This window comes from Uranotaenia lowii, chromosome 2, assembly GCF_029784155.1.
Source record: "Uranotaenia lowii strain MFRU-FL chromosome 2, ASM2978415v1, whole genome shotgun sequence".
NCBI lineage: Eukaryota > Metazoa > Arthropoda > Insecta > Diptera > Culicidae > Uranotaenia > Uranotaenia lowii.
In genome coordinates, this window is record NC_073692.1 from 211003983 (window position 1) to 211076071 (window position 72089).

Below are 72089 nucleotides of genomic sequence, written 5' to 3' on the forward strand. Positions count from 1 at the left end.
AACTCTCGTAAGGTCGAGATAGGTATCTCAGGTGCTTCGAACAATCGCATCCATCAGCTGGCGAACGTAAGAACCGTTGAGAGCTTGGAATTACCGAAGCAGAGCTTGGATTATGAGAGTCTCTCGAAGCAATTCCCCCATCTGAGTGGACTTCCCATCAGCAGCTACCGGACGGCCGTGCCACGAATTCTTATCGGTGTCGATAATGCCCAGCTCAACTTAGCTTTGAAGAAGAGGGAAAGATCCGGAGGAGAACCTGTTGCTGCTAAATTTCGCCTCGGATGGGCAATATTCGGTGGAAGACGAGCACCTGAGACGATAGGTAGTGCTTTCGTTCACGTCTGCAAGTGCTCCAATAGCCGCGAGCTCCATGAACTGGTCCAGCAGTATTTTGAATTCGAAAACCTGGCGATATCCGGATTGAATCCGCCCGAATCCGATGAAGATCGACGGGCCAGAAGATTGCTCGAAGAGACGACAGTTCGTACACCATCCGGAAAGTTCCAAACTGGATTGCTTTGGAAAAGTGATGAACCGGTTTTTCCGAACAACTTTAGCATGGCAGTACGTCGACACGGTTGTTTTGAAAGGCGCTTGCTGAAAGATCCCGAACTGAAAACTAATATTGACAAACAAATCAACGATTATCTACAGAAGGGGTACGTTCACAAAGCAACGTCAGACGAGCTCCGCAACAGTGACGACAGAAAGATTTGGTACCTGCCAATCAGCGCAGTGCGACATCCGCGCAAGCCAACGAAGGTGCGTGTAGTCTGGGATGCTGCGGCAACGTATGGAGGAACCTCTCTGAACTCCCAGCTTTTGAAAGGGCCGGATTTGGTGAAGCCGCTTCTATCTGTCCTCTGCCGATTCCGACAGAAACAGTATGCCATCGCTGGGGACATAAGGCAAATGTTCCACCAGTTGATTATTCGTCCGGAAGATAGGAACGCACAACGATTTTTGTATCGGGAAAATCCAGAAGCTGCGCTCGACGTGTACATAATGGACGTCGCAACGTTCGGGGCAACATGCTCCCCGTGTTCAGCACAGTTTGCTAAGAATAAAAACGCCCAGGAACATAAAGATCGTTATCCGGAAGCTGCTGAAGCAATCGTTGACAACACATACGTTGACGATTTCCTTGCGAGCTGTGATACAATTGAAGAGGCAACGAAACTGGCTTTGGAAGTGAGTTTGGTCAACCGATCGGCTGGTTTTGAGATACCTAGTTGGCAGTCGAATTCCGAACACCTCCTGAAACGGGTTGGGGTGACTACTGTAGATGAGATGAAGAGCTTTGCCATCGAGAAGACGACAAAAACCGAAAGAGTCCTCGGTATGATGTGGGTACCGAGTGAAGATGTGTTTGTATTTTCGGCGGATTTCCGAACAGATCTACTCCCGTTGCTGTCTGGGGAAACGCGACCAACAAAGCGGCAAGTGTTGCAGGTAGTCATGAGCCTTTTTGACCCGCTCGGAATCGTGGCCTGCTACACCATACACGGGAAAATTCTTATCCAGTCCATCTGGCGTTCGGGAATTCTGTGGGATGATCCTATCTGCGACGACGACTTTGATAAGTGGCAGCGCTGGATCAAACTGGCACCGAAGTTGGAAAATGTAAGAGTGCCACGTTGTTATTTCCCCAACTACACTACCGGCAGCTACAATTCACTTCAGCTGCATGGGTTCGTGGACGCCAGTGAGCTGGCCTACTGTGCTGCGGCCTATTTTAGAATCGTTGACGGAGATACTCCCCGCTGCGCTCTGGTGGCAGCTAAGGCCAAAGTTACACCTTTAAGACCACAATCCATACACCTCGAAACGAGCTGGGCGCTGCAGTGATTGGTTCTCGGTTGCTGAAGTCTGTAGAAGAAAGTCACTCACTGCAAATTACCGAAAAGTTCCTGTGGACAGATTCTTCGACTGTTATGGCCTGGCTCCGTGCAGCCGGAAGCAGCCATTTGGCGGGCTGTGCAGCGACAGGTGTTTGCGGAAGAAATTCAAGCGCTTAGAAGCAGTTCTGAGCTTTCATCGAAGCAGTGGAAGCGTATCGGCAAGGGAAGTGTCCTAGCGAAGCTATCACCGGTGATCGATGAGTCCGGTGTTCTCCGGATGGCGAGCAGAATCGACCCTCAAGCGGCTTATTATTCGTTCGACTTTCGAAATCCTGTGATAATACCAAGAGATCATCATGTCACCACTCTCTTGATCCTGCGATTTCACCAAAAGTACGGCCATGCCAATACCGAGACTGTACTGAACGAGCTCAAGCAACGTTACTACATCCCCCGGATGAGAGCCAGCGTGAAGAAGGCGATTAAAAGCTGCATGTGGTGTCGTGTTTATCTGGCTAGACCACAGGCTCCAAAAGTGGCCCCACTCCCCCAGCCCAGGGTTAAACCCTATGTACGACCGTTCACCTTCACAGGGCTGGACTACTTCGGACCACTGCTGGTCAAACGAGGACGTAGCGACGAAAAAAGGTGGGTCGCGCTTTTCACCTGCCTCTCGGTGAGGGCGTTGCACCTAGAAGTGGTGCATTCTTTATCGGCAGAATCCTGCAGGATGGCAATTCGGCGGTTTATCACTAAGCATGGTCCTCCTCAAGAGATATTCAGCGACAATGGGACGAACTTTCGCGGGGCAGCACGAGAGTTGGAAGAAGAAACTAATGCAATCAATAAGGAGTTAGCGAGCTATTTTACCAACAGCCATACACAATGGCACTTCAACCCCCCTTCTGCCCCCCATATGGGCGGGGTTTGGGAGAGGAAAGTCCGGTCCGTGAAGGAGGCGTTCAAGACTCTCTCGCACCATCAAAGACTAGACGATGAAGGACTGCGAACATTGCTCTCGGAAGCAGAATTGATAGTCAACTCCCATCCGCTGACGTTCGTGCCGCTGGAGGATCCCAAGGAAGAAGTGCTGACTCCAAATCATTTCCTTTGGCTATGTTCCGGCGAGGACAGCAAACACCCAAGGGTACCAATCGACGATGTTACACCTCTTCGACCAAACTGGAAGGTTATTCAACACCTAACCAACCAGTTTTGGAAGCGCTGGGTGAAAGCTTATCTACCAACTATAGCCTGCAGGACGAAATGGTTCGCGGAAACGCGGCCGCTGAAGGTCGGCGATCTAGTGGTCATCGTAGACGAGTCCGTGCGCAATGGATGGCTTCGAGGTAAAGTGGTGAAGACTTATCCAGGACGAGACGGACAAGTTCACAAGGTCGACGTGGAGACTTGCGACGGATCTACTCTTCAAAGACCAGCGGTAAAGGTTGCTCTTTTGGACGTGCAGGAGGAGAGTAAAGTCGATTGACTACGACGTTACGGGTTGGGGTGTTAGCACAACTGGCAACCTTGGTACGGAGATCGGACAAACGTCAACGCGTTGGCGCCGAAAAAGAATTGTCATTGTTAGAAAATTGATCGAAACTGCGACACGTTTTTTCTTGACCTGGCAGTTAGTTAGTTTTAAGTGAATAGTTTTAGAGAAAACAGTATGTATTCATTATTAGTTGATCCGATAATCTTTTAATGTATTTTGTTATAGTAGGTGAAATCTATTTGGCCAGTTGCGCGTAATTTGAGTGCTCGCGGGTTTGTGAGTCGGAAGAGGTTAGGTGATAGAAATTCCTTACTGCGCAATTTGCCACTTAAATATTGTATTTCCTTTGATAGTTTGAGTGACCGTTCGGTTGTTCCGGTTAGGTGTACCGGGTTGAGCTCAATTAGAGCGGTAGGAAACAAAAAGCGTAAGTACGCAAGAATACTTGTTTTGTACCCGATGATAAATATGATTTTCGTCCATTAGCTTCAAATAGCGGGTGATATCCGACGGTTTAGGGTTGCCAGAGCTAGAGCTTAGGGTAAACGGCGAAACTTATTTGTAAGTTCATAAAAGATTGTTTACATTCATCATTTAATAATAAAATGTATTTACAGTCGAGTTCGTTCGCATACAACGTACTACGGAACAGTTTTTATTTCCCACAATTAGACAACAGTTAAACAAAGAATACCCAAAAAACTGTAAGCAGCGAGAAGCAGTTCAAAGCAAACAAGCGTTCTGCAGCGAAGAAAGTGGATAAGATGGCTGTACACAATCTAGAGCAGACGTCAAATGGAAGGTTCGTCAATTTGGACTAAGTCGACCGGAATCTTAACTGAGTATTTTTCCCCCTTTTATAGATACTTTGATTTTGTGATAAACAAATAATCGATTAACACACAATTTAGTTTAACCACTTTTTGATTCGAACACCCTTCATACTGTCGAGTGCTTAATTCATTTTTCCTCGAGAGTTATAGCATCAGTTGTGGAATAAGGTTTTAAGCTCTTCTTGAATCAAGTAGGTAATCAATTATAGGCATTTAAAAATTTAGACTTTTTTTTTAATTTTAAATTCAAATAATTTAATTTAAAGGACATTCAGGTTATGCAGGTTTTATTAACTTTTTCAAGTACCAATTGTTTTTTTGCCAGGAATTTACCACTAGGTAGCATTCTTCCTTACACCCATTAGTACCTTTTGTAAAAAAATTTCAACACAGCAAAAAATTCAGCTTTGGATTCATAATCAGACTAAATTCCCTCAATAGGACTGGTCTTAATAAGATATTGATTTTCTAGTAGATGTGTTTATACCACAATTATTTTAACAGCTCCTGTTGAAATTTATTTTGATTTACTATTGTGATATCCAAATTGATTTTTGTCTCCTGATCGGAAAGTTAACACAACATTTTTTCAATATCATCGAAGTAATATATTAATCTTTGTGAGTTATCTTCTATTTTATTTTCCAAAAATCATGAACTCTATTTTGAATATAAAGTGCTTTTTTTTCTCTAGTGAATGAAATAAGAAATCAATTGTCCAAAAAAAATGAGCTAAATAAAAATGGATCTCTTGTACCTACGCATCAACGTAAAATGCGTCTTTTGACCTCGGGAACGATCGACAAATTCTGGTCTTAACTGATTCGAACGGAATGAATTTCCGTCGCCTCGGGGAATTTATTTATTTCATGAATCTCCCCCCGCTCTTCAACCATTCGCCAACTCTCGGAATGGATTATCCGATGGCCGGCTGCTGGCCGCAGAGTTGATGGAAAATCATCCTCCCACACAAACATTCCGATTCCGAAGCTTCTTCTTCCTTCTCCCGGGACCAACAACGGAGCCATCACTCATCCGGGAAACAACTGAACTGAACCTGCATGGCCGCTTTGACCCCCAAAGGCTGGAGCAAAACGAGCAAATGGTCCAGGACAGGACTTCTCTGTTGATTCGATGATTCAGTGCCCCTTTGGGGATGAAATGGCAGTTTTTTTTTGGCCGGAAACAAAATCGTCGAGAGGAACGGAGGGCAGATTTCTTCGGGAGATTGACGACGGTGTGTGGGAACAGAATTATCCAGATTGATGTTGGGTGGAATGCGGAAAAAAATCCCGTCGTTCGACTGATGGAATTGATTTGGTTTTTGAAAGGTATAAATATATTTCCGTTCTTGACAGGGAAAGATGATGTAAACTGTATATCTTCTGCTACTTTACGAAACGATCGAAAGTATCATGTTTTGATTCGGGAGAGGAAAAATAAATAAAACAGATTAGACAATCTTTTTCCATTTATCTTTAAAAAAAAACTCCAGAATTAGAATCTGAGAATAGTCACCGGGAGCATTACAAACCAAATTTTTGTTCGGCACGGGCCAACTACTATGAAGTGTAGATACAGATAACGTAGGCTCGTGCGGAACAAAAATTTGATAAGTGTTGATAATGCTTCAAATAAATTTTATCCGCTCATTTTTAAAATCTTCAATTTCTTCTAACTTTCTATCCGTCAATAAAAATTTCATTATCTTAAGATTTAGATTTTTAATAAAATGAACATCACTTTTCATCGATAAGTCCGATAAAATGAAGTAACGAAATGTATAAGCTATAATTAAACATATGCCTTTAAAAATGGCTATGCAATCTTTGTGACATTACAAAAAAATATATCAGAGTTTTCTGTTTATTGACAATCAAGGCCGGTGTAAGGTGGGCAGGGGCGGGCAAGGGAGGCAATTTTCCAGGGCTCTTCGGCTCCCTAAATAAACTTTTCAGATAAAGCTATTTGGATAAAAAAAATTGAACCCAATTTGAGCTTTCTGGACCGTTCACTAAACTTTGAAAACCCGGGAATGTCCGAATAAATCCGGGGAATCTTGATTTACCCTAAAATGAATAAAAGGTTTATCACTTTCTCCACTGCTTTCTCCTAATTATTGAATAAAGAATATATTTAAGGAGTTTCCAGCCAATCAAACATTATGTTTAGACTTAGAAATATTTTTTCCACATTTTCAATAATGTTACGCCTTTTACGCACGGCTGCAATTATATTTTCATGGCTTTGTCAAAATTAGAACGAATTAAAGTAATTAAATTTTTGAAAAAAAAATCGTTGTATAGAACAGCTAGATTGAAAAAAAAAAACATCTCCCATTTTAATATATGGGGATTTTTTTTATCATCTGACAATTTGCGCCGGGGGTCTTTAGATTTTCCCCAAAATTGTATTTTTTCAGATTTCTAACATTTTTATTTTTTGAGTTAGCTTCGGTTAGATTTTTTCGTCAATAAAAAATAACGATTTTTCAAAGCTACATAACTTTGTTATTTTTCAATGGAAATTATAAAATAGCACATCAAAATGCATTGAAATTTTATCAGCTTTCCAAATAAAATAGTTTTAAAAAAATAAATAAAGACCTTCAATATGAAAAGATGTAAATAAACTTTAAATGGCGTCTAAAAGTACCGTCTGCACCACCGAATATTTTGCAAATAATTCCATTGAATAGTTCAATTTATGATGCAACTTTCATTTGAAGACACCAAAGTGGGCCTTCCATTCCTTGAAGAGTTATGAAAGCAATAATAGCGATAAATCTCTTTTTTTGCGACGAAAACAAACAATGGTCGAACAACTGCACTCACATATGGAGGTAGCGCGCACTTCTAACAACATGGAAACAAAAGAACTTACCAAAGCAGGTAAAAAACACTACTTTTTCGTGCTTTGTAGAGTGTTTACAGCATTACTGACTTTAAATTTCAACCAAAATTCTTAGTATCGCATTGTTAATGTGATATAACAAATAATGGAAATGTTGCTTTTACAACCTGGTCATATGCTTTATAACTTATTAACTTTTCGATCAAAGATCATTGTGAAGCATAATCAATGCCAATAGTAGAAGGTTCAGTCCCTGTGTTTGGGATCACAAAAATGGGATTAAAAATATGAAATATAGACGTGCTTTACATAGTTTTTATATCGGGAGCTAAGTACTGGACACCAAAATCCTTTCCCATTGATCAAAAACAAAGAGTGTGGCACAAATGTAGGAATAATCGAAGAGCTCAGTATGGCCAGCCCAGGCTGTTAAAAGCATCATTCCCATTGTAGGTAATATGACATTGAAAATATGATACTTTTACCGTATTCGTTTTCTCCATTCGCCCAGTTTTGAGGTTTACCATACTAGAACGAACATAATTCGTCGTCAGTGTTTTGCTACCTCGATCGCTCACAAACGAATCTTCAGTGTTCCACCGTCCATTTTATCTCCATCAAATCTGGAGAGTTACGGATGCAAAACTGAGCGCATAAACTTCTAAAATTGACAGCAAAATTTGCAAAATTTGTTTTGACCTGGTGCAAAACTGGGTATAAACAAATACGTTATTAGATTTTTGGATATAACATGAAGTCAGTTTAGCTGCAACACTCTACCGCCCCTACTTTCATAACAGTCCCATATGCAAAAACAAGCAAGCGAGAAAATCAGCTTTTCCTGTTTTGGAATACATTCTTAAATTGTGATCACAACTTTCGGCATAAACGAAAATCGTGTCTAGGTTGTCATAATAAATCGTAAGACCTGAAATTTTCGAAATTGGGTTATTGGCAGGCTTCAGATTCATTTGAGAGCAAACACCCACGGAGCTAAAATCTGCTCTCACTCTTTAAGCGGCGAGAAGGAATGAGAAGGAGTGATCATTTGCCTCGAAGATGTCATGCTCCTAGGGAGTTCTTTTTACCTCTCGCTCCGCTCTTAAAAGATAAATGAGCGCTCTTCGGGAGCGCTCCCTAGGAGAACGCTTTAAGACAAACGTTATGAGCTGGGAATCTGACTGGTTCGTGTTCGTTTGCTTTGGTTTGCGCCGGCGGTGTCATTTGGAAATGATTTGATATAAATAACGAAAGGTAGGACGTGTCCCCGCTGATTATTTTGTTGAGTAGAGTGGCTCAAATAAACAGATTGTTGTGTGAAGTTATTTCATCAATAACCGTCAAACGGGGCATTATGCAACAGCCGGGTTAGATGCTACATTTGTATACCACATCAAGAGGTGTTATTTTTTATTTGAATATAATGTAGTGAAGTTATCATTTAATGATGACAAAATAATGATGACTAATTTCCTAACATCCTGAGATAGATTTTTAAATATTTCGATTCTCATAGAAAATTAAAAGACTTGTGCCAAAGATGAGTTCGAGCCCAAGAGTAAACACCGAACACAGTTGTACCAGATAGTTTTTCAATAACGATCCGCCTACTGCAACATTGATAAAATCGCGAATGCCATAAAGATGGTAAAACGACTATAATCGAAACAAAAAAAAAGTGTTAAAGATGTACCTACGTTTTTTTATATTTTTCCAATGCCCTTAAAAACATACCTTGCCTACACTGGTGGTGTGATTTTTTTTTTTTGGAAAATCAGCAATATAAATATTTGAATAATTCAGTTACCAATCTGGGCTAAAAATTCATCAAAATGCAAATGCAAAAGATTCACCTTTTCAATCTTGATTCCATATGCTATTATGATTGGTTCACTTCACGCGTTTGTTTAATTCAAAATATCATCTATCATAACATGAACTTTTATGATTTTAGCTAGATGATTTTTCACCCCTAAATGTATGCAGCACCTTTATGGTTTTAAAATCATTTTTGACAGAAAAACATAACATAAACTTTTATGATTTAAGCTACATGATTTTTTACCCCTAAATGTATGCAGAACCTTTATAGTTTTAAAATCATTTTTGACAGAAAATTGTAAAATTTTATTCGAACAAAACAAAAACTTACTGCATTTGGTGCTGTATGCGTTATGACATCAGAAATATATCTTAAACTATAAAATTTCAAACGTTTTCATTTTATTTTTTCATTCATTGTTGCCACTTATCTAGACCTTTTTTAGAAAGGTGAAAATCGTATGTTTTTGCAGATTTGAAAATAGCTGGGGAAGCAAAGATTTTTCTGACTACGTAATTTTGATGTCCCATCAACCTTAAGCCTTTTGATTTAAAAGCAGAATGATTATCTGTGGACGTTAAGTTTTTAAAAGCCATTTAGGTTGATAAGTGTGCAGGATGTTCTTGTTTACAATACTTATTTCAACACCGCGGTGCACCGGCCGATTTCTTTGTAAAACATATTATCTGAAAGCCTTAACTTCGACAATCGTTTTACATGAACATTGAATGTAAATTAGAGTAATAATGTTTACGTTGTTTAGGTACAAAAATAGTCTAAAATTCGTTTTGCTTACATCGTCGCACAGCCACCCCCAGCAGCCAGCCAGCAGCTGTGAGCTACTTGAAGCAATCAAATATGTACCTAACTCGAAGCAATTCTGAATCGTCAAACGCAAAGTTATTTCTCCCAGGGAGGCCTCTTTGGGAGGAGCGCAGAGCCTCCGAGGAAGCAAAGAGTGACTGGCGCTCTTATCGATTCTGGCGGTAAGAGAAGCGAGAAAGAGTGGTTTTCGTCTGCCAGGAGTTTGGGAGTTCCTCCTCAATGAGTGGTACTGCTCTGCCTCTTATGCCTGCCTCGCGCCTCAGGATGCGTCCGAAGCCTGGTTATTGGTAAGGTCGAGAGCACCATTTTTATTCATTAAGGGACTGTTAATCGACCATATTTGAAACCTTTTTCAAATCTACTCGCATAACAGTCCCATACAGAATATTTTTTTCTCACCAAGCAACTTTATAAGATTTAAATTTGACCATTTTTGAACTTCTAACTGCAATTTTCAGAAAAAGAAACATACAAAATATCGTAAATTCCACATTGTAAGTTGAATCTTTTTACGATTTTTGATTCCATTCGATAGTTTTTCGTTCAGGAAGTCATTCCTAAGGAAGTCAGACCTGCCTTCGAAAACTCGTGTGCATCATTCGACATCAAGTGAGTTAATTTTTTTTAAATGAATCAAAGCAATAAATCAAATACTATTTCGCCGAAAGAAGCATTGAAAAGTAACCAAATCCGCGGTATTTCACATATGGGACTGTTATTCGGGTATATTTCATATAGGACAGCCACAAATAGATATTTTTTTCGAAATTTGTAGAACAAAACCTCTTTTTAAGTGTTTTATTTTGAATCCCTATGTTGACCTAAAATGACGAAAATTCATATGGGACTGTTATGCGAGTAGGGGCAGTCTACAAAGCACAAAAAAATAGTGTTTTTTACCTGCTTTGATAAGTTCTTTTGTTTCCATGTTGTTAGAAGTGCGCGCTATCTCCATGTGTGAGTGCAATTGTTCGATCATTGTTTGTTTCCCATGCAAAAAAAGAGATTTGTTGTCATTATTTCTTTCATAACTCTTCAAGGAATTGATGGCCCACTTTGGCTTCAGATGAAAGTTGCATCATAAATTGAGCTATTCAATGGTATTTTTTGCAAAACATTCGACGGTGCAGACGCCATTTAAAGTTTATTTACAACTTTTCATATTGAAGGTCTTTATTTATTTTTATAAAACTATTTTATTTGGAAAGCTGATAAAATTTCAATGCATTTTGATGTGCTATTTTATAATTTCCATTGAAAAATAACAGGGTTATGTTGCTTTGAAAAAAAATGGTTATTTTTTATTGACAAAAAAATCTAACCGAAGCTAACTCAAAAAATAAAAATGTTAGAAATCTGAAAAAATACATGTGTTTTTAAGTCGCAAAAATGAACCAAATTTGTCAATTTTGTTGAAAATCTGAAGACCCCCGGCGCAAACCCGTCGGATAACAAAAAAAATCCCCATATGTAATACAAATGTCTGTCACAATCACAAGATGTATTGCATTAACTTTAATCATACACATTATTTGTGATAAATTTTTTTAATAAAATATGTTTAGATTGATTCTGACTATCTAATAAAAATTCTTGAATTTTATCGGGGAAATATAACGGCAAACGCTGAATTATATTTACATTTAGAAAATCGAAGAACATGTAACATTGAGCCTACCTTCAGGAGTTAAAAATGGGGCACGAGTGTATTAGCGAGAATACGCTGTGTGTAAAGTATGGAATTCATCATTGATCATTTTTTATGAAATGACTTCCATAGTTGAACCACTATTTGAAATGACGATATGAAACTAAAAAATCGATTTTATAAAATAACATATTTTTGGAAGCTTTCGAATTCAGAGCTCTTTTCATACTTAACATTCAGAATTAAAATACTAAGAAAATAATTCCAATTCAGAATTTAGATTACGAGTTAAGATTCTGATTTCAGTTCCAAGATTCTGATTTAGATGAATGTAAGTAAATTCTTAATGTAAATTCTGACTCTTTCGAAAAAAGAACAAAATAATAGTTCCAGAGTTCAGATTTGGGATCCACATTCAGAATTCTAATCGGATTCCAATTTAAACTCTGCGAATTTCATTAATGAAATTCAAATTCGGAATCTGATCAGAATAAGATTCGTCATTCAGATTAAAATACAAAATTTTGATTCAAATTCAGAATTCACAATCAACATCAAAATGTAGGCTCACAATTAGCATTTGATTTCAATTTCATATTCAGAATTTGAGATGTTTTTTTTCATGAGTTTAACAGCAACTTGTAGCTCATTCCCAATAATTCCAAATTTCAGGGGTAAATTCAGAATTCACCACTCTTTTAAGAATTTCGATTGATAAATGAGTTCGCCATGATCGCCATTCAGATTTGAAATTACCTTTTAGTTTTGAGATTCATGTATGAAGTTCAGATTCAGATTTTTTATCCAGATCTTTTTCTTTGATTTGAGCTTTAGCTGAGCTTCTCTTTGAACCAAGAATTTTAAACAAATAAATCGATTATATCAAATTACAATGTTGTTAGATAATTCATCTGAAAATCAGAAATTCAACAAATTGAAGCTTTTAGCAAAGTTATAAATGATAAGATATTGGAAAGAGAGACAGGTTTTGAATGCCCATATCTGGCAGGTTGAATGCCACTATCAAGAAAACATAGATAAGCCATGTAAATTTTTAACTTTTCATCATTGAAACATTAAATCTTCGCTCTAAATACAATATTTCAGAGAAAATAGAAGAGCTTAATATTGATCTGATAAAAATATGATATGAACAAAACATCACTATGAAATAACAATAAAAACTAGTGAAATCTAATGTTTTCAATTAATTTATATGAAAAAACTAGCTGACCCGGCAAACTTTGTTGAGCCAGTATTTTTGAGATTTTTTTTTATATTTGAGCACTGTTCCTTAGTCAGCCTTCCTTTTGAGTGGATAAAAGCAAGTGGATACCCCTGGGGCCGGAAAAAAAATCCAGTATTATAGTTCAATATACAAATAAGTTACGCTAAATTTTGGCTTATTTTCTTCCGGTAAATTAAGAAAGCTTAATCTATCAAGTTTCAATTGAGTTTAGCCATCATTCATATTCAAAAATTCTTATCTGATCAAGTTTTATAAAATTGCTGAAGATTGATTTGAACAGAAAATGGATCTTTTTTGCTGGAGTCGTCATAAACTGAGTTTTTTTCGATTTGTGTTCACCTCTATATTTAAATATATTGAAGTTTTCGTTAAACATGATCGTCAGAATAGAAAAATTAAAAAAATGAATTGGACAACACCAGAACATTTAAAAGAATATAGAAAACTTGAACTTAATTTTTAATTTTCTTTTTCATTATTTCAAATGTCGTTTTTTCGGACTTTGTACTAAATACACTATTTGAATCTTATTGTGAATTGACAGAGCTGAGTTCGACAAATATTTAACAATTCAGGAAATATCATAATTCATCTCATTTGCAGCAACACTTTTTTTTATCAATATAATGTTTGAAAATGTCTTTAAAATTTGTGTCATCAATATCTTTTTCCAATTTTCAGTTAGGGATTGGCAAATTGCACTATTAATTAGGAAATTAAAAAAAAAAGAATTTGAATTGTCATGTATTTGGATTACTTTCTCTTAGCATTTGAAACCTTGAATGAAGGCAAAGCTATTTTGAGTATTTGGAATAAAAATTCAAAACAATCACAAATTATTCAAAATTTTAGTTTATGATCGTAAGATAAGAAACTGTATTCCAAACAATTAAATTTCATTCTGAATTTTATTGTTAATTTATATCAATATTCTGAATTTGGCTTTATGAATCTGGATTTTCAGTTATATTTGAACGTAAATTTAAAAGCTGATTTTCTCATTCCATCCCAGTAGCTTGGCAAGTGCGGATGTGTTTTTGTTTCGCTATTTATCGGGTGCTTTACATAAAAGTGAACCAAAAGTTGGAAGTTTCCACAAGCAGTTATCCTGCATCATTCGGTCGTCAATTGCCGAATCAATTAAGCAACAGAAGTGACAAGCTGTGTTTCCCCCGGCAGCGCTGGTGCGCAATCCCCACATCTGGCTGGAACATCAGGCTGTCTTGTCGTCACCATCAGCACCAGGACCATCAGCAGAGGAGTGCAAATTGTTTCCTTCCAATTATTCCGGGTTTGATTACTGTTTGGGTGGTTGTCCGATAGATCCGGTATTAATGGCCGTGACCGGATAACGGAAGCATTGCACGAGTCTGAATCCGATTGGTCATTCTCTCCCGGTGAATCGAGCCATCATCTATCAACCGAGGAAAAATCATTGCCGTCGTCATCGCCAGGGCCGGCTGCGATCAACGAAAGAAAACGTGGTTGTGTACCGAAGAAAAAAAAACACTCAAGAAAATTAGCTCGTTAAGAAGTGCTTGGAAAAAATTGTAAGTTCTTCTTCTTTATTTTTCTCTTTTCTTTTTACTATCTTTTTCTCTATAATTCGAACATTGTTTGCTTCGTTCATATTTGAAGAAATATGAACGAAGGCGGGGGGTCAATCCCCTCAACTGAGGATGAGGAGGATAGCGTCTATGAGGATGAGGAGCATTTAGAGGATTCGGTTGTTGCGGGTCCTTCTAATGAATTTCATTCTCCAATGGATGTTAATTCTGAGTCATCCTCAGTTGAAAGTAAAGCTACCCGACTCCGAGTCTACACTGAGAGCTCTACTTTCACTGGTCCTTGGGTGGTTTTTATCCGGCCCAAAAAAAATGGAAAGCAATTGAATGTGGTTCAGATCACAAGAGATCTGGCGAGATGGTCCTCCGTAACCTGCATTAAAAAGGTGCGACCTAACAAATTGCGAGTCGAAGTAGCTAACCGGAAATCCGCAAATGAAATTGCTGCCAGCAATTTCATAAACTTAGAGTACCACGTGTACATTCCGTCTCGAGACGTAGAGATCGAGGGCGTGATTACTGAAATGAGTCTGAAGGCAGAGTACGTGAAATCCAACGGCGTTGGTAAGTTCAAGAGCCTCGATTCGGCTTCGGTCGAAATCTTGGATTGCCGCCAACTCAGAACTGCCACCGTCGTAAATGGAGTCAAAGGGTACTCACCTTCAGGTTCATTTCGTGTGACCTTTGCGGGTACCGCCCTCCCTCATTATGTCTTGATTGACGGAATATTGAGGCTGCCTGTGCGACTCTTTGTTCCTCGCCCAATGGATTGCAAAAATTGCAATAAGTTGGGACACACTGCGTCGCACTGTTGTAACAAGCCACGGTGTCCCAAATGCGGGGAGAATCATGGGGCTGGAGCGTGCTCAGCAATAGAGCAGAAATGTGTTTATTGCGGGGGCTCACCCCATGATATCTCCTCGTGCGAGGAATATAAGAGTCGCTGGGATAGCCAAAAGCGCTCTTTGAAGGAACGGTCAAAACGGTCGTATGCCGCTATATTGAAGAGCGCGGCGCCCCCGATCCAATCTCATTCGAGTAACATTTTTTCTGCGCTGTCAGTTGACAATGGAGAATCAGATGCTACCGACGAAGATCATCCTGTCATTTTTGTAGCTAATTCGAGAAAACGCTCAAGACCAGCACCAAAGAGCCCCAAAATCCCAAAAAAAATTCCAACATTTTGTCCCTCAATTGGTGTTAAGCCAAAACTGACATCTATGGTGAAAGAAAAACAAGTCCCTCCCGGGTTCCGTATTAATATGACTCCACAGAATACACCAGATATTGCGAGAGCTTCTAAGTCTGCCTCTCCTAACGTAATCTTACCAGAATCAACTTGTCAATCTGGAATTTTCAAATTATCTGACATTTTAAATGGGATCTTCACCTTTTTAAACGTTTCGGAATCAATAAAAAACATTGTTACCTCTATGCTTCCGATATTAAAGACATTTTTAATGCAATTGATGCAAACTTGGCCCCTTCTTTCAGTGTTTATCTCTCTCGATGGCTAATTTACGCCCAGAGGTCGGAGATATCACTGTTTTACAGTGGAATTGTCGTAGTCTCATTCCTAAACTGGATCCGTTCAAATTTCTTCTTCATGAAACTAGTTGCGATATTTTTGCCCTTTCAGAAACATGGCTTTCTTCTCAATCAAACATCTCATTCCACGATTTTAACATTATCCGTTTGGATCGCAACGATTCTTATGGAGGGGTGCTTTTGGGGATCAATAAGCGCCACTCCTTTTATAGAATCCACCTCCCTTTATCAGGAGGAATTGAAGCTGTTGCATGCCATACAACTATACGAGGTAAGGATTTATGTGTTGTCAGTTTGTACTGGCCTCATAGAGCTGCAGTGGATCGAAGTAACCTAGAGGACCTGTGCTCAGTGCTCCCTGAGCCAAGGTTGATCCTGGGTGACTTCAATTCACATGGAACTGTTTGGGGGGAGCAAATTGATGATAGACGTTCTTATCTTATTTATGGCATTTGTGACAGTTTCAATTTAACAGTTTTGAACATGGGTGAAAAAACACGGGTGCCTAAACCTCCTGCAAGACAAAGTGCAATTGACCTCTCACTCTGCTCAAATTCTTTATCATTGAATTGCCAGTGGAAGGTAATCCCTGATCCCAATGGTAGTGACCATTTACCTATCAAAATTACCATCACCAATGGGGTCAATTCTTCAAATTCAACAAATATGGAATATGATCTCACAAGACACATCGACTGGAAAAAGTTTTCGGACACAATTAATTCAGCTATCAACTCCATGGAGGTTTTACCTCCGTTGGAGGAATATAACTTTATTTCTCGTTTGATTTTCGACTGTGCAGTTGGTGCTCAAACGAAACCCATCCTAGATCCATCTGTTCGTCGAAGGCCTCCCAACCCATGGTGGGACAGTCAGTGTACCAAACTTTACGTGGACAAATCGAACGCCTTTAAAGTTTTTCGAAAATACGGAACCCTGGATAACTTTAACACGTATTTTTCTCTTGAGCAGCAATTTAAAAACCTGATCAAGGGAAAAAAACGTGCGCATTGGCGTAATTTTGTGGGTGGTTTGTCGCGGGAAACATCCTTAAGCACTTTATGGAATGTAGCACGGAGCATGCGTAATCGTTCTTCCACGAACGAAAGTGAAGAACATTCGCATAAATGGATATTCAATTTCGCTCGGAAAATTTGTCCAGATTCCACACCTGTGCAAAAAATCATAAGAAGTGTGCCACCGAATAGATGCGATCTAGATTGCGGCTTTTCGATGGTAGAATTCTCACTTGCTCTCCTTTCTTGTAACAACACAGCTCCGGGAATTGATAAAATAAAATTCAACTTGTTGAAAAACCTTCCGGATGCCGCCAAATTTCGCTTGTTGAATTTATTTAATCAATTCTTGGAGCATAACATTGTTCCCGAAGATTGGAGACAAGTGAGAGTTATTGCTATCCGAAAACCTGGGAAACCTGCGTCCGATTTTAATTCATACCGTCCAATAGCGATGTTGTCTTGCATTCGGAAATTGATGGAGAAAATGATTTTGTTTCGTTTGGATAAATGGGTAGAAACAAATGGCCTCCTTTCAGATACTCAATTTGGATTTCGAAGGGGCAAGGGAACAAACGATTGTCTTGCTTTGCTGTCTTCAGAGATACAAATGGCGTACGCAAAACGTGAGCAAATGGCTTCAGTGTTTCTAGACATAAAGGGAGCTTTTGATGCAGTCTCAATAGAGGTGTTGTCAGACAAGTTGCACTCCCGAGGTCTGCCTCCTCTATTGAACAACATCTTATACAGCTTGTTTTGTGAGAAACATCTGAATTTTGCTCACGGTGATATTGCAGTTAGAAGAACCTCTTACATGGGCCTCCCGCAGGGTTCATGTTTGAGTCCACTTTTGTACAACTTTTACGTAAGTGACATCGACAGTTGTCTCTCTGAAGGCTGCACTCTAAGACAACTCGCAGATGACGGCGTGGTATCTGTAACAGGATCTACTGAATCTCATCTGCACAGACCTTTACAAGATACTTTAGACAGATTGTCAACCTGGGCTTTGGGGCTTGGGATTGAGTTTTCTCCACAGAAAACGGAGATGGTTGTTTTCTCTAAGAAACGTAGACCTGCTCAGCCTAAGCTTCAACTCCTAGGCAGGACGATCATTCAATCGAGGTGTTTTAAGTATCTTGGGGTTTGGTTTGATTCCAAGTGCACCTGGAAAGCCCAAATTGAGTATCTGAAAGGAAAATGCCAACAAAGAATCAATTTTCTCCGATCAATCACTGGCACCTGGTGGGGAGCTCACCCAGAAGATCTTTTAAAATTGTATCGAACAACTATTCTCTCAGTGATGGAATATGGTAGCTTCTGTTTCCAGTCGGCTGCCAAAACTCATCTCATAAAACTCCAGCGTATCCAATACCGTTGTCTTCGCATCGCTTTGGGTTGTATGCCCTCAACGCACAACATGAGTCTTGAAGTTTTGGCAGGAATACTCCCACTAAAAGATCGATTTAATTTATTATCACTCCGATTCCTCATCAGGTGTGAGGTCTTGAACCCATTGGTGATTGTAAATTTCGAAAGACTACTTGAGCAAAATTTTCAAACCAGATTTATGTCTATATACCATGTCTTCATGTCCATGCAGGTAAATCCTTCTTCGTATTCTCCAACTCGTGTTTACATCCCAGACTACGACAACTCTTCTGTCCAGTTTGATTTGTCTATTCAGCAAGAAATTCGTGGAATACCGGACTCCCACCGCCCACTTCTGATTCCCAGAATTTTCGATGCTAAATATAGACACGTCGATGCTGATAAAATGTACTTTACCGATGGTTCACTTATAGAGGAATCAACAGGATTTGGAGTGTTTAACGAAATGTTCAGCGCATCTTATAATCTCCAGTCACCATGCTCTGTGTATATAGCAGAGTTAGCAGCAATTTTTTGGGCTTTGGACACCATCGCTTCACGGCCTGCGGGACACTACTATATCGTAACAGATAGTCTCAGCTCTGTTGAAGCAATCCGCTCAATAAGACCGGGAAAGCACTCACCATACTTCCTTGAGAAGATACGGGATATTTTGAGTGCTTTAACAAGACGTCGCTTTTCCATCACCTTTGTTTGGGTTCCCTCTCATTGCTCGATAGTGGGTAATGAGAAGGCAGACTCTCTGGCAAAGGTGGGGGCGAAGGAAGGCGACACGTATCAGCGTGAGATTGTCTTCAACGAGTTTTTCTTTTTAGTTAGGAGAAATTCTCTTGTCAACTGGCAGCGCAAATGGGACGAGGATGAATTGGGTCGGTGGCTTCACTCGATTATCCCAAAGGTAAGCCTTAAACCCTGGTTTAATAGATTGAACTTGAGTCGGGATTTTATTTGTATATTTTCCCGTCTCATGGCCAATCATTATTCCTTAGACGCGGTACTCTATCGTTTTGACATTGCTGGCAGCAATTTGTGTAGTTGCGGCCAAGGTTACCATGACATCGAGCATATTGTCTGGTCGTGTGAGGTCCATCTTGTCGCCAGAACGAATTTATTAGACTCCCTCCGGGCCCGAGGAAAACCACCTAACGTTCCAGTGAGAGACGTGCTAGCTGTGCTAGACTTGGACTACATGTTCGAAATTTACCTTTTTCTAAAAGCTATCGATCTCCGTCTATAATTCTTTTTATTTTCATATTTCCCTTTCTATCATCTTTTTCTTTAAACTCAAAGTGTTAAGCTAAGCAAACAATTGTAAAAACAAAAACGAGTTTGGCTCCTTAAAACCTGAAGGTATGAGCCGTTTCAAATAAAGAATTATAAAAAAAAAAAAGCTGATTTTCTTTGATCTTGATTTTATTTTTGTTGATCGACTTCAAGTGTTTATATTCTTAAACTCACTTTGTGCTTGATCGATTGTTTTTTTCAATCTGATATCTAGTACGAAACTTTTTTTTTGTATTTTTGTGTATTGATTCAGATTTTTCTCTATACTAAAATGTTTCGAAATTTTAGGTGGCATGCTTTTTACTTAAATGTTAAATTTTCATATTCTTTCAAGTTTGATGATATTTTTGAATACGATCCTTTTTTCTGACTTTTGGAACTGACAGTTGGATCTAATGTCAAGTTAAAGTCCTATACAGCTAAACTTTGGAAAAGTTCCTTTTAACCACAGAGCATAAAAGGTAGTGTGCATTTTTTCAATGTTTCCTGATCCTCCAGTCCGTTCTTATGATAGTGATGCAATTTACTTGGAATCACAAAATTGATAACATTTAATTCTCAAACTGACTGGATAAATTCCTAACATCTTCTAAAAATCAACCAAAAATAAATAAAGGTGATTTTTTTTATCAGTTTTATGACTTTCTATTGGTGTTATCAAAACTCATCAAAAATGATTTGGCAATGTTTTGAAAATTTTACATCCATATTGTTCGAATTGCTAAAAGAACATGACATTTCAAAAAAATTAACGGTGCATCTAAGAAAATATTAGAATTGCCTTGATTCTGATGCAACAAAAAACAAATTTCGTAAATATGCTTCTTACCGGCTAGTTGCAGCACCCCATATGGACATCATATCCAAGTATCCATTTTACTGTTGCCACGTGAAAAGTACACTGGAAATGAAAATGGGCGCCAAAACTTCCTATACAGTATGCAAAAAAAGTTTATCCACCCACCTCACAAATTCACAATTGATATGTTTTTCTGGTGAAAATCAAGTTGATTGCATGAATGTTCCTCCACAATTTATCTTTTATGTTTATTTATTATATTGCCATTGAAAATACGGCGTTTATATCTTTTCTCGAGGTTTTATGTGATAAATTATGAAAAAAGGGTAAAAAATACGCAAAAAAAGTTTATCCACCCTCAAATGGATGCTACGATTTAAATGTGTTTTATATAATTTTAGTGTGTAGCCTGCAGCTTTCTTGAATGTAAACATTGTGTCCAGCTGTCATTTAGCGCTCTTGAAGTTTTCGTTTCGTGTTTCGTGTTCAAAATTGGAAGTAATTGGTTGCAAAATGCCCAAAAAAGCACAAATTCCGATCAGCATCCGAAATTTGAAAGTTGAACATCACAAAACCGGCAAAAACTACCGTAATATTGCCGATACTGTCCAGCATAATAAAGATACGGTTGCTAGGATTGTTCAGGGGTACAAACAGCGTGTTTCAATCTCACCAGCTAAGCGATCGGGGCGTCCTTCAAAGACTACAGGCTGAATTGACAGAGCTATCATGAAGAAGGCAGAGCTGGACCGGAGACTATCAGCTCCGAAAATTGCGAAAGATTGAAAACGAATTTTCCATTCAACTGACATCACAATCCGTGCGAAATCGTCTTCATAAGAAAAGGTCTTAAGGGCAGAGTAGCGTTTAAGAAGCCATGGTTGTCCGCAAAAAATATCAAAAAAAGATTGAAGTGGGCCCTGGACCACATTTCATGGACCAGTGATGACTGGAATAAGGTGAATTGATCAGATTAGTCGAAAGTAATGCTATTTGGGTCTGATCACAAGGGGTATCACAAGAAAATTTAACATACATTGATTTTTCAGCCAACTGAGCATAACTTTGATTTTCATTTGCAGGTAGAGTCATCGTGTGGGGATCTATGGCTACATCCGGCGTTGGAGAACTTGAATTCATCGATGGAATCATAACCAAGGAGATTTATTTGGATATTTTGAAGCGGAAACTACCAGCGTCTGCACAAAAGCTAAAGTTGGGGCGCAGATATACGTTATAACAAGACGGAGATCCCAAACACACCTCAAAACTGGTTTCGCAATGGTTCAAAGAAAAGCGTATCAAGGTTATGGAGTGTCCAGCACAGTCTCCCGACCTTAATCCAATCGAGCATCTCTGGTCAATTTTGAAAATTAAGGTTCAGAAGCAAAAAATAACAAGCATCCAGCAATTGCGGCAGGTAATCTCAACTGAATGGGACAAAATCACACCGGAAACAACTGCCAAGCTTGTTGAGTCGATGCCACGACGTTGTCAAGCAGTTATTGAAGCCAAAGGAGGTCACACGAAGTACTAAAGCTATTTAAGGCAGAGGGGTGGATAAACTTTTTTTGCGTTATTTTTTTTTTAACATCATATCTCAAATGCAACAGAATATGTTTTTTATTTGAAACTTGAAGGAGTTGACTTTATTTTAACATAAACAATAATAAACTCAACAACAATTAACTGTGTTTTAATTTTCCGTAGGGTTTTTTGAAATAAATCTAGTTTCTCGCTGGGGGTGGATAGACTTTTTTGCATACTGTCGATAGATGGATGAACATTAATAAGCCTTGATTCCTTTTGGCGCCTTCCTACTCTGGATGATTCGAATGAAAAAAAAAAAATGGAAATTGGGTGCCATGACTTTTATTTGATACGAATAAAAACTAAAAATTTATTTTCGAATTCCACAAAAACATTTTCGGAATTATCTCTCCGTTGTGTTATTCTTCGCGTGAAGACGAACACAGCAAAAAAAATAGCATGCAAATCGGATGATCCAGCGAAGAGTTTTGCGTGTTCGTACATTTCTGTTTCTCTCCCTGTTTTATATAGGGCAGAGTGGGGATACTTGATCCCCTTTTCTTATTTTCACCATATCTTTTGAAAAATTTAGTAACTCGCACTCTTTTACATTTTCTGACAGTGTGTAACTTCAAATTTCTATGCTCCTAAAATTAGAACGATACTTGAACCCGTAGATGAACTAGACGCATTTTCGTAGGAGTAAAAAAATTGCGATATTTTCGAAGTTAGGGGAGACTTGATCCCATAGTCAGGAAGCCCTAATCTAATCCATGGAAAAAATCAAACAAAACCCCAAGATAGAATGTTAATTGACTATTTTGGTCATGTTTGTTCTCATTTCACAACCTATAATTGTCAGAAAAAAATTCTATAGCTTATTCTCAACCCTCATGACATTGCATACTTACGGGCGCAATTTTTTATAAACAAGAGAAAGTCAATTATTTTAGCCCTTTTCTTCAGATAATTGATGGATAAATATTAGCTATTGGATAAATATTAGTAATCTCGTTATCAGCAATGACCACGATCCATTGAGAAGAAGAATATACCAGGATCATTTGTACCCATATATTAGGGATCAATTGTACCCAAAATCAACATTTTAGAAAACTTTTTCTGAAAAAAGTTGGGAGTTTTCCATCGCTTTGAAAATATTGTATTTTGAAGTTCATTTCACACTCGAAAGATTGATGTATTGGAATAAATATTTTTGTTATAATATTTCCATGTTAGGAACATTTTAAAATGATGAAAAAAGATCTTCAAGTCACATTTTGTGAAATTGTTTAAACAAAGTTCAATAACCCAAAAACTTATTTTGTTAAAATTTTTTGAGCTTGAACCATTGCTGTTTTGTTTTATTTGGCACATTTTTCTAGAAATTTGATCTTTGTACGACATTCCAGTTTGGAGATATAGCTAAGGAATCAAGTATCCCCAGGGATCAAGTATCCTCATTCTCCCCTATAGATATAGAAGATTGCTTGTGGAACTGAAATATAGCTTAAAACAAAAATATGCGCATTAAGCCCGCCTGGTTTTGGAAATCGGCTATTTTGTCTTCTTTTATTATAAAATCATTTTCTCAAAAACTGTAAGAGATTTCTACATAAAACTTGCTCCAATGTATAAAAAACAGATGTCTGTTCGTGTGCATATAGTTGTCAGACTTTTTTCTATTGGAATATGGGAGAAAATGTGTATTCTTCTTAGTTCGTACATTTAGCACGCCTCTCCCCTACTCGTTTAGCCCTTTCACCCAATACCCATATTGTGGGGGTTTCAACTCGAGGTTTGCTGAGAATCTGAGAGTAATCAATATATTTCTCAAACTAAACGTCCTTGGCATTGTTCCAAATAAAGAACAATCTACCAAGACTAGTTTTCAAAAATGTTTTTATTGATAAAGCACCTATCAACCATCAATAAAAACACCCGGCTTAAATTTAAGATGGAATAACTAAAACAAACGACATTCAAGCCCGGTCAAATAACTCCTGAACAGCGTTCATCAAAATTAGCGGATTTTCACTCCAAACTAAACGGCTAGAATTTGAATAAACCTGTTAACAGAAACGATAACAACAGCTCCGATCCGCTTCAATGAATTAAATTTTCTTAATAAAGATTCATTATGCCGATAAGGGGGAAGATATTTATCATAACGGTCAGCCGCGGCCTAATTAATGGCGAACAATTAATTATGGATCATAACAATGAACGCTTTTGCTCTTGCGTCTCAATTCTCAAATCTTCACCGGGCAAAATTCTTGCACGGAAAATGTGACACATCGTAAAATTTGATGAGGCACAAATAGATCGGTGGCCGGCTGCTGATCGGCGATTTGGCTTGAGGTCTCCCACATTTATCGATGGCCGGCGTTCGTCTTTGTCGTTCAAGAAACCGGAAGTGGGCTAGAGAGAGTGGAGGAATTACCAATAATAGTCACTGCTAGACGACTGGCAGCTGGACCGGAAAACAGATTAAGCTTTGATTTGTGTTTCCAGAGTGGCCTGTATGTTCTGTACAGAGTTTGGGTCTCCTCGGGTCGGACCGGATATCCTGTTTAATGCCCTGTTGAACAAGCCATCATTCCCTTTGCCTCAGCTCTCGGGCTGCGCTAAACTTGCTCAATTAGCTGTTTGCCGAATGATGAGCCGGGATTTATGGGAGGCAATTCCAGACGAATAATTGCCAGCTTGCTTAAGATTTAACGACGATCCCAGGGCGGATGAGCGACCGACCGATGATTGGGCCGTTTCAGTAGACTTTAAACGGTTGCATACTTTATGTTTCTAGGACAGTAATGAAAATTAGGGCTGCTGAGGCACGCAAATTTTGCAGCCTAATTACTTTTTACTAGTTGATAAAATTTAAAGGCTTTTTATTAGAAATAGCTGTGGTTAGTCTTATTTCCATCATATCAAATCACTGTAATTTATCCAAAGTTCAAACGGTTTGAGGATATAAACCTATAACAACAATTTTCTCATCTCAGTTAAAGCATATCAAAACCTTAATCTGATTTCAAACTTTAAATTTTGAATTAGAAATCTGAATCCATATTTTTAACATAAGTGTTACGGACGGAAAATCTGGCAACGCTTTCTCAGCCGTCAACGATTTAGCACCGGGGCAACCAGATCAAAACACGATCGAGAACTAGAGTGGGAGGGAAAACAGTAGAAATTTCTCTTCATCTCGTGCAGCGGAAAGATCAACACGTTGGTTGCTCAAGTGAAATCTCGACCTCAACAGTTTTATTAATATTATATTATTCTACATTATAGTTAAAAGTGATTACCAACTACCACTCTATCAATCGATACGAAATAACCGTATATAGTAAAACGTATATTGGTGAGAATTGTAAAATCGTAAAACCTATCTACAGTAGCTAATTCTTGAAATAATTCTAGTTTAAAGCAAACAATTTGTTATTCTACAATTTGTTATCCTACAATTTGATAACCTAAACAGCACTATAATTTAAACTACAAGTCAAACCGAAAATTGTAAGTACACACAACAAGTTAAAATCATTCAAACAGTAAAAAATAAATATCTATTACAGTTAAAGCCTGTTCACACCAAACCTAACCTCGTTTTGAGTCGTGACTTGCTGAAAGAAATCGGTCCCACCAACAATCGTTCCCAACTTCCAAAGAGAAGCCGGAACAACTCCCAACTCTCAAAGAGCCGGAATTAACACTTTAAAATTTTCGAGATACGATGGCAGAAGGAAACCAGAGTGGATCAGCAGCTGTAACCACCTTCAGCAAGGAGGATTTCAACTGCCAGGCATGTGCTCTTCCGGATGATGCCGGCCCCATGGTGTCCTGCGATTCCTGTCGGCTGTGGTGGCATCAGACGTGTGCGCAGGTGACTCCAGGTGTAGAGTCCCGCCCCTGGCTCTGTACTGGATGCAGGCCCCCACCGTCACTTACCATTTCCACTGTTGCTTCATCGAAAGCGCGTCGCTTGGATCTAAAGCTAAAGCAGCTGGAGGAAAAGCTAACATTAGAAAAAAAGGCGTTGGACGCGGAAAGAAAGGTGTTGGATGTGAAAAAAAAGGCGTTAGACGCGGAAAAGCGCTACCTGGAAGAAAAGCAGAAAATACAACTGGAGCAAGTGGAGCTCGACTCCCAAGGAGGCAGTGTACGCAGTCACGTCAGTCGTTCGGCTGTGAAACAGAAGATAACAGACTGGGTTAAAAATCTTCCGGAAGCTTCGGGAGAGGTGGGAAAATCTAAACTGGAAGAACAACCCACAACATATTTTCCAGGAAAGGAGCTCCTCTTTCCCCCGGATTTCTCCACTCCACAACGCATCGTATTTAAAGGCGACGCCTATCCAAAAGGCGACGCTCTTAAACAACCGCCGAAACAATTTTCTGTGGAACAACAAGTGTCGAGGCAATCGATGGTACCACCCCCCGGGTTGTACCTTCCCAAGTCACTGCCAGCCCCCCATGCAGTAGTCCCCGAACCGCTGCCAGCCCCTCTCGCAGCCGTTCCCTCAACAGCTCATGGTAGGAATACTGTGCTTCAAGGTAACCAAAAGCAGCAACGCCCAGGTAAGCCCGAACCATCTGAAATTCTAAATGAAAATGAGCCCCTAGATTCCTTAATGGATCAATTGGGACTTAGTCCCTCAGAAACCGCCCAAATAATGAATAGTCTGTCCATCTATACACCAACCCCTTCTCAAATGGCAGGCCGCCAAGCTATGTCCCGAGATTTGCCCTTCTTTTCTGGCGATCCAGCTGATTGGCCAGCATTTATTACGTTCTTCACAAGCTCTACAATTGCTTGTGGATATAGCCCTACTGAAAACATACTTCGACTCCAACGTTGCTTGAAGGGCGCTGCTCTAAATTGTGTTCGTAGTCGCCTACACCTCCCACAAGCAGTCCCTTACATTATTAGGACCCTCAAATCAACTTTCGGGCGCCCTGAGCTGCTTATTAACACGCTTCTTGAACAGGTGCGCACCGCTCCCTCTCCAAAGGTTGACAAATTGGATACGTTGATTGAATTCAGCATGGCAGTACAAAGTTTGTGTGATCACTTGGAGGCAGCTGGTCAAACCTCTCACCTTAATAACCCCACACTTCTCAGTCACCTTGTCAAAAAACTTCCAACCTGCTATCAACTTCAATGGGCTGAGTTCATCGAAAATCTTTCTGATGAAAATTTAGGGGATTTCAATGAATTTATTTTTCGTCTAGCCCGTTACGCAAGTCGGGTGACTCTGTATAGTGGTAATGGTGAATTCAATAGTGAAGAAAAGCGGAAACCGAAGCGAAGAAACGTTAACGCCCATACGGAATCACAAATACGAGTTCCCGAAGAATCGGGAAAGTCGTGTCTAGCCTGTGGTAGAGAACAACATCGCCTGAAAGATTGTACAGCGTTCAAGAGTTTTGACATCGACGCTCGTTGGCGCTTCGTGCAAAACCAAGGATTGTGCCGTAACTGTCTTAACTCTCACGGTCGAAGACCATGCCGCGTACCCGGTTGTTGTGGGGTCGATGGTTGCAACAATCGCCATCATCCTGATCTTCATAATCCTCATGCGCCTTCCTCTTCAAATGCCAGCCCAGTTGTTTCCATGGAGAACCATAGTCACCGCAGTTCATCACACTCGTTGCTGTTTAAGATCGTTCCAGTTACGCTGTATGGCAACGACGCAGTAGTGAACACCTATGCCTTCCTAGACGACGGATCATCGCTCACCATGGTGGAAGAGAGCCTGTTGGAGCGGCTAAACGTCGAGGGAGTAAAACAGCCGCTTTGTCTGACGTGGACGGGAAATGTATCTCGTGTCGAGAAAAACTCAGAGGTTGTGTAGCTCAGCATTTCATCGGGTCAAGGCAGACCACTACAGCTACGTAATGCGCGCACCGTCAGACATCTTTCTTTATCTCAACAAAGCCTAGATTTCGAACGGATTGCAGCTAATTTTCCGCATCTTCGGGGGCTTCCCATCAAGAGCTATAAGAAGGCAACTCCGAAGCTACTCATCGGCATCGACAACCTGCACCTCATCGCTCCGTTGAAACTCCGTGAAGGAAGAGCCGAGCAGCCAGTTGCAGTGAAGACGAGGCTAGGGTGGTGTTTGTTTGGTGGATCGTCGGATAATCAGGTGATTTCAACGCTCAACGTTCATCAGTGCGATTGCTCTAGTGATGACTCCCTCCACTCCTTGGTCAAAGATTTTTTCGGCGCGGAGAACATTGCATCGAAACAAAGTATCGAGTTGATTCCTAGAGAAGAGCAGCGAGCTTTGAAGATTCTCGAGGCTACAACAAAGCGCATCGGAAACAGGTACGAGACGGGGCTGCTTTGGAGATTCGACCACTTCGAGATGCCAGAAAGCTACCCCATGGCAGAAAGGCGGTCGGCCTGTCTAGCCCGTAGAATGCAGCGAGATCCAGAGCTTCGGAAGAATCTTGTGAAGCAGATCGACGATTACGTAATCAAGGGCTATGCGCATCGTGCCACAGAGCAGGAATTAGCGGCTGGAGATCCTCGACGCGTGTGGTACTTGCCACTGGGAGCCGTAACAAACCCGAGGAAGCCTGGCAAGGTCAGGCTGATTTGGGATGCAGCGGCCAAAGTATGCGGTGTGTCGCTGAACTCCATGCTCCTGAAGGGTCCAGATCAGCTAACTTCCCTACCCTCAGTTCTGTTCCGGTTCCGCCAGTTTCAGGTAGCTATTTCTGCCGACATCAAGGAAATGTACCATCAAGTAGCCATTCGCCCAGAAGATCGCCATGCTCAACGTTTCTTGTGGCGTGTGGACCCCGAAAAACCAGCTGAAACCTTCGTTATGGACGTTGCAACTTTCGGATCAACATGCTCACCTGCCTCTGCACAATACGTGAAGAACAAAAACGCTGCGGACTTCGCTGATCAATTTCCGAGAGCAGTGGATGGAATTACGCAAGGGACATATGTGGACGATTACTACGACAGTTTTGAGCAAGTTGAGGAAGCAGAACAGGTAGCACTTCAAGTCCAAACTATCCACTCACGAACAGGGTTTCAACTCCACGAATGGCGCTCCAATCGTCCAAAGATTTTGGAGAAACTGGGACAAACGGCTTCGATCGAAACTAAAACACTCAGCCTTGAGATCGATAGGGTCGAACGCGTTTTGGGATTGCTATGGCGACCACGGGAAGATGTCTTGGGATTCCACACAGCTACCAGCGGAACTTAAGGCAGCAATGTCGTCTTCCTCCGCTCCAACAAAACGACAAGTTCTGAGGTGTCTGATGAGCCTTTTTGACCCCCTCGGCCTGCTATCCATTTACACGGTTCAAGGGAAAATCATTCTTCAAGAAATTTGGCGATCTAGCATTCAGTGGGACGAACAGATAGAAGACAATATCCTTCATCGTTGGCAACAATGGACGGCTCTTTTCCAGAACATACAAGACCTCCAGATCCCTCGTTGTTATTTCACCGAAGCAAGTGCAGCCTTGTACCGTCAACTTGAACTGCATATCTTTGTCGACGCTGGCGAAGAGGCTTACGCAGCAGCGGCGTTTTTCAGAACACTCAATTCGGAAGGCACGGCATCTGTAATTCGGGTAGCAGCGAAAACGAAGGTCGCCCCCTTGAAACCAACATCGATCCCCAGGATGGAGCTTCAAGCAGCTGTGTTAGGTGTCAATCTCGCTAACTTTGTTGCTGAAAATCACCAAATAAGTATTCCGAAACGAACGTTCTGGTCGGACTCAAAAACCGTATTAGCCTGGCTGAATTCAGATGGCCGCCGCTACCAGAAGTATGTGGCCCTGCGTATTGGACACATACTTAGTAAAACCAATCCAGCAGAGTGGCGATGGGTGCCCAGTAACCAGAATCCGGCCGATTTAGCCACCAAATAAGGTAAAGGCCCCCAGCTTGAACTCAGCAGCACCTGGTTTCAAGGACCACAATTCTTGCAGCAGCCGGAACAAGCCTGGCCGTCACAGCCCATACCCAGTGTCCCTATCGAAATAGAGCTCAGATCCGTTCACGTTCATCAAGCAGTGCTTATGTACCCAGCGCAAATCAACTTATCCCGCTTTTCCAAATGGAAACGAGCTCTTCGGGCAATGGCCTATGTCTTTAGGTACAAAGACAACCTGAAAAGAACAGTACAGAAAAAAGAAACAAATCTTGGAATTTTGTCTCAGGAAGAACTAGAAACTGCTCAAAACTGGTTGATAGTGATGACACAGTGGCAGTGTTATCCAAAAGAAATGGCCGTTCTGACTTACACCGATGAACATCGAGAAAAGTTACCGACAGTGGATCGTTCCAGCTCTATTTACAAACTTTCTCCAATCATAGACGAAAAGGGAATGTTGCGAATCGACAGTCGTCTTCAAGCCGCAATGGATATACCTTGGTCAATGAAATTCCCCATCACGAACAGCATTTCCACGCCAACCCCGAGACGGTGGTTAACGAACTACGCCAGGTGTACCACATTCCCAAGCTTAGAGTCGTCGTCAAAAGGATCGTGCGCCAATGCCAGTGGTGTAAGGTTAAGAAAACCCTTCCTCGCGTCCCTCGAATGGCTGCTCTCCCCCTTCCACGGCTGGCAACATCAGTGCGTCCGTTCACCTTCGTTGGTTTGGACTTATTCGGACCGCTTACAGTCAAGGTCGGTCGAAGCCAGGTCAAGAGATGGGTGGCACTCTTCACTTGTCTGACGGTACGAGCGGTCCATGTAGAAGTTGTCCACAGTTTGTCGACGCAGTCTTGCATCATGAGCATCCGCCGGTTCATCGGGCGCAGAGGGCCTCCTGCTGAAATTTACTCCGACAATGGCACCAACTTGTACGGACCTTCGCGTGTTTTACAAGAGCAGATGAGAGCGGTTCACGAAGATCTAGCCACGACGTTCACCACTACCTCTACTAAATGGAACTTTATCCCACCAAGCACCCCCCACATGGGCGGCTCGTGGGAGAGAATGGTGCGATCCATAAAAACTGCAATGGAAGCGGCAAACGGGGAACGTAATTTAGACGACGAAGCGCTGCTAACCCTGACCATCGACGCCGAGTATATGGTAAACTCCAGGCCTCTAACGTACATGCCTTTAGAGTCAGATGAAAGCGAATCTCTTACTCCAAACCACTTCATCCACTGCAGTTCAAAGGGCATTAAACCGCCTACCGCGAAACCCACCAACGTCGTGGACGCGCTACGCACATCACTAGGACAAGTAAACCGTCAGCTCGACATTTTCTGGCACCGATGGGTTCAAGAATATTTGCCGACACTAACTCGCCGTACCAAATGGTTTGAAGATGTGGCGCCGATAGCCGAAGGGAACCTGGTCGTTATCGTCGATGAGTCGAAGAGAAACGATTGGGTCCGGGGCCGGGTTGTCAAGTTATTTCCGGGGACAGATGGTAGAGTAAGGAGGGCGTTGGTACAGACTTCAAAAGGGGGGCTCATAAAACGGGCGGTATCAAAGCTAGCTATACTGGATGTGGCGACGGATTGTAAAGCTGATCTTGGTTACTCGGGCGATCAGCTTTACGGGGAGGAGGATGTTACGGACGGAAAATCTGGCAACGCTTTCTCAGCCGTCAACGATTTAGCACCGGGGCAACCAGATCAAAACACGATCGAGAACTAGAGTGGGAGGGAAAACAGTAGAAATTTCTCTTCATCTCGTGCAGCGGAAAGATCAACACGTTGGTTGCTCAAATGAAATCTCGACCTCAACAGTTTTATTAATATTATATTATTCTACATTATAGTTAAAAGTGATTACCAACTACCACTCTATCAATCGATACGAAATAACCGTATATAGTAAAACGTATATTGGTGAGAATTGTAAAATCGTAAAACCTATCTACAGTAGCTAATTCTTGAAATAATTCTAGTTTAAAGCAAACAATTTGTTATTCTACAATTTGTTATCCTACAATTTGATAACCTAAACAGCACTATAATTTAAACTACAAGTCAAACCGAAAATTGTAAGTACACACAACAAGTTAAAATCATTCAAACAGTAAAAAATAAATATCTATTACAGTTAAAGCCTGTTCACACCAAACCTAACCTCGTTTTGAGTCGTGACTTGCTGAAAGAAATCGGTCCCACCAACAATCGTTCCCAACTTCCAAAGAGAAGCCGGAACAACTCCCAACTCTCAAAGAGCCGGAATTAACAATAAGTTCTATATTTCAATTATGAGTCTTACTTCTTAATCTAAAGCTGAATCTAAATCTGGGATTAGGTTTTGGAGTAAGGTGGCCAGACTGCTCGGTTCTATTCGGGTTTGCCTGGATGTTTAATACATAATTTGGAAACAGTCCGCTCCGGCCCGGTTGCCCGGATTTTGTCCGGATATATTAATTTTATTTGGAAAATCTATAAATTTTCATTAAAGCTCCTTCGTTAGTTGAGTTCGGATTTTCTTGCATGGAAATTTTGTTTTCAGATTCTGTATCCCAGGCTGCCACGAGTTGTCGCTTCAGGATATCTACACCTTCATGTTTTTTAGAGCAGACTTCGGTCTCCAACAACTCCAAACAGCGAAGTCCATAGGGTTCAGGTCTAGCGAACTCGCCGGCCACTCGGAACTCGAAATGAACCTTGGAAAAAGCTGCTCAATCTAAAGTTGGGTTTTCTTCGCTTTGTGAGTCGGCGCCGAGTCCTGTTGGAAAACCCAATCCCTGGAACCAAAATTTCGACGTGCCCACGGTTCGAAGACATTCTTTAGAACTAGTTCCCGATATGTATATTGGTGGATCTTCACTCCTTCAGGGACAAAAACCAGCGGAGTCCGGCCATCACGGGTGATTCCGACCCAAACCATCACCGATGCTGGTTTCTGTCGCCGGGTGGCCGTCAGCAAGTTGACATGGCTCCGTGATCTGTCTGGCAACAAAACTCTGTCGTTCAGCTTATTCACGAACTGATGTACGGTGAAGAGTTTTTCGTCGGTAAACACGATATTCTTCAACCATCCTTCCACGGCCCTCTTCAGCAGCGCCTTCGCTCTTTTTACCAGTTCCTGTTTCTGTTTCACAGTAAGGTCTTGAAGGTCTTTTTGATTTTGTAGGGCTTGGTCTGAAGTTTATCTTTCAGGATCCGACGGAAACTTCGATCCGATATGTTGAGATCCTCTGCCAATTTAGTGGCACTACGACGATGATTTCTCTTAAGGTGCTTCTTGACGATCTTCGCCATGGCAGGTGTCACCACAGTAGGTCGTTTTTGGCGTTTCCGGTCTCCAGGTAAACTTCTGCACACACTTATATCGGACAGCTCACGTACTATGTCCTTCTGCCGTTTGCCACCTAGGAACGAGGCAACTGCAGCGCTACGTTTCTGTTCGTGATCCATTTTTTCGGATAACACCTGATTTCAAAAGTAACATCCAATGATTGCTAAGACCTAATGTAAACAAAACGGCGAGGGGTCGTTCAATACTGTTTTGTGTGCAACGAAATAATTACTGTTGAAGTAATGTAGCAGTTCAATTGCCGGACCCTGTATAGTTTCATAACTTTTTGATGAAGAATTTTGATTTACCAAATGGATTTACCAAATCAGGCGTCCTACTTTTTGTCTTTTTTTGATAATATATCATAAATTCAACTGTCTTATATTTTATTCTGGTAAGCCTTATCTTACCCTAATCGTCCTTAGAGAGATAAGACTGAGAGTTGCGAGTGTCCAATGGCGCGAAAAGAAAGTCGGGTGTCGATATGAGACGTCCGCTGGTTGGAAAATTTAGAGGTGAAAAGGTCATACGTTGAACAGTTATAATCCCGAGCCTCGGAATTACCGACAAACGGATGTTGCAATTGCATAAATTTTGAGTAATATTTTTCTTAATTAGACATGTAACGATCGATCTGGCAACATTTTTTAAATGAAAACCCATCCTTCACCAAAATTTTGTTAGCGTGTAGCGGACAAGCAGAGAAAATCCCTGACTGGAAAAACAATAATCGAAAGTATCTGCTCAACGAGTCGAAATCGTCCGAAATCGGACCATATTCGGGAGGAATTCGAAAAAGTTGGCAGCAGGCTCAGCGGAAAATTTGACAAGACGTCATTCATAGTTCCGGTGAAAAAGGTGGTGGACGCGGCGCGAAGAGACTGAGCAGAAAAAGTGGCCAGTTAAAAATGTGGTCCTGTCTACAAAGTCCCAAAAAGGGAAAATCCGTGCTCCACGGAGACAAGAGGTAAGCTAGTGAAAAATAATCACAGCAGACTGCTTCCTAACGGAAACTTGCTCCAACAGGCATTCCGACTGAGAAATCCGGCCATCACAAGAGCAGCTAGGCCAGCAGCTCAGAACAACGAGACCTGGGGGAGGAAGACTGAAATTTGTTGCATCGTTTTCTGCATCGTTTTTTTACTGTTCGGCAAAAAGCCAGCAATTGTTGAAAAGATTTGTAATCGTTCAAATTTTAACTCACGATGATCAGTTTCGTGTAGTGAGTCATGTAACTCAGTTTTTTAGGTGCTAAATTTAGATTTAGCTATATTTTTAGAACAACCATTAATCAAGTCATTTTTATTTATCAGCTTCAAAACTTTGACAAAATTTGAGCGACATAATACGCCTGATCATGCAGGAATTTACCAGAACAAAGCAAAACTTAATTAAATCATTGTTTTATGCAAAACAAGTGCTTTTCAGCATGAAAAAAGTTTTATTAAAAATTACTAAATAAGAAAGTAAAATTTTGAACCTTCGCACTGGTCGGTAGATTGATGAGAGAAATTTGACGTTTGAAATTTTTTTTTCTTTTTTTATTCAGTCTTCCTCCCCCAGAACGAGACGGGTCAGCTAAATGGCCAAACGACCAAATAGTGTCCGGTAAGTCTCGCCAAAAGCGGAAAGGAGAAGGAAACTAAAAGTTCCTTGTTTTCTCCCCCAGAATACTAAAGCCAAGTGCTCGTCCGGGCCACAGACACGCTCTGCAAAAATCGAGAAAACAGAGAAGGGATCGGAAGTCCGTGAGTATCCAAGCAAGCTCGGAAGAACCCCAGCAGAAAAATTAATAAGACGGTTTATCCCCAGGACCTCTTTCTTGGCAAATTCTTTTCTTTTGACCAACTCAATTGGACATTGCACATAACTTTGACAAAGCCTTCGCAAAGCCTTCGTCTCCATACCTTCTCAATTACCATCCATCTCGCGAGCCCAGCTGCACAACATCCTCACCGGAACAGGCTGCACAGCTACGAGGGCCGCATTCAAGATTCCGGTCACTTTCGTCTCGCTACTCCAGGGGCGTGATTCTGGTAGAGCAATCACTCACTCCGGCCGCACACGGGTTACTACTTCAGTGGCGACAAATTCCGGGAAACGGCAGCCGAATCCGAGCGGATCCAATCGCCGCATAAGTGGCGAATTCTCGGTAATTCAGTCTGCCGAATCCGAGCGCAGCAGATCGCAGAACGAGTGGAAAGAAACCCGCCAAGTCTGCCGAATCCGATCGCCACATCCGTGGCGAATATCCGGTAATTCAGGGACCAAATCTGACCCAAATTCATTGCCTCATCAGTGGCGCAGCATCCGGCAATACTTCCGCCAAATTCGAGTCTTCCGATCGCCGCACCAGGGGCGAGAAAATCCCGGCGAACCGGTACTGAGTCCATTCGCTTTTCATCACCGCACCAGTGGCGAAGGTATTCCGGAGGTATTGCTGCCGAACCGAAGCGAATTTCATCGCTGCGGCAGGGGCCAACATCCGACGAATCCAAAGCGAACTTCGTCGCCGCGTACAATCCCGGAGACAATCGTCGAAGCCGCTTGCGTTCCTTCGCCGCACTGGTGGCGAAGAAACCCCGGCGGGCAAGGGCCGAATCCATTCGCTTTCGATCGCCGCATCCGTGGCGAAGAATCCGTCGCCGCATTCTTCGCCACACCAGTGGCGAAAGAATCCCGGTTGTACCGCTGCCGATTCGGAACGAATCTCGATCGCTGCATCAGTGGCAAACATCCGCTGGATCAGCCGCCGAAACTCAATGCCGTCGATCGCCGCATCCGTGGCGAAACCCCTGTGGGATTCAAACGCCGCATCAGTGGCGAATATCCGGTGGAGCAACCACCGCGAATATGGCGAATATCCAGGGGTTCCACCGCCGCATCAGTGGCGAATATCCGGAGGAACAGCCGCCAATCCGGGCCGAATTCCATCGCCGCATCAGTGGCGAACATCCGGCGCACAGGTTCCAAGTCCGTGCACAGCAGATCGCCGCACCAGAGGCGAGAGATATTGCTAGTTCAGGCCGAGGAGGAAGTACAAGCCATTTTGGGGAGATGGGAGGGATGAGTCACAAAATGTTGCCTGATACACGCAAAATTATCTCTTTTGCGGCACCGACCACGATCAGCCTCCATAATACGGAACAGTCGAAGAACAGTGGTGTGGAATCAAGAATGGCTTTATAACGACGAGCCGTGGTACTCTCGGTAAAATTTGTGGAAGAAGAAGTGAATCGATGTCGGACGAAACTTAGAGGATGGTGGATGATCGGAGAAAGGCGAAAGTCGGAATTGAACAGGCATGTACCGGGCCATCCAAAGCAGCCACAGGATTACGATATGTGGAGAGGGAAAAGGCAGTTAAACGAGCTTGTAGACGAGAAAAGAGAGCCAACACAAACTCCCTAGCCGAAGAGGAAGGAAGAGACATTCGACTACTTTATTTATGGCATTTCTCGCTGCCTTAGTGGAGCAAGGACTTATGCTAGGATGCGGCTTAAATACTGAGCAGGTCAGTTATTGACAGATCGAACAGACCAGCTCAAACAATGGACTGAGCAGCCAACAGAACCCGCAGCAGTCGCATAAATGGCATCAATTCGGATGCTCCCTCGCTGACTGAAATAGACGGCAATCAAAGACATGAAATCCAACGAAGCACCTGGGATCGATTGCATCCCTGCTGAAATCCTCTAAGCCGACCCTGCCTTACCAGCACAAATGTTGCACCGTCTTTTAGCTGACATTAGGGATACTGCAACATTCCTGGCCGACTGGATGTTGGATATCCTCGTAAAGGTCCCGAAGAAAGGAAACCTGACAGAGGGCGGTTACTGGTTAGGCATAACGTTGATCTGTATAACCCTCAAAGTACTCTGCAAAATGATCCTGAACAAGATCTAGGAGAAAATCGACGCTACCCTCCGACGGCAACAAGCTGGATTCCGATCTGGAGGATCATGTGTGGACCACATCACAACGCTACGAATCATACTTGAACAAATCAACGAATTCCAGGATTCTCTTCTGCTGGTGTTTGTTGATTTTCAAAAAGCATTTGACCGTCAGAGTCATGAAAACATCTGGACGGCTCTAAGGCGACGAGGGGTCCCAGAGAAACTAGTCCATCTCATCGAAGCACAGTACGAGGCATTTTCGTGCAGGGTCTTGCACGACGGTGTTTTGTCCGAACCAATCCCGGTAACTGCTGGAGTGAGACAAGGATGTATTTTATCACCGCAACTCTTTCTCATCGTAATGGATGAGATAATAAATGGATCGATTGACTGTAGAGGATGGAGCAGCTGAACGACCATGACCTGGCGGATGATATTAATTTGCTCGCCCAAACATCACCGGATATGCAGAACAAATTCGATGAACTCACCAAAAGCTCCAAGACAGCAGGTCTCAAAATCAATGTCGAAAAGACGATATTGATGCAAATCAACACAGTAAATCCATCCAATTTCGTGGTAGCTGAGCAACAAGTTAAGAAGGTGGAGTGCTTCCAGTATCTGGGTAGCCTAATAACGTCTGATAGTGGTACCAAGAAAGACATCGAAACCCGGATCAGAACGGCCCGATTTATGTTTGCGAGTCTCTGAAACATCTGGTGGTCACGATAGATCCCTCTACAAAAAAAAAATCCGAATCTTCGACTAAAACGTCGAACGTATTGTTGAACGGGTGCGAAACTTGGTGCACTTATGACACACAGAAATCGAGATTCGGGAACGTAAGTGGAGATGGATTGGGCATACGCTGCGAAGAGATGAGAACGAGATTTGCAGAGAGGCGCTAGAATGGAATCCAGAAGAACATCGAAGAATAGGCAGACCCAGAAACTCGTGGCAGCGAAGTCTAGCCACCGAAATCCGAACTGTCGACGAGAATCTTGACTAGGACCAGGTAAAGACGCTGGTTCGGGATCGTCAACAGTGGAGGTCTTTTACCGCGGCCCTGTGTGCCGGAGAATCGACGCGGGACCATTAAGTAAGTAAGTAAAGACGGGGTTAGATTTTAGAGGGTTTAGCTAGAAATTCCTCCTTCCAACCCTTATATAGTCATTCTTGTTGTGTTCTCTTTCTGCATTCTAAGGCTTGTTAGTAGATAATTTTGTCTTGTTAAATCATATTGGAAGAACGATTCATCTTGCTTCACATTTTTTTCCCGCGATTTTATGATAACTCACCCCTTCCAGAGGATTCATCTTGCACTTCTGCTGGACCAAATGGTGCCAAACTTCCATATTAACTTGAAACTCATTCAGTCACCTTCTGGAGTTTTAAATGTGACATGGAAATTGGCAGGCTGCCTTCCTTCATGTCATGAAGCTAAATTTAATTTTCAGGTGTGTGGACCCCTCCTAAACTGTAAACCTTTTAAAATCACACTTGATGCATGTATGATTGTTAAAACTTTGGTTTACCAAATACAAGAAAACAACAACAAAAACGCAAGCAAAGCGTACATTTTAAGATTCATAAAGAAAAATAAGCTCTTCATTTTCTTAATTCGATCATACAAAAACCCCAAATCATATTTCCAATTACCAAGGCCTTTCTTCGGCTTCTCATCAGCATGCAATCTCCCAAAACAGGGTTTATTACAGCCACGTTAATTTGCATACTGCATGCTGCACTCTCGTTTCGGATGCCTCGTTATTTTACCGGATATCATCTTTCAGGTCCCTGAATTCCGAAGCCCCAAACCCACCCTCACACATACAGACACATCTGCATCCAACTTCAAGCAGCAGCACTCCCTGCCGATCTCAATCCGGAAATCAAATCCAAGATACGGAATCACATATGTGTACATATGAATGCCAAAAGATTTCCTCGGATTGAATGCATTTACAATTCTTGCCGGAGAATTTCCCCCGAAAAGTTGTGAGCAGCAAAAAGTTTGCCAAGGCACCTCCTAACTCACACATTTTAGATTCTGGTGCCACACGGTTCGGGAAAATGGCTTGGCATGGGGCGCATCTGGAGGCGAGACCCCGTCTTCCTGCTGCTGCTGCCGGTTTAGAGTTGAAGGATTCTTTTTCTCCATTCTTCAATCCCAGTTTGCTGCAGTTTCCACGAATCGAAACTGCAGGGGTCAAAAAGTTGGACCCCGAAAATGGGTTGACAAAGGCGGCTCGGAAAAAAGGGCGGAAGTAAGCTCGGAGGAGGTGCCGAGAAAATTTGGCAATCTAATGCATTATTCAAGAACCGAGCGCCATGTAATTCCGGGGCCGTGCATAAGAATCCGGAAATGCATTTCCTCTGACTCGCTTTGTCTCTAACTCTCTGCGCTTTGGAAGCGCAAAGATGGTTCTGGGGGAGCCGAAAATATGCCACTGAGTCGGATCGAAGGAGGACGCAACAAGACAGCAGTCGAAGCAAGGGAATGTGGGGGTGGATTGAAACTAAAGCTCGTTGAATTTTTCAACCGAGTTTGATTCGTTTTAAGAGCAAAACGAGAAGAAAATGTTTCCACTTTTGCGAGATAGTTTTATTCGGATTTTTTTTTTCGTTCAACTTTTTTTCTTGACGAAGAGACGGTTAATATAGTAAACGAAATTGAGTTCGGATGGCTGACGCCATATGGGAACAAATGTGAACTGGTGCATATCATTACTCTCGATTTGTTCACATTGAAATGTGCAAAAATCAATAAGGTTACATTCGATGCTCTGTTTTATGTCAAAAATTTATGAAAAAAAAACTGTGAAATGAACTTTTGTTTTTTTTCTTATTATTTTAATTTTCCGTAATTTAAAATTTTCTTGCTTTTGTATTTTCATTTAAAGGATTGGAAATATTATAAATAATCATATGTACATAGATTATGGTAACAATATAATGTATGTATTCAAGTTAAAGATCCTTGAAATACTATACGAAAAACCACAGGAAAAAATAGAACTCAAATTCTAGAGGAGGTAGAATATCAATTCGAATAAAAGAAAAAAAAACATAATTTAAATGCAGCTTTTAGATGCAAAGAAAGACGATATTGGGATGCCATTTTAAATTCTAGTCTTCAAATTCAAACAATTGTCAATATTTGGGAACGTAAGTGGAAATGGATAGGGCGCACGCTGCGAAAAGATGACGACGAGATTAGGCGCTAAAATAGAATCCATGTCCTATCAAAGGAGAGGTAGACCCAGAAGCTTGTGGAGGCGAGGCCTAGCCGCGGAAATCCGAACTGTCACGAAAAACACAACCCGCATCCGATTTATTTTTTCAATTTGAAGTGATACAGCAGCGATGACAAATAGAGTGAAAATGTATATTTATTGTTAAGAGTCTGTCTCCTCAGCATCGGAAGTTATTAAAATTTATTTTCTTAAATTCCATTGCTGTGCATATCTTCGAGAAATTTTTCCACGAAGCGCCGTTTTTTCTAACAAATGATGTAAACACTGTTTTTAGTTCGAAGTTGCGTATTGCATTGAGATTTTTAGTTAGAATTTTTCAGAAAACTTCATAACTTCACAGATATAAACGAATTTTGCCAAAAATTTCAGTTAAAATGATTGAGGAAGACAACTAATTTGGATTCTTCTCGGGTACAGATGCTGAGAATCTCTCCCATATTTGATGCAAGGCCTCTAGTTTGCCGGGTGGTGTAGAATTGTGGAGAAATGCCTGTGATAATTTGTAGCCACCCGATTTTTTGTTTGTTCTCCTGGTTCGCTTTTATTTTTTTTCCTTCAAATTTTGAAGTAATAGATGAATAGGGGAGATGGGGGCATAATGGTCACCTTAAGGGAAACGCTAACCATAGAGAACAGCTGTAATATGTGAATTACATCATTGTTTCGTGTTCAGACACTCAAATAGTCTACTGCCTAATTGGCCGAAACTTGAAAAAGTGGATGAAAACGTTTAAAAATGCCTTTTAAAATTTTTTGCCGAACGCTGAAAACCAGTCACTGTAGGGGCATAATGAGAACCACCCCCCCCCCCCCCCCCCCCCCTGTAGCAGTATAAGGCACCATTGATCAGGGCACGATGAGCGTTTTCTGTCGGGGAATCTAGCAGCGAATTCAACTCGATGAAGTTAACTGAATAATAGAGCTACAGCTTAAATTTTATCATCTGACGATTTGGCCTATTGGTTAGATGTCGGAGAGGTAATCAGTAGGCTCGAGTTCGATTCCTGGTGGAGGTGATTTTTTTTTTTCATTTATCATTCATGATCATGATTGCACTGAACGGGAGGCGTAGATTCATCAAACAAAGCAATAACAAAATAATCTAGGTCTGTTTGTAGAATTCAAAGAATAAACACATGCTCATACATTATGTTTCTGGTGTTTTGTTTGACGGATGATGCTTTGATGCTATTTGCCGTATAATGTAACAATCAAAAAAAATCAATCATGAATGGTATGTGCAAAAAAAAATCCCTCGAACAGGAATCGTACTCGAGTCTACTGATTACCTCTCCGACACCTTACCAATAGGCCAAATCGACAGACGTTACAAGCCAAGCTGTAGCTCTCGAGATGAATTCGCTGCAAGATTCCCAGAAAATGCTCATTGTGTCTTCATTGATAGTGCTCTGTTCGCCTCTAGTGAACAAATTAAAGTAAAAAAGCGTTTTAAAATTGATTAAAGTGAAAAATCAAAAATTTTATGATGTTGAAAATTGAGAAACAATTTGTAGATCATGTTGCAGTGCGTACATTTCAGATCAAGATGATTTAAAGGTCATAAAAGCTTATTTGGTGGTGCTCAAAAATTATAATATATTCGTCACTTGAGAACCTAGCTGGTTATTATTTAATATTTCTGTAAAGATGAAAAGGATATAAAAAAAATATATATATATTTCTTTTTTGGTGAAAAATTAATACTAGAGGTAAAACGAAACAAGTCCTTATAAAAATTTGTTTAAGAAAATAAGGAGTGCTCATTATGCCCTGGGTGCTCGTTATGCCCTCATCTTCCCTAACAGGGAAAAAATGCCATCTGAATAATAAAAAAACTCAAATATAGTGTGTCGCCTATTAATAACACTGAACTTTTGCCTTTAAAATTAGTCAACCATCTGAATGACTGTGGGGCAATTAACTGGCATTTCAACTATCATTGGTTTATGGACTAGTGTTTTATTGTATTCTATCGAAGTAAAAAGTCGAAATTAAAAAAGTCTTTCGAAGAAAAAAGTGGAAAAAAGGATATTTAAAAAAAAAGTTTCGTGTTCATCCCTGCTCTATGGGATTTCTCAAATGCTTATTGCTAAAATAAATCAACAGCTGGTAGATTTGGCTATTTTTCCTAGTCTTCATTTTACAATCTGATAGTTAGTTCTAAGGGCTCGGATATAGCTCAGTTGTCAAGTCAGTTGCTTCCTGAGCCGATGTCTGTGAGTTCGATCCCAAGAGTAAACATCGATCACAGTTATAACGGATAAGTTTTTCAATGACTGTCCGCCACTGACTGAATGATAAATGTGTGAACAGAATTCATAATTTATAGGAAAACTAGCAGACCCGGTAAACTTCGTCTTACCATGTTCAACTTGGCGTTGATTTTCTATTTTTCCTAGTTTCTTTATATTTCCCTTCTTTTCCTTTACTCGAATCGTTCCGCTCAATTCGATCAAAATTATACCAAAGAATTTAAACTCAACGGGTCTTTTAAAATCCAATTTTTGTAACTTGTTCAATAAATAACAGCATGTTGATAATATCTATGTTTCATTTGCTGTATTCCATTCAGTAAATTTATTCCGTTTTGTGATGTTGTTTTTAATATCGGGACAATTTTTGGAGTATTTGCCGAATATTTTGCCTAACGCAGCGCTTTCAGCTCCCAATTAGCTTTGGATGATGTATTTTTTTAGAGCTGAAGAATTAAAAAACATAAGAAAAGATTTTTTAATAACGATTTTCAAACAGCTTTTTATTCACCATCCTCATCCTTCGAAGCAGTTTGAATCCATAATTTCACCAAAATCATTTCCAAAAAGATTCGCCTGATACTTAAGTTATAGACTTTACACATTTCAACTTAAAGTGTTCCCAAACATCACTTTTCATGGCATTAAATCGCGATTTTGTGTATTGCAAATTCCTCTTTCTTTTTCAAGCAAAAAATGCAAATTAATTCTTTTGAACTTCAACCCAATGAATCAAAGAAACGATTGGTTTTGAAAAGAGGAATAACATTTAATTGAAAAGTAGATTTTTTTTTTAATTTAATTGATCGAAAAGAAATAATCTGTTCAGGCTTCGATGGTTTCATTGGTTCATTTTGTTTCCTGGAAATAATCATATAAACAAAACCTTAATAAAAATTATGTGTCTTTTTTACTTTTAAATCTTAATTTTCAAAAATGAAACACCGTTCAAATCCTAATCACCACAGTTCAACTTTCTTTCTCTGAAAAAAGTAATATTTAAATAAAAAAATTAGATATGTTGACAAAAAGAAATATCGAAGTATACATTTGTCCCATTTATTGGGGCAAGTGAAAACACATAGGTATTTTTCAGATGCGTCAGTGAAAAGACTTTAAAATGATTTAATACTTGTTCTTGTTTGTCTATTTTATCAACTTTCATTGCTATATCCTAAGTTTTTCTCCGAAATAAATTAATGCTTGGTACTTCAATTTAATTGAATGCTGTTCAACCGAAAGACCTTGATTTACAAAAACCTTTATAATAATTTTGAATATCCACTTCAGATTCAACATTCGGGATATCCTTTCTGGCCGTTTTGGAGAGAAAATTCTTGAATTGTAGATATTTTATAGGTAAATGGCGCGTTTTCACTTATTCCACCTAAGAAATTACAGGAATTAATATTATTTTTAACACTTTCAGGTCATATTAAAAGTTCATCTTAAAAATCTGCTGCCCCTGGAATATCAATCACAAAAAAACTGTTCAACAAAAAAGTGAATCAAAAGTCTCTTCTATATAGCCAAAATATGTAAAACAAAAACACACTTTTCATGTTAAAATTGTACTTGAATTATGTGTAAACAAACAGTAAACGTGTAAGCAGATTTTTGGTGAATGATTTCAAAATTTAGTTTAGTTTATTTAATCAATTTTTTTTGGGCCCAACAATTTTTAGATGAAGAAATAATGTATACATTTTTTGTAAAAGTTGAAACTTTGCACTTGCTCTAGTCTACTTTCTTAATTGAAAATTCTTCCAAAAAATGCATATCCTCACTTTTTGTTATTAAAAAAGTAGATTATTTTATTGATAACTCCAATTTACGTTTGCAAAAAATCAAATTGTTTATTCGGTCTTTTAAAACTTCAATCATATCAAATCTATTTCAAAGAACAGACTCTTGTTGAGAGGACGAATGACCAAGTTGGTTAAAATCCTCTATAATTTAACAAAATAGAATAGAATAGACTCTTGTTCAGTTTATGTGTCTAGCGTTCTAGGCGTATTGAGTTATACGAAATTGAATGTAAAGCTTTCCAATTTCTTATTTTCAAACGTCCGCAAAGTGTCATAACATTATTTCATATTTATCTTTACCAAATTCATATTTTTTGGACAACAATTTACTACTTAAATTAAAACGAATTAAAAATGGTATCTTTTATAAGATTTTAATTCGATCGATAAAATATTAATCCGTGTCACATCTAGGCGTCATTTATTACCCCATGTGCTTTGTACAAATAAGCAAGAAAAAAAAACACACCTAGGTTGCATATCGCCCACACGTGCATAATAAATATAGGTACTTGGTTGAGAAATAGGCGCCTAATTTTTACATTTTTCTAGCGATCAATGAATAGTATGCTTTGGTTACTATTATCTTGCAACGATGTTTGCTAGCGACGCCTCGCCCATGGAGACGAAAAATAAACCCCTCGAAGAAAAGAAAATCTATAAAAATGGATGCTTGACTTTTCAATTTCAGATTTTGGCAAAACAAATATTCTATGTTTTATTCGATCAGCAAAATGTCAACCTGAGTCACATCTAGGCGTCATTCATAACCATGTGCTGTAGAAATGAGCTAGGAATCAAGAACGAAAAAAAAATCACATCAAGGCTTCATATCGCCACCACTTGCATTGAAAATATGCTTGGTTGAGAAATACGCGCCAAAATGTTCTCATTGATCAGTATGCTATGCCATGGTTACTATCTTCTAACGACGTCTGCTCGCGACGTCTCGACCTTGGAGACGAAAAACAAACCGCCCAAAGAAAAAAAAGTCTCGAAAAAATGGAAGCCATGACTTTTATTTCATTCAAAAAACTACAAATTTAATTATTACAGACAATTTATGCGACTTTGTGTTGTTTTTATTCGATATAAACCGATTCGCATGGCTACAGAATATTCTAAAAATAATTTCATTCGAATCGTTTAGGTCGTTTCGGAGGAGTAGTACTACAAACACCGTTACAAGAGAATTTTATATAATAGACTAGCTGATTTACCCGGCCTTGCTCGGATTCACATTAAATATAAATCAAAATTGATTTAACTTTTCGAAGTTTTGAAAGCTTTTAATTCATCATTTTAACAAATTCGGCCATGTTTGTTTGGCCATGTGGTTTTGCAAGCCTATTTCAAGTTTTGATTGGATTTTTAACAAAGTTTATCGTTTTCATATTGTTGAAAAACTAATAGTTATTAGCTTAAATAATTTCCCTTGAATGCCTATTCATCGAATCACGAACAACATTTTAAACTTAGGTTTCTAGAATGCTTCGATTTTCCATTTTAAAGTTCAAAAAGGAAATTTTTTATGGCAAATTTTATCTTGACTTGTTTTGAAAGTCTAAAATACATTGGATGATGTGATTTGGTGAAAAAAAATATTAAAGAGTTTTCTTCTAGATTTTTACTGAATAATCCGTGGTTTTGTTCAAATTTGCTCGGATATTGCCCGGATTTTGGGTCAAACATTTTGAAAACAACTACGCGGATTGTTCTAGAAAATTGCCCAGATTTTTTCGGTCCGGATATGTCCGGAAAAATTCTGGCAACCTTATCAACCCGTAATTTTTGGGGAAGCCTGAATAGATTTAGTCTTTTAACAATGTATTTTTTTATCTTGTCCATGTGTTTTCTAATGAAAATCCAATATCTTAGGCTTGTAAACATATGTACACGACCTCTTTTGAAGATTATCCTACTTTTTGAAATGAATGATCTGTCGTAGAATAGTATATTCAAGTTTAATTCGTACTAATGATGAGAATGAGAAGTTGTTTCAGATGTTAAAAGTTTCATTTATAGTTTTTAAGTTATCAAAAAACACATCACCTCGGAACCAAAATCACCCATTTTATAGCATTATGAAAATTTTATTTGAGTTACATTTCAGTTTTTCTATTCTTTGACACAACTTTTACACTAATTATAAAAATCCTTAGAACTCATTCGTTTGAATTTGCACTTCTAAAGGCTCTAGTTTTCTCATAATTAGATGGTAGAATTGAACAAATTGACCGATGAAATGAAATTGTATGAAATAACAACTTCGGATTTAAGTACTAAAAAGTTTAATGCGTTGGATTTGGTTTCAACTTTTTCCAGAATATGCACGTTTAATTGTCTAACCTACCTGTTGAATAAATTCCTAAACAGCAATCAAAGCATTGAGATTGCAGCATTCAACTCACTACCCGTAATTTAGTTTCTTTCCCTATGAGGAATTCCAAAAATATGAAAATAGTTGGTTCCTAAAAGCTGGAACATTAGTTTTTATTCCAAAAAGTTATTCAACTGTAGAAGTCAATTTATAATGAAGGTAAATCATTGTATCCATTCATCACACACTGCATATTCTTGTTGACTCTCAACGCCTCCCAGCGGCGGTTGGGACCACTTTGAAAACCACTACATATTCTGATCAATATGTTCCTAACAGGCGATTAGTATTTTTTCATTCCAAAAGTTGACTTATTATTTCATCCAAGAACCACGTGCTTGTGCCCTGTGCTACGAACATCAGTAGACGAAAAAAGCCCACCAAAAACTTCGCTATCAAATTTTTAATCATTAACAGGCTTTAGTTTGTTGTCCAGTAGGTACACGTGAACTCTGGGTGGTCGATTCTCATGCATGGCCCATGGTGAAGGAGAAAACAAACCTGCCAAAAGAAATGAGACTCTTGAAGCCCCCCAGCATTTTGAAAACCATTTCAATTCTAGTCAATAAATAGGGTGATTTGCCAATCGTTGTCCCCTAACCCATCGTTGCACAGCATGACTTAAATTGTCAATATTTCAGCTGTTTTTCAACTTTTCCTCAAAAATAATACTGAATCATTTAATTCGGAATGTTTTCTGATGAAATGAGGCTTTTGAGATATTTTCTGCTGTTAAATGTGTATCTTATGACAGTTTTAATTTTTCTTGTTTTTTTCGCGCGGTTTTTGTGCTGATTGTTAACAAAAACCTTAACATTCCTTCTACGGCAAATAAGGTTTTACGTTAGAGAAAAACAATTTTAGTATCAGTTTTCTATACGAAACGTTTGTTGGAAAATTTTAACACCATGATTTTGAAAAAAAATTATGATCCATAATTAACCTGAAAAAATGTCGGGTCGTGCAACAATTGGTCCACTCAATCTCCTCCTGCCCCATTGTTGTACATAATTCCTCTGCAAAATTTGTTTGGAAATTTCAAATTTATAAATTCGTTTGCCTCCAAAAACTCTATTTAGTTGTTTTAACAGCCAAAAATAGCAATAAAAATTTTGGAAGCGATTGATTAAGCCGTGAATTATAACAACGTGTTTGGAATTAGAAAGGAGGCTCGTACGGAAAATCCAAATTTCCATTCAAAAACCATCAGAGATGTACTGAAAGTTCAAAAAACATAATTTTGGATTTTTTAAATATTTCTTGGTTCTTACAATACATTTCATGTGAACAAAAACTAAACCTAATTTGTTTCTCAGAAACGATATACGTTGTCATACAAAAAATTCAAAAAAGGTAAATATTTTTTAATTTTATTGTTTTGGCAGCTAATTTGAAAGCTGGTTAACCGTAGGATGATGTTGATTTAAAACTTTCGCAAAAACTTGTCATGAAATTATTGAAGGCTCCAGGAAGCAAATCTTGCAATTTTACAATACTTTTCAATTGATTCCGATTTTTTATTTTGAAATTATTATAATTTTTTTCATGAAATTCTTTGCTTTCTCTCATGTTTGCAAAAAATTAAGCTTAAGAATGGGCAAAACCAATCATTAAAAACAAACTTAATTTCAAACTTATTTGAATTTTTTGGATATGCGAAAATTTCTTCTTCCATACAAATTGTCATACAAAATTGAACACGTTCATTGACTACATGCAACTAAAACAACTCGAATTGTCTATTGATATGAAATGTTTTTTTCTGAATAAGTAGATAATTACGTTTAACTAGTAGTTTTAGTAATTTCTGTACTCCAGTTTATTATTTTCCATTCAGAATTTTCATATTTTTCGCACTCAGTGTTGATTTTTAATAATTAATTCAATAATTCAAAAACATTTTAAATTTCCATAAGATTATTTTTTCTACCGTTAAATCTAAAACTTGAAGTTTTAAAATTATTAAACTCGTTGAAAAAACATATGTATAAATGAAAGTAAGGCAACTTGCATTGTCTGAAAAGTGTCAAAGTCACATCAACTGCATTGGCTTTGAGAGACTACTTTTTTATCAGATTTATTTTGAAATCTTTTATCGCGATCATTTACTCAACATTTTATGCAAAGAATATAAAAAATTTTCTGGAAAAACCTGTTTCTCAAATTGCGAGACGACAAATCTTTAAGAATTGTATTCCATGTCAACAGCGAACCCCTTTATAATGTTAATAATATTGTCAAAATATTGTATAGTAGGAAAACTATGATCCTTAATCCCAAAAAATCCAAGTGAAAGGTTGGAAGACCCGTAATATTAATTATCTGATGTGCAATTTTCTTAGAAATTCGAATCTGCCTTCGAATTGCCTTCATTGAAGACATCTAAGTGAAGCTTTATTTGGTCCTGATCATCCAGAGAAATAAACAGTCATAGCTTTGTGAAAAATAATTTTATCCAAAAAAATTTTTCAGCCGGAAAACTCTTGAGAAACATTTCTGTGATTGTTGTGATTGTCTGCTGAAGATTGATGAAATGCTACTGAGGTTACATTAATTACAAATACACCCACTTACATGAAAAAGATATTTGAATTAATTAACATTTTGAAAAGATAAATTCTTATAAAAAATTGTTTATCATGAGCATAAATCAGTCAAACAATCTGAAGCTTTGGGCGTGGTTGTGCCCATTTTTAAGTTTTAAATTGATATTCATTATTTAAAAATCGATCGACTTCCAAGTCAGTCCTAGAGCAATGTTTTATAAAATCACATCTTCTTCATAGGGGTAAAGAGGGGCAAAACAGATTACGTTCTTTTATCTTTTCACCTGTAAATAGGCACTTAAAAATTAAGCATTAAATACCTTTTAGTTCTTTCTATGGAATTTTAATGACATACAATTTTATGTTGGTAGGACATATAAAGAAATAAGCTCAGCACTGGGCAAATAAGGTCAAATAACACTTTACTCAAATGGCTTCGGTTAAATTAAAGGGTAGATTTGAGTTTCTGAGAAAACTTCACGTGTGATAAATGCTATTCTAGACACTCAAACCCGGCGGCTTTGTGTTTTTCTTTATTTTGGATCCTAATTTTTCAATTGTGCATTGGACGGTTTATATGGAAGACAAACTCCCCCCCCCCCTCCCCTCAAAAGGGGCCGTCACCAAATTAGATTGCATTTGAACTAGAAGTTCTCATACTAAGCTTCCGTAACAAATATCAGCTTTTTCGACCGCATGGTGGCTGGGCCTTAAGAAGATTTTTAAAATGTGCAACCATTGGAAAAAACCGTACAACATTATGCACGACATAAAATTTGCCTGTGCAACTATTGGGCACTGATAAGCTGTTTTAAATGATTTTTTAAATTTTAATGTCACTATTTTCGAACACTTGAACCTTTGGATCATGTTGACCAATCCTGTATGAGTGCTTCGACAAAAAAAAATCGAGTGAATTTGGTTGAAATGACTGAAATACAGCATAAAAACCAAAATCATGTGCTTAGCTGTGCAACGATTGGCAAATCACCCTACTTAACAGGTTTGTTATAATTTGCAATCCAAAATGAAAGCTCATTATTGCATCAAAAAATCTCGTACCAGTACCACGTGCTTTCAGCAGTAGAATGTAAAGAAAACACCCGCCAAAATTTCTCATTCAAATCTTTAAAGCTTAGCAAGCTTCGATTTGCTTTCCAGCACACGTGAACTCAGGACGATCGTTTCTAATGCCCGGCCCATGGTGATGGTGAAAACAACCCCGCCAAAGGGAAAAAATTGGTTCTGAAAAATGGGTGCCATGACTTTTGGTTTGTGGGAAAAAAACGAAAGTTCTATGGGAGGGTCCCTTTTCTCAAGTGGGAGAGGCTCGAAACTATTACTAAAACCTTCCCATGGTCCAAACACATAACTGTACCAAATTTCAGGCTTATCGGTTAAGCGGTGTCGATTTGTATAAGGTGCATACAAACATATATAGTCCAACTATCTTTATATATTAGATTGAATTCTTACTCCTCTGGAATACATAAAAAAAAAAACAATCCTCAAATCATGTGTTATACTGCTTAGATCCGTAAGAATTTTTAAACTTTTAAGTGTTTCGAATGAAAAACCTTTCCAAAATTAGTGAATACAAAATGAAATGAAGAGTTGGTCACCGTAATTTTATTTCATGAAAATTCTTTTATCGGCTATATCGGTGAAATTTTATATCTTTTGAGAAAAAGTATTTCAGAATTCAAAGATAAAGACGGATAGAAAATTGGAATCAGGTGAAAGATGTTGGAAATGATCGGCCTTCAGCAAACATTTAAAAAGATATATCGTAGGAACAACAGAATTATTCATACAAAAAAACCATAAGAAAAAACTGTATTAAACTTACTAAAATATCATATAGCCACAAAAGGCTGGAGGCGATATATCTACAATGACAAGATTCCAACGATTCGGTTTTCCCACAAAAAGCAAAATAAACGATTTAATTAGCTTGATTAAAACGAAAAAAATTTTCCTCGACCGAGAATTGAACTTTAGTCCTCTGAGTTCGCTGTTCGATATCTTACCACAATGCCAACTCATCAGTTGATATGAACCATGCTATAGTTCTATTTGCAATTTACAGCTAAAAACGACACTGCGATCAAAATCATGATATTATGAACACAAATGTCAAAACGCGAAGTATTTTTTTTTTCAAACAGAAAGGACAATTCTAATATTTCGTTGTTTAAAAGTAAATTAATCAAAATTGGATTAATGAATAAGGTAAGAAAAAGTAAACTACGCAATCGTTCAAACTTTTAAAACTCGTGTATTATTATATCTTAATTTTCAGTTTCCGAAAAAATCGTTTTGTGCCAAATACAACATCGAGGAAAGCCTACACGGATTTAGAATCTTTCCTGTCCAGAGCTGTAAGGATTATTTTAGAATTGTCAATAAATCGTTCCTAAGATGACAAATGTGCAATCGCTAATTAAAGCATGGATCACTACAAATGTGGACGCATTAAAACGGGTCTATCTCGGAGCTTATTCGGAGAAATTATTCCGATGTTGTTTTGATGAATTTTCGAACTTTTCGTTGAGTATCACTCATTATAGTTTGAACACCCTATTCGCTGACCTCAGCGGCCATTTTTTTCCACAATCTCATCATCTCTGTTGCTTCCCGAGTCGTCCTACCATTCTTCTTCATCTTCTGCTTGACAATTGCCCAAAATTTTTCGATAGAGCGGAATTGAGGACAGTTGGGTGGGTTGATGTCCTTTTCGACAAAATCCACCCGTTGGCCCAATACCACTGTAGAACCTCCTAGCTGTAGTGGCAGCTTGCCAAATCTGGCGAAAAGTTAACTAGTGCTTTGTGAGATCTAATGTACGAAAAAAAAGTTTTTCAGGCATTCCTCCTTGTAAATTTCGGAGTCTATGGTCTTGTTTTTCACAAAAACCGGAATTTTTCGTCCGCAGCTGCAAATACCTTGCCAGATCAAACACTTTCTTGCAAACTTATCAGCAAAAACGAATTTGAAATTGCCGGGGACATCACCATGACCAGTGCAGTGCACCACTGCAGTGGCTTTACATAATTTTTGGCCAGAAAGCTGCCCAAAATCCATCTTCACGTACGTTTCGTCATCCATGAGGATGCATCCGTCGAACTTCGTTGGAATCTTCTTGTATAACTTGCGGGCACGTCCTTTGGCTACTAAATTCTTACTGAATTACTGGTCCGATAGGATCGTATTCCTTCGCGTAGACGAATTCTGCTGACGGTGCACCGGTCTGCGTTGAATTTCTTGGCAATGTCATAGTCCGACTACCCTGTGTTTTCCTTGATCGTTCTCAACACCTTCAAATGCAGGTTCTGATTCTTAGGTCCACTATAACGCTTGGTATGAACCTGCCGATCTATAGTACGCATCTCACGGAAACGTTTGAGAACGCTACACACGGTTGATTTGACAATTTTTAACGATTTCGCGATTTTTGAACCCGACCACGTTGACCACGTCGGGTTTTTGACGTGGTTGTTCAAAATTTATTTTCATCTCGCGACTTCCATCACGTGTAACTTTTTCGAAACAAAACGAATCGTAATGAAATTTTCAGCACTGGTAGAAAAAACATTCCTCTACAAAGTGCTGCCAAAACATTCCAGATCCGACAACTAGGAGCACTATGGTAAAATAAATAGTGCGTCCAGATTTGTAGTGATCCATGCTTTATGTATGAGAAATCACCCGAATCACGGGACCGTAATACACGACGTACACGATTTACTCGTTCAACTACTGAAACACAAAAGGAGGAGCTGACACTGACGAGAGAGAAAAATAGCTAGGGTCAGGATGTATTCGTACGCATAATCTTGGAAATCCATTCCAAATTCAAAAATTGTTTGAAATCTGTAAATATTTCTAAATTCTGTGTTCTGTGACACAAATTCTGTGATAAAAATTTCTGTTCTGATAAAAAGTTGTGATAAAAAGTTCTGTGAAATTACAGATTTTTCTGAGATTTCGGCAACCTTGCTCTGAATAACTAATTCGCAGAATAAAGTTTATTATAAATTATAGTTTCTTATGAATTACGATACATTTTATTTTAATTAGAAAATTTCGGAAACATTAAGTATTTAGCTCAATTTATAAAACATCATTTTCCCAAACCGATTTCTATGAGTTCGAACTCAATTTGCGCAATTACGAACCATTAAGGATGATGAATTACGGACGAAATGAATTTTATAACCCCTTTGATATTTTTTGAAAGCTTTTTAACCAAGTGTATTCATGTTCCGACTTTAATATAAGTAAGGATAGTTTTAAGCGTAGATTAAGAGAAAATCAGTCTGTGTGATATTGAGTAATCGTAGACCGTGAACAATAATAAAAAAAAAATAAACATCAAACACAAGGGAATCAGATACGTTTTCAATACCAGGCCACCGATTGAATCGTTAAGTTTTATAAAATAGCTAACCCGATGTGCTTTGCTACACTTTGTAGATATGAAGGCATTTTTCTTAAAAATAATTTGAATTATTGTTTATTATCGTGTTATCGTTTTCAATTGGAATTTCAACATCAAGAACAACGTATCCATACGCGACTAATTCAAATTTTGATGGAAAACTTGTTACAAAAACCCAAATTATGTTTTTTTATGAGTTTTTCTACCATTTAAGTCATTAACAAACAGTTTATATCGGTCAAGGGTAACATTAATTGAAGTTCAAATTGGTGAAAATTGCAGCAGAAATGCATATGTTTTAAAGCTTCTAATAACATAACAGTAGTTTTTCGATTTTATCACTGTTCAATTTTATCAGTACTCACCAAATTTACGCTCAATTTTATCACGGTTATTGTTTCGATTTTACCACACTTTTTTAGAAATCATTTAGAAACCATTTCCAGGACCTTAATTTTCGTTCAAAAGTGTAGAGCGTCGTAGTTCATAATATTTTTAACGGTTTTTGTTTTTTCAATAATATGAAAATGCCATTAAACTGCTTACTTTAGCTGTCTAGTGCTTGAAATCGTCATTTGGATATAAAAAAACACTTGTAATAATCGACATAAGTATTTTAACGTCACGCTAATACTAGTGTTGTTATTTGTGCTTGATTAGTCGCTCTAAATTTTTTTGGTTATGCATATCATATAAAGATGTGGGTAAATTTAAACGTTTTTAAATGAGATAAGTGTCTCTGGTTTCTTTTGTTTAATTTGTTTGTTCGAAAGGGTGGCGTGCGCAATCCTGATTGAATAGCCTTAAGTATAATACTATGGAATGGATAATTTTGGAAGATGAACATGAAATTCAGCTAGTTTTGCCTTGAAATATGTAAAAAGGACTAAGATTTTTTTTTTAAGATATGGAAAACAAAGAATTATCTGCCCATAATGCAAATTTTGAGAAAAACACTTTGAAAGTCTAAGTTGAGCAAATTTCAAAACATATTTTTTGAAAAGATTAAAATTTTTAGTTAATCAAAGGTGTGGAGATTAAAATTTTTTGATACATTTTGCTTCGAACTCTTTTTAAAAAATCTACAAAAGGGATAACGACTTTTAAATTCCCATAAAAACTAAATAAATCACTTTAATTAGTTGTAGCCTTTCAAATTGATATCCACCATGGTTTTATTTCAAGCAAAAATCTTGAAATTGCTACAGAGAAGAATAATTTGAATTGAAATCGATCCTTTGTTTTTAGTAATCATTGATAATTACATCTTATAATCAAAATTTATTAATACAATACGTTTCCAATACTAAAAACATTATAAATTATTGATTAAAGTCAATCAAAATACTTTTTCCACTTTAATTTTTATTTCCGCCAAATACACGGCTTCGCCGTATTCACGGTGAAATTTTTTTTAAACCGTGATAAAATCGAAAAACTACTTTTATTCCAAAAATTTTAGCAAAAATGACAAAGCTTGTATGAAAAGATCTTGAGAAAGTGTTTTTTCAAAATTTCGATGAGATTCATAAATAATTATTGCCTAGATCTTAGGAAAAAAAGACCCAAGCAAAATTTATAGTTTTATAACTGGCTACTGTAGGATACAGATGAATCGTGGAAAAATTGAATAGTTCAAAGTAATGGTTAAAGATTTTGATGACGAATTTTGGCGTGAACGGACGCGAGTGCATAAAACCAATTGCTATTGTCCGGAAGAATCAATCGACGAATCCGACAGCTGCTAGATGAAGTTTTGGTTTTAAAAGGGGGCATGAGGAGTCCAATAAAACTATCGGTGCTACTTGGGAATGTTTGTCTGTGGTAAATGGTTCTGCTCAAGATCAGATTTCGACTAGTTCCGCTCAATATCATTAACCCTACAAATGATTTTTGAACTGATCTAAAGCAACGAGAAAACACCGTTGTTTTATTGAGGAGTGGAAAATTGACTGTTCTGGATCGATGATAATTGTTGCCATAAAACCAGAACCACCCCAGCCACTATGCTGTCAGTTATATTCTCTCTCAGAGAATTCATCTCCCGGCTGATCATTGCCGATTGCTGGACGATGATTGACACTTTACGACGGTATAATTATGTAACTTGATCAATTCCCACAAGTCGTCACACAGTATACATCGTTGCGAGTCTAATTGCTTTGGTTGACTGCCACAATAAAAAGTCTAACTTTGAAGAAAATTAGTGTTTCTTTTATCTTTTATCTTTACACCACTATTGATTGTCGTGGAGCCTTCATTGCCCACAAAGGGGCCAAACTAATTCAGAGCCCCACAGTGTGAAGAAGTTCGGTCGTCCTACAGCAACAGCAACTACAGTCCGCTCTCATAGTTTCGGACGATTCGAAACATTGACAGTCAACGAACCTTGACGGTTGTGAAAATCTGGAACGGATGAGGTTTAAAAAAAGTTAAACAAACCATTTTCGTAAGATTTTACAATTTAAGTCACAATGTATCAAATAGTTTTAAATCCGATCAACAAACAGCCATTTAGAACTAAATCAACATAATGCCAAAGCTAGGCAAAAAAATTTACCCTCGAAAAAGATTCACAATCCGAAAGTAAAATTAAATTCCAACGATTGAAGACCGTAGAGCGGTCTTCTACTTCGCTTGCATAACGCATCGTGTCTAATATTGCGGATTTTCCGGTCGCATCTCCTCTGATCCGAAACCTGATCTTCGTGTGCAGTTTTCCAAGAGTTTTCCCAGCGCACGACGACGACTCGCGTGTGTGTGTGTGTGTATATACAAAACCGGCAACAAACCAGTCGATTCTGCTCTTCAAATTTCCCTCCTCGAACTTCTCGTTTCGCTCCAATTCGATGTTGGTTGTTGGTTGCCATTTTTCTGCATATTCCCTAGCGTGCAAACTTCCGCGCTATTTGCTTGTTTAGAGAGTAGTAAGTATGGATGTTCGACAACACAGCAATTGCGAAACAGCGATACAAAGCAAGCAGCAATGCAATTCCAAATCACAAAACAGCACTCAGTCTTCTTTTACCTACTTGTGGAAAACAATCTACAGATACTTTCGTTTCGAAACCCCTCTCTTTCCTCAGACAGTGAAATGTGGCTCTGACGATGGCATGCAGCAGAACAGCTAAAGCGATGTGGTGCGCTTCAATCTCCGAACGCCAAACCGGAAGTCCTCTCGGGAGCATCACTTTCCGGAAACGGAATCGTTTGAACGATGTTTAGCAGAGTGGTGGTCCAGCATTCTACTCGATGTCTATTGGATGGGCAGCATTTTCGTCTGCAGGCATGTTTCGTTACAGTAGACTCGTGCTCTATGGAAATCAAGCTGGAACTGTCCTGAACCGTGACTACCTGTTTTGAATGTGCACATTACTATCGATAGGACCCTGGGTTTGACACAGAAAAATTGTCAATGGTCACGCTCCCTTAGCTTCTTCTCAAGCTTTCTGCTATGTTAACCCTCTAATTATTTGGTTTGCTAATTTATTGTTACACTATTTTTGAAAGAAAACTAGTGGACCTTAAATCACTTCTTTGATTTGTATTTATTTTATATCGGCGCCGGATAAGGCCATTGGGGGCCCGGGGCAATTTTTTACGGGGGCCCTATGGATAATTATTTTTTCTTCTGCTGAGAACACATAATATTTTAAACATACAAAAAAACTGCTAAGAGTTTGCTATATTGCCTTTAAAGAACAAGTATTCATCACGTGCAAATATTATGAAAGAATTAATCAACTAATCGAAAATGAAAATGCTGATTAGAACCTTCAAATACAAATTTTAATTCACAACTGATTTAATGACTCCATCACCACCCAAAAATCTCTGGATTAGAAAAATTTGAAAATAGATATTTAAACTCTTTTTATTTTATTATCTATCACTTGGTATGAATATTATCAAAAACAGAATATATATTTCCCTCGCGACAGTTGGGATTTAATGATAAGATTTCAGACAAAGAATAAATCGAATTTTGTTGTATTTTTTTTTATTTTAAGATTATTTGTCTCAGACAGTTCAACAGTGATATTTCATCTGTGTTTGACCCATTCCAAACACCTCTCAACAGAAGCACCAATTTTTATTTTTCATTATTCAAAAATAATTTGCACAGCATCAGAAAGGTTATTTCTTGAGCTGGATTTTCCATCAACAGATTTTCAGTTACCTTTGTTTTATAACTGAGTATGTTATCGTTGAAAATAAAAATTTTTTGCTTGAAAATAAATTGATTTTCACTGTGATTTTTTATTTGAAACATAACTTTGTCAAAAATCTAGCTACGTCAAAAAAAAAAATTTTTTTTTTGTAAAATGATGGTCGAAAAGCCATCTTTTTAGCATATCAGATAAAGAATAATAACTTTAAGTTTACGCTGTAGAATTGGTGATAAAGATATATATTTTTAAGCGTTGTGACGTCACGAATATTCTACTGTTTTTCAATTCATGGTTCTCTAATACGTCACGGAATAACGAAATTTTCAGAATGAAAATCGGTTCAGAAGGTCGTGAGTTGCACCCGGGTAAAGAATGCGTTATGGCTTCACGAAAATTGACTTGTTTTTTTCGAAAATGTTCAAGACTTTTTACATCAACACTGTTATAGCATTTCTTCAAAACAAGTTTAATATAACAATGCGCTTTAATAAACGAATTCAATTATCAAATTTTCAACGAAACTATAATTTTTTTCGCATTAACGCGGTAGTTTTAAAACGTTATTTTATAAACACATTTAAAATCGCTTTGTTGAATATTTGATTTGAGAATAAATATATAATCATAAAAATACATGCACATGAATTTTTAAAAGAATATTTGTGAATCATAATGCAGGTAGTTGATTTGAATTAAAATCCTGCAAAAAGATCAAGTTCTCCAAATATCTAAATTAGAATTAAAAAAACCCGCTATTAGCATCTATTACTTGCTGGCATTATCGTCAAACAAATTAAGTTCCATGAAATAAATGCAATGAAATTAAAAAAATCCTGGAACATGATAAAATTTCTAGATTAACTTTTTCCTCAAACAAATTCGTAAGAAATTCATAGAAAAAAAATCTGATAAAATTATTCTAAAAAACTATTTCTTCCTGAAAGAGTTTTATTCGAAAATCCAAATCTAAATCCCGTGTTCATATAACATCTCACAAAAGAGACTTTTTTTTAAATCCCTGAGAATAAAGAATTAAAAAAAAGACTTTTAACTGAATTACAAAATTAAACAAATAAAAATATGTACTAGCCATGGCCGTAGGAACGTTGGGAGGAAGGGGGGTTGGGGGTTAAACCCCCCCCCCCTCCATGAGGGTCCATCAAAAGCAAGCGAGGCAATGTATTCTGCACTCAAAAGTTTAAATTTTTAATGAAATTTTGATGATGAAGTAAGATTATTCGATAGTAACAATATTGGCTTAAAACTGATGTCAAAACCTCGAAAACTAATCCCAGGTTCAGAATTCAGCTACAGATTTTCAAAACTTTCTCACTTGGATAGTAGTTAATTTCTCAAAACAAGGATTCTTGATATGCGGTCCAAGTCATGATTAACAATTAAAATTAAAAGCTGTGTTTCGTCGTTTTCATTTGGTTTTACATTTCCTTCAAAATTTGATTCACGATTGAAACCCAAAACATCCTAATAATTATAATGGATGCATAATTGAGGGCTCCGAAACTGATTTCAATTCATGGCTCTTATTTATAAATTCAGAAAATGTTTTTATGTACATTTCAGAAAACGTACTGAAATTGCGAAACAGATTGAAAATTAAAATTTTTAATTCAGATTCAAAGTTTAAGATTTAGCTCTTAAACGAGTTCCACAATCAAAATAAAATTATCAAAATGACTATTTCGGTGAGGATTTTAATGACATGAGATCGCATGATGATAGTTCTGATTGTTAGTTTGATTAGAAAATTCAACCGAAGTCAGTTTATTTGCAAAATTCAGCTGAAAATAACAAAAACGTAGTAGAATTATTGTCCTTTTGCAAAAAAAAAAACATGCACAGGAATTGATTTTTAATGAATATTAATTTATGGTAAAGGAACATTGATCTTATCTTTAAAAAAATGGCAGGAAATGCCATATGTTTTGGCGTATTGTTCAACATTTTTAACATTGCAGTATTTTCAAGAATTAAATTTCAAACCAAAATCTTCAACTTGAATCTAGTTTGCATAAATCCGATTTGTACTGCAAAATTTTAATCTTTTACTTTTAACAATGAAAATTGGATTTATATTAAAACATTTTTTTAAAAACTGAAGTCTTTCTAAGAATAAAACGATTCAAAATCTGGTTGTGTTTTTCGGTTATTTTTTTCTTATTTTTTTTTTTTTTTGAATAGTTGTCGGATTTTTGTCAAATTTTCCCGAATATTGACCTGATTTTGGTTTGAAAATTTGGAAATGATTTTGGTTTGAAAATTTGAAAATAGAATGTTCGAATTTTGCCAGCTTTTAAACAAAATAAGCTTTTTGATGCAGATTTAGGATTTCAACCATCGATGAAAGTAAGTTTCCTATTTTGGTGCTGAAGCATTCTTGAAACAAATCCCTATCATCATTTGAATGGTTTTTGGATGTATTTTCAAAAGATTCTATTAAAGCTTTGCTCAGCTTCGCTTGATTGACTACTCTCATCCACCATAAATCATTGAACTCAAAACTTTTTTCATATGATAAAGAAATTGTGCGAAATATTGATACACATAGATATTTTATACACCTTAGTTAATATCCTCTATTTATATTCTCATTGCATTTCTATATTTTAATTGAATAATTTCGAATTCCATGATTTCAAGCGTGGCTCAGTAGAACGTGTTCCACAATTTTCAAAAGTTTCTTTTAAACACGAAAACTTGTTTCCATTCCAAAAAAAAAAACTTAAAAATTAATAATATAATAATAATGAAAAAAAAAAAATATTTTATTCTATCCATTGTTTCATCAAAAAGTTTAAGATAAAAAAAGAAGTTACGATTAAGTTTTTCTTTGAATTAGTGTTTTTAAATAATATTCACGTGATCGCACAGATAAATTTCGATTAAAATTGATGTGCGCAGTGTTGCAAACCTTATCTACTTATATGGGCCTTTTAGATTCAATGCCCTTAATTTTATTTAGAATAAATGGATCGATTTCATCATCAAATCACATTATTTGTTGAGTTTCTACGCATTTTAAGTTAATTAAGCAATAATTTTAAGAATATACTTTGAATTGTTTCATGTCGATGACAATAAAATTTCGTGACGTCATAACGCTTTGCAAAACCGTGTTGTTAAAAAGAAATGGCATGTTGTGAGGTCACGAAATTAAATCGCTCTGAAATAGATTGAAATCAAAATAATAAAAATACTTTTGACTCGAAATTGTAGCGAAGTTAATTTTGAACTTAGAGGTACAATTTTTTTCAATAAGCGCTATGAACTGTCAAATTTACATACAATATACTAGAAAATTGTTTTGCAAATGTTGTGACGTCACGCTTGAATGGGTCGTTTATATTTCAAAACCTAATATTCAAACTAAAATTCGAATGTATCCAGTTTACAAGAACTGAACATAAATCTAATAAAACCCCCACCCAAATATTAGCTATCAATTTTATTCCTTGAAATTTGATTCATTTTCACCAAAGTTTTTCTTCCATGAGCCCTTGGTATTACTATAGGATGATAAAACCAATATAAAGATCGTAGATGATATCATTAGCTAATCCTTCATACTGTGTTAAGTTTTTTTACGCCAGCAAAAAACGACAAAATTTGTAGTTTGCTCAGATTTTTAAATTTCTCATATGAAATCAAAAACTTTCAAAAATCAGTTCAGGATGTGCGAAACTATGTTGTAACATTTTGTAACCATCAAATGTTAACTCAATTATGTTTAATTGAAATAGAAATAGGATAGGTGCTGTGGTAAATTGAACAAAAAATGTTCGTGCTGCAATTTGTTGTTAAATAAGGTTTCTCCCATAGAAAAACCATTTTTTGCATGCTTTCATATCATTCATGCAGTAAAAAGGTGAATGTAAAGAGTTAAGAAGCTCGGGACCGAATTTGGAAAGCAGCCTAACCAACAATGCAGAAAGTTTGAAAGTTTGTGCAGATATTAGGTATATGTTAGAAAAATTTTCAACTTGAAACTCGAACGAAAACAAACCTAAAATGTTTGGGTAGATCTGGACACTTTCATTTAATCACAGAAACATTTATTAAGAAAAAAGAAACACATCTATCCACGATGATGTCCCGTTTGGAGAAAACGCACGACCATTGCAATTACATTTGAATCGTGGACGAAAAAGGTGAGAAACCTGAAGAAAAGCGAAAAAGACCGGTATGCGGTTGATTAAGTCGAAATTTTCAGGATAGCTTGAACGGGATTCTGAACCATTATAAGTGTGTTATAATCTTCTCTTTGTGGGTGTGGATTAAAATGGTGTATTGTGGCTTGATGCAAACGATGATGATTCGCTTAATGGAAATGCCTCGAAACACGAACGGCAAACACTGGTGATATTTATGCTATTGGTTCCGATTTCTTTGAGGTGAATGAAAATTTCTTTAAATAAACACTCAGATGAACGTGAGGAAATATCGGATCAAGATTTACGATTTAAAAGAGTTAATGAATGTTTATTTTAAGATTCTTTTTGTAAAAAATTCTCCAGCTTGATTTGATCCTCATTCAAAACGAAGTTTAAAGCCAGAAATAAAACATTCAGCCGAGACTTTTTGCGCTTCACCGGCCCTAAATGGTGCTGGTGGTGTGTATTTTTGATGGCATGGAATATTCTTGAAAAAGCCATAAAACATACCCGGGGAAAAAACTCCGAAGAGCGGGATACCCAAAAGCGGAAATCCGACAGCCATACACAGGAAAATTCTGCCGCGGCACTGAGCAGTTTGGTTTGGCAGCACGAGAGAGAGAAAGAGCTCCTAAGAGCGAGTCACGTCCTGGCTTCACCATTAGTAGAACAAAGTGTATACTTATTAACTGCAAACGTGGATCGCACTTTTGAGTCTGACTGTTTGAGGGAGCGAACTTCCGGGAGACGAAGATATGGGATCGGGATCGGAAAAATGCATCCGCACCCGGAACCACAACACACAAGGACACGTGCTGAGTTTAGATGATTCAGTACACTGTGCAATTTGCCGAGCTGAGGATTTATGAGCTAGTTTAGAAATATTTTTATTTATTATGGCAGAAGGACTTGTAACGACGTCCGAGTTTCTATGCTTTGGTTTGGGCCGTTCTTTGTCCAAGTAACTAATTGATATTAATTTTCCTTGTAAAAGACATACAGGGAAAAAAAAATCAAAACCTTATTTTTTCGCCTGAAAAAGTACGTATTACACCAAAATTTATAGGGTAATTAAACACAACTGGTCACTGGGGCTCCAAAACTAAGTTTTTATTTGTTTTTTTTTTCTATCATCATTAATAAGTTTTGCACAAGAATCGTAGCTGACCTGGCGTGTATCTCGATTAAATTGGTTTAATTAAATCAAAACATCTTGCATTGACTCAGCAGACTTTTTTGTTTTTCTAATCCCCAGTAACCACTGTTTTTTCCATCACTCACGCAGGTGTTGTCTAACTTCGAGGATAAAAAATAGTAAAAAATATTAAACCCTCTTATGTATACGCGTCCATATATGATTTTGACGTATTTTTGAAACATAAGTTGTTTAGTGAGAGGTCAATTAAGTTATTTACATTTACATTTCATTTTACATTACTCGTAAGGGGTCTTAGAAACTGTTTTGGACATTCCCTGATTAATAACATAGCATTATTGATGTGCCAAAGAATAGTTTGTCAAAATGAAACGTCATTGCTTTGGAAGCAGGTTGATTTTTTTCATTAAAACAATGTAGAAAGTTAAAAAAAATAGTACTCTTCATCGTTAATTTAACTGTTAGACAAATGTTAGTCATAATTTTCCCGTATGTTTGGATAACATGCCAGTATTAAGCCTACCCCTTTTTTTGATATTCCCTTTTAAGCTATGTATCAAGAAATGTCATAATCAACTTACAGAATTAGGGCCTGGTGGCCTATTTTTTTGTCCTTGTCGTTATTTTAAGATTTTTTCGAAACAAATCGTTCGAAATGAGTCATTGATCATTAAGATCTCCAATGTTTCGGTCTTGATATGATGGTAAACATTGGTCATGAGAAAGATCATCAGTGCATTTTTGTAAATAATTTGTAGGAACGTTCCATGAATAATAATTAGGAATTTCTATAAACAGTAACGTTATATTAAAGGAATTCTCTTAACGAAGATTAGCAAAGCATGTCAATTTTGGGAGACTTGTGAGACATTCAAGATGCAAACAATTTTGTCTCGAATATTGTTTTGAATTGATTTTACTATTTGTTGAAACCTGCAAAATGGTTAAGAACTTAAAATCACTTGAAGTCTTGAGGAAAGTTGATGATAGATTCAAAACTTTAATTTCAAAAAATTATGTTTTTGTATTCAAGTTTTGTCAAAAAAATGCAGAACTTCCTTAGATAATTTCAATAACAAAAGCTGATATTAAAATTGCATTGCAATCAAACTAGTCAAATTATCGTTATAAATTGTTTGCGCCTCGGAATGTAAATTTTGTGGCCTTGTGTAATTTATCAAAATCTTTTCAAATGTGATGTTGAGCATTTAGAAAAACAAGAAAGACAAATTAAAATTTGGACTGAAATTGGTTTCCTGAATCAGCATCACATTTTAAACGACATAAAGGAGAGCTAAACGCCTATAACATGGTTTCCAATTTGTCGATGTAAAAAATTAGTATTCGATTAACTAATATTGAAGATAAAATGGTTCGTTCCAAATTCTGTTCTTGTTTAGGTACACTTCTTAATAAAAACCCATTCTTAAGACGAGGTAGGGTTTTTGTATGTCAAATTGAGAGTTTCAACGTAATAATAAACGTAATTTAGGACGATCTGTCAAGTGGCTTTTGAGATAGCGTACGACGAGTACCCCCATTTGGTGTAGTTTTTCGTAGTTTTTCGATTTTATCACGCTTAATTCACTGTGATGTTGGTAAAACCGTAAATTTGGCGAAACTTGAAACTAAAATAGAAAAACGGCAAATGATTTCTGAATGATTTCCAAAATCAACGTGATAAAATCAAAACAATAACCGTGATAAAATGGAGCGTTAGTTTAGCGAGTATTGATAAATCGAACAATGATAAAATCGAAGAACTACTGTATTTTGAATTTGCAACACAAATATACGTGGAAATATACGTGTAAACATATTATATATAATGCAGCAAAACCAGTATTTACGTATAATTTTGGAGGCCATATAGGTATATTTGCACACTTACTCTTGATTTGGATTGTATTTAATTACGATTTACACGATTTGTCATGCGAATCATTTACGACTACCCTGATTCTTTGTGGAATATACTGTGACAATTTACGTCATCATATAGATGATTGAGGTTGTAATCTTGTAGGTCTTCGCTCAATACGCGATTGGGAATATCTTTATATACGACATTTTTCGTAACAATATGGAAAGTTTGACGACTTATTTGGTCGTATTCTGCAGGGCTCTCATTTTCCGTCAGTTGAATAAAAATAAGATTATTTCAAAGACTAGCGTTGTTTGCAGTCTAATTCAAGTTTATTTCGTAAAATTTATTATTTGCCTGATTGCTGATCAGGCTTTTTCGAAATCAACGAACACCAGCAGAAGAGAGTCCTGGAATTTGTTGATTTGTTCCAGTATGATTCGTAGCGTTGTGATGTGGTCCACACATGATCGTCCGGATCGGAATCCAGCTTGTTGCCGTCGGAGTATAGCGTCGAATTTCTACTGGATCCTGTTCAGGTTCACTTTACAGAGTACTTTGAGGGTTGAACAGATCAACGTTATGCCTCTCCAGTTACCGCACTTTGTCAGGTCTCCTTCTTTACGAGGATACCCTGCATCCAGTCGGCCGGGAATGTTGCAGTATCCCAGATGTCAGCGAAAAGACGGTGCAACATTTGTGCTGATAGGGCAGGGTCGGCTTTCAGCATTTCAGCAGGGATGCAATCGATCCCAGGTGCTTTGTTAGATTTCATGTTTTTGATTGCCGCTTCTATTTCAGCCAGCGAGGGCGCTTCCGAGTTGACACCATTTATGCGACTCACTGTTGGCGCTTCGAGCTGCGGGTTCTGTTGGCCATTGCTATTCGTGACTCGGAAGAGTTGTTCGAAATGCTCAGTCCATCGTTTGAGCTGATCTGTTCGATCGGTCAATAACTGACCTGCTCGGTCTTTCAGCGGCATTCTTGCATTAGTCCTTGCACCACTGAGGCGGCGAGAAATGTCATATAGTAATCGGATATCTCCATTGGCGGCGGCTCTTTCTCCCTCTTCGGCTAGGGAGTTTGTCGAGGCTCTCTTGTCTCGTCTACAAGCTCGTTTAACTGCCTTTTCCAGCTCCGCATATCGTAAGCGGACGGCTGCTTTGGCTGACCCGGTACATGCCTGCTCAATTCCGACTTTCGCCTTTCTCCGATCATCGACCATCCTCCAAGTTTCATCCGACATCCATTCACTTCTTCTTCCACAAACTTTACCGAGAGTACCATGGCTCGTCGTGATAAAGGCATTCTTGATTCCACACCACTGTTCTTCGACCGTTCCGTCTGTCGGCAATTGCGAGGCTCGGGATTCTAGCTGTTCAACGTATGCCCTTTTCACCTCCGGATTCTCCAACCGCCGGACGTCGTATCGACACCCGACTTTCTCCTCGCGCCGTTGGATACGCGCAACTCTCAGTCGTATCTCGCCAAGGACGAGGTGATGGTCAGATGCAATGTCTGCGCTTCGTTTGTTGCGGACATCAAGAAGGCTCCTTCTCCATTTTCGGCTGATGCAGATGTGGTCAATTTGATTTTCTGTTCGGCCATCTCGGGATACCCAAGTGACCTTATGTGCTGGTCGATGGGGGAAGAGCGATCCATCGATCACCATGTTGTTGTTGCCACAAAATTCTACAAACAGCTCTCCGTTTTCGCTCATCTGTCCTAGGTCATGGCGCCCTATGATGCGCTCAAGGTCCTGATTGTCGGAGCCAATCTTTGCGTTGAAGTCGCCCAAATGGATTTGAATGTCTCCCTTCGGAATACTCTCAACCACGCTGTTCAGTTGACTTTAAAACTGCTCTTTCTCCTGCAAGTCGGCCACGTCAGTTGGCGCATAACACTGGACCATTGTAAGGTTTCTAACCCGTGTTCTGAATCTGGCTTTATTCTTTCGTTTATTGGTTCCCATCTAATGAGGGCCGCGTAGGCCTGCGGGCTTAACAGGAAACCAACTCCTCCTTCAGAGTAGCATGTTCTCCTCGTATGCCAGAGTAAAGCAGGACTTGCCCGGATTGTGTCGTTGATTTCGAAAAAGCATTCGACCGACTTAATTATGAAAACATCTGGGCGGCTCTAAGGCGACGTGGGGTCCCAGAGAAACTAGTCCATCTCATCGAAGCACAGTACGAGGCATTTTCGTGCAAGATCTTGCACGACGGTGTCTTGTCCGAACCAATATCGGTAACTGCTGGAGTGAGACAAGGATGTATTCTATCTCCGCTACTTTTTCTAATCGTAATGGATGAGATTCTGATTGGATCGATTGACTGTGCACCGAACCGAGGATTGCCGTGGAATCCTTCAACAATGGAGCAACTGAACGACCTTGACCTGGCTGACGATATTGTTTTGCTCGCCCAAACACAACCAGATATGCAGAGCAAACTCGACGACCTCACCGAAAGTTCCAAGGCAGCAGGTCTCAAAGTCAATGTCGGAAAGACCAAGTCAATGGAGATCAACACAGGAAATCCCTCCAGTTTCATGGTAGCTGGGCAACAAGTTGAGAAAGTGGAGTGCTTCCAGTATCTTGGTAGCCAGATAACGCCTGATGGTGGTACCAGAAAAGACATCGAAACCCGGATCAGAAAGGCCCGATTTGCGTTTGCGAATCTCCGAAACATCTGGCGGTCACGCCAGATCTCTCTACGAACGAAAATCCGAATCTTCAACTCAAACGTCAAATCCGTATTGCTGTACGGGTGCGAAACTTGGTGCACGTATGCGGTAACGACGCGAAAACTGCAAGTATTTGTAAATCGCTGCCTGCGGAATATTATCCGCGCTTGGTGGCCTGGCAACTGGATCTCGAATGAGGAACTACATCGCCGGTGTCATCAAAGGGCGCTAGAAATCGAGATTCGGGAACGTAAGTGGAGATGGATTGGGCACACGCTGCGAAGAGATGAAAACGAGATTTGCAGAGAGGCACTAGATTGGAATCCAGAAGGTCATCGAAGAAGAGGCAGACCCAGAAACTCGTGGCGGCGAAGCCTAGCCGCTGAAATCCGAACTGTCGACGAGAATCTTGACTGGGACCAAGTGAAGACGCTGGCTCCGGATCGTCAACAGTGGAGGTCTTTTACCACGGCCCTATGCACCGGAGGATCGGCGCGGGATCAATAAGTAAGTAAGTAAGCTGATCAGGCAATGATCCCCTGACGATACGATCTGCAGCTCATGATGGTTCCTCGACGCTATCTGGAATATTTAAATTCAAGATGATTTGCTTCAAAGGCATTAAACCATAAGCAAATCGTATATTTCCATAACTTAAATCTTTTAAATCGTTGAACACGCCATCAATGATCTAAAAATTGACCAACATTTTGAAGCCTGATTTTATTGAACCTATTTGTATTCTTTTACGCTTTCCAGCGAATACGTTTTACGAAAATCAGACATGCGAGTTAATTTGCATAGGTATACGATTGCATGCACATTACAACGAATCAATGCAGTTATATACGATTGTATAGCATATATCTTCAAGTGGCAAGCAGAGATGCGAGCTTATTTTCTGTTTTTCAGTTTACAAGTTTTGTTTAAATAACGAGAAATGTCATTGTTTCAGTCAAAAATAAATTCACGAAATTTAAACAAATATTAGAACAAACATTTATGCTATCACAGAGTGAGTTATGCTTTTGAAACATACTTACGATATTGGATACAGCATCGGCCTGGATTTCTGGTAGAAATGTATCACCGCCGCGCTCAAAGCGAACACTCTGGAAAGAACTTTTATTACCAGCAGACCTTAGTACTTTTGTATCGCTGAACTAATCGACTGTAGATACCACTCTTCCGACATTTTATTTTTTTTTCTTTTTAAAATATAATCTCTCATTTAAGCAATCTTGTTTGATAGATAAATGTACTTTCTGCTAAGATCTAACAGCTGGTTAATATAAATAGTATTTCATGTTTAAAAAAAATATTAATTTCGAATTATTTTATGAATAGCACGACAAAATCTGTCAATTACGGCTGATCATCGTATATCGGTCGTTTCACGGATTTTTTGGGAATTTTCGTACACAAAGGTCGAGTTCATATCTTCATAAATACGAGTTTCTCTTCTTGTCGTAATAAAATCATGCAATGCATTTAAATACGATAAATAATATGCATCAAATCATAAAGGATACAAAATACCTTCATAATATTAACGTATGCTAGTTTATAAATTTAACCTTGATTTTTAACGTTTTATTTTAAAAATATTCATATTCGAAAAAAAAAACTATGATGCTACCTACATTTAGGGGCAAAAATTATAATAATTGCTAAATTGTTTGAGCTTTAAAATACAAATGAAATTTTACCTTCACACATTCCCCTAGGCCCTCCCACTATTTCCATTTTCATTTTTCTTCAATGTTAACGATTCGATAGGGTTCCAATCCATTTGTCCAATACGGGCTTACTCTTGGAAAATGTTCTTATTTTTTAAATATCAAAAATGTATCATCAAATGACTATAAAAATAGCACTTTAACTGTTCATATACAAAGAAAAAAGTTGTTCTTTCACATTAAACAACCCGTTTGCTTCTAAATGCTTTTTGGTATCATCAGGAGATCTGTTAGTTTGCGAGCCTTGAAAAAAAAATGGATTTTTATAGAAATTAGATTTTTACTAACAGAACAAAAATTTGAATACAAACCAAATTTTGCCTATTTGATACTCAATTAATAGGCTTTAAAACGTAGAAAACAGTTTTCAAAAATTCAAACTATAGACTGAGTTATTGATGATGATGTGGAAAAGTTTATTGTTGGTCAAATTTACCCCGGTGATCAAAGTTACCCCGTTTTACGGTACCTCTATCTGGCTCGTCCAACAGACTGAAAACAGTCCAAAATTCATGTTGACTAGTTTAAAAAGTTGTCCATCGGTTAAATAAGCAAAAAAGGGTTATCAAATCGTGTGTTACGAGCGCCAACTAGTGCTCCGAACACATCACTCCCCTATAAAAACTCTGTCAAATGCGCTGTCATCTGTGACAGTGGAAACGTTTTGGTAGTATGTTAGAAGAAGAAATCGAAGTAGAAAAGGTGGTGATTCGCATTGCAATTTGTCTAGCTAAAGCTCCATTTCACGCTTAAAGACGAGTGAATTAATTATATCCATATAATTACGTTGGTTTATATTCGAAGGTATTACATGAATTATTTAGAACTATCATTGGAATATTATGTAACAATAATTTGTATATCTAGCCAGGCTAATTACTCCTACTACTGTACTCCACGTTGGTTGCCTTCTGCAACAGATAAAAGCATCGATCGGTAAGAATATTTAAATTACCACCCAAAGGGGAAACTAACTTTAAATTCTACTATCAGTATACTCGCAGTAATTCAGCATAAAGATAGTGATCAAGCAATCAGGCGTTTAAACATAAAAACTAAACGGTAAGGTAACAAAAAGTGCACTAGAATGCACCCATTTAATTCTAACCTCAAACCGTTATAGATCGCTTCTATTTATTTGCTGATACGACATTTTTACTTAGTTGTGTGACGGCCGATCACTTACAGTAAGTTTAACGTAAAACAAACCTGGCTTGTATTAACCTTTGCTTATTTTAGGAATTTTAAATTTGTTCCAAAAGAATAAATTATAAATCGAACTACATCGCTGTCTCATAACATCGTGCGCTTAACAGTTGAAAAGCTAGCGGAAATTTTGTAAAATAGACTTCAAAACAATTTTTAGCGAGCATTTTCGTTGACAAGTCTACCCTGGATGGGAGAAGAAAAAGAAGAACAGGTTTAAAAAATTGATAATCAGTTTTTAATCCAGCTGGCAATTCGTGGTAGCTGTAAATCCGAGAGCGGTAAATAATGATCGTCACTATAAAAAAGCCAAATATACAAGAAAATGCCTCTAGTCTCAGCCGTTTTCCTTATAAAGTACTCCTATAGGTCTCACAAAGATGATATCTTTATTTTGATTGGATTTGAAATCGTGTCTTTATAAGAAAACTGTAATGAAGTGAAAATAAGACAGCGATGTTGTTTTTTGCAGATGGAGGACAATGTGCTCAACTTGTTCAAATACATAATTTTAAGTCAATTTGAGGGGAGAGCTCCAAGAAAAAGAGAACATTATCAATAAAATCCTTGAATTGAAAACGGGAAGGTTCAAGTATAGAGGGCACTCGTGTCGCCCAAAAATAAAAGTCGATGCATTTCTTCATTGAGCCCTATCTCAAAAACCACTTGACAGATCATCACCAAATTTTACACATGTAAACACTAAATTGCTTGGTAGACTACCAAATTGCTTGGTAGACTACCAAATTGCTTGGTAGACTACCAATGGTAGTTCTGCTAAAAATTTCATCAATTTCCATTCATGCATTCAAAAGTTGTCTACAAAACAAAGTGCTGTATTCTTACCGAATTGTTGGTCTTAATATTTAGAGAACTTTCACGGGGGTCATTTAGTGAAACATATATTCTCGCTATGTCAAAACTTGATTTCTTATCGGTTGAAAACATTTTGAAATTTTTATCAATTTATGTAATTTGTCTAATTTTTTGTGTGGAACAAGCCCCATTTAACCGTTTAATGCTTGATTTTTTTTTAATAAGAATAGCATTTATTTAGTCAGTGGATTAATAACATGTCAATTCAAATAACACAACTGAAGAGGTTTAAAGTCGATATTTTGAGTATCATAAAAGTTACGGCCCAGCAAAGATAAAAAAATAATTTTAGAAATTCTTAGTTAATTTAAATACGATTCTGCAAATTTATTCAAAACCTTGTTACAACCTTGTAGAAATACCAGCAATTTTCTAAAAACAACTTTAAAAAATTGATATTTATGCAATTTTTTCGCATACTTTGTTTGATATTTCACGCTTACATAAAAAACTTCGTAATAAAAATTCCGTGGGCTTATTTCATTTAACTCTAGACTAGAACTCAAGAATATTTTTGCTCTTTTAAATGGTTCAGTTAGAGTAAGGATGATTTGTCTTCGCCGAAAATACTCCAAGTGGTTGTTTGTCAGGTTTAAATTATGGTAATATGAACAGTTTTAGTAAAGGAGAGAAAATCTGGATGAACAATGGATGCCCAATATGACTTTAATTTGAT

General features: G+C 38.2%; 1 protein-coding gene and 1 long non-coding RNA gene across 2 annotated transcripts; both read left to right on the forward strand.

The window, feature by feature from the left end:
* The first annotated feature begins 3564 nt into the window (after nucleotides 1-3564).
* LOC129746224 (uncharacterized) lies at nucleotides 3565-3920 on the forward strand. The gene is made up of 3 exons (XR_008737271.1): nucleotides 3565-3629; nucleotides 3693-3766; nucleotides 3826-3920. It is a non-coding gene; the product is annotated as an uncharacterized LOC129746224 (long non-coding RNA).
* A 25900-nt stretch (nucleotides 3921-29820) lies between these two features.
* On the forward strand, nucleotides 29821-31361 carry LOC129742292 (uncharacterized). Its single transcript, XM_055734173.1, has 2 exons — nucleotides 29821-30005; nucleotides 30059-31361. The coding sequence occupies exons 1-2, from the start codon at nucleotides 29821-29823 to the stop codon at nucleotides 31359-31361; spliced, it is 1488 nt and encodes a 495-aa protein (XP_055590148.1).
* The last annotated feature ends 40728 nt before the right edge of the window (nucleotides 31362-72089 follow it).

Coding starts and splice junctions, on each gene's coding strand:
- LOC129742292 (XM_055734173.1), top strand. CDS start 29,821: ATGGCCTATGTCTTTAGGTACAAAGACAACCTGAAAAGAACAGTACAG. Junction 30,006..30,058: donor ACCGATGAACATCGAGAAAA/GTTACCGACAGT, acceptor CTCCAATCATAG/ACGAAAAGGGAATGTTGCGA.